Raw genomic sequence first — 67,123 nt, 5'->3', positions numbered from 1 at the left:
CGCCCACCTTGGCCTCCCAAAGTGCTGGGATTACAGGCGTGAGCCACCACACCTGGCCGTCAATCTTTACCTATGTGAACTCTTACTTTCCACTTGCATTATGACTTTGATTTCTCATTGCCGTAACTTCTCCTGCATTGCAAACCGTTTTTATATCTAAAACAGATGTTCAAGCCAGCCTGAGCTTCTGGACAAAGTCAAGTCACCATTAATTACAGCTTCCCTGAGAAGAAGATAATAACTTGTCTTCTGTTTCTCATATTCTGACTTTCAATCTAGTGCCTACAGGCACTGATTCAAATTGCAAAGTAACGTCTCAGCCTTTCTTTTTGGCTCTCACTCACTTGGACAAAAATTTATGAAAAAGCATCCCACTCAACAGAAGAACAGAACTGGTCTTCATTGGACCCACCACATACCCATTCATACTCCTCTCCTTAGTCACTCAGAGCTCATCAGAAAGTCCACTTTTACAGAATGCCAAAGATAATACTTAAACTCAGCAGCTCTCCAGCACTATTCATAATGGCAGACACATAGAATCAACCCAGGTGCTCATCAATGGTGGATTGGAAAAAGAAAACGTGGTACATACACACCATGGAATACTATGCAGCTATTAAAAAAGAATGGGATCATATCCTTTGCAGCAACATGGATGCAGCTGGAGGCCATTATCCTAAGTGAATTAACACAACAACAGAAAACCAAATACTGCATGTTCTCACTTAGAATTGGGAGCTAAACATTGGGTACTCATGGACATAAAGATGAAAACAACAGACACTGGGGACTGCAAGAGGGGGAGAGAGGGAAGAGGGTAAGGGCTGAAAGACTATTGGGTACTAGGCTCACTACCTTGGTGACAGGATCATTTGTGCCCTGAACCTCAGCATCATTCAATATACTCATGTGTATTAGTCCGTTCTCGCATTACTATAAAGAACTGCCTCAGTCTAGGTAATTTATACAAAAAGAGGTTTAATTGACTCACAGTTCCACAGGCTGTACAGGAAGCATGGCTCGGGAGACCTCAGGAAACTTACAATCATGGCAGAAGGGGAAGCAGGCACGTTCTACATGTCTGGAGCAGGAGTAAGAGAGCAAAGGGGTAAGTGCTACACACTTTTAAACAACCAGATCTCGTGAGGACTCACTCACTATCACGAGGACAGCAAGGGGAAAATCCACCCCCATGATCCAATCACCTCCCACCAGGCTCCTCCTCCAACATTGAAAATTCCAATTTGACATGATATTTGGGTGGGGACACAGAGCCAAACTGTATCACCATGTAACAAACCTGCCCATGTAATCCCTAAATCTAAAATAAAAGTTGAAATTATATTTATATTAAAAAGAACCAACTAAATGGTTCTCAAAGTGTGGTCCCTGGCCCAGCAGCATCAGTATCACCTGCCGTGAAATAATACGAAATACACATATTGGTCTCTGCCCCCAGTCCTCGGCACAGAGCTTCTAAACCCTTGTAATTGTCTGAACAATTGGAGTGCTGGGAGGATCTTTTGTTCCAATATTTGATCTTTGACGCAGGTTCCTGACACAGAGCTCCTAAATCCCTTGGAATTTCCTGGGTGATGCGAGCATCCTTTGCTCTAATGGGGAGACTCTTGATGGGCTCCTGTACTGCCTCAGGTTGAGGGCTGGTTGCCAGGGGAACCAATCATGTGATTAGAGGGAAGGAACTTTCAGGGCCACCCCCCGGCCTCTGGGGAGAGGAAACGGACTGAACTTTACGTTGATCACCAATGGCCAATGATGTAAACAATTATGCCTATGTAATGAGACCTTCATAAAAACCCGAGAGGACAGGGTTCAGGTGGCCTTCCGGATTCCTGAACACATGGGGGTTCGTGGAGGGTGGTGCACCCGCAGAGGGCATGGAAGCCCCATGCCCCTTCCCCATACCTCGCCTTATGCTTCTCTTCCATATGGCTGTTCATCTGGATCTGTTGTAACATTCTTTATAATAAATGGGTAAATGTAAGTAAAAGTGTTTCCCTGGGCTCTGTGAGCCACTGTAGCAAATTAATTGAACCCAAGGAGGGGGTTATGGGGACCCTGGTCAGTCAGAAGCACAGGCTATAACCTAAACTTGCGAATGGCATCTTAAGTGGGGGCAGTCTTGTGGAACTGAGCCCTCAACCTGTGGGATCTGACGCTGTCTCCAGGTAGATAGTGTTGGAATTGAATTGAGTTAAAGGTCACCCAGCTTGTGTCCTTTAATTCAATTAAGGATAATTATCTGCAGAATTGCTTGGTGTGTGGGAAAAAACCCTTTACACATGGGGTTATAGAAGTGTTGAGTAACTGTGTGAGAGTAGAGAGTAGGAAAATCACTTTGGTTGTCATTGCATCACTATATCTGGGAACTTGTTAGAACTGCAAATTCTCAGGTCCTGCCCCATACCTACTGAACCAGGAACCCTGGGTGAGGCACAGCAATCTGTGTTTTTACAACCCCTCCACCTGATGGTGATGCACCAGCTAAAGTCTAAAACATTTTATAGGTTGTTGCAAGAACTCAATTCTGCCATAGGCATTATGTAAATGATGGGATCAGCTGTGTTCAATAAAGCTTTATTTATTATACCAAAACAGGTGGAGGGCTGAATTTGACCCAGGGCCATAACTGGGTGATCCCTGATGGAGAACAATGGTTCTATAGTCTGGTATAAGCCCAGCCGCATCACCTTCACCTGTTTACTTATTCGAAATGCAAATTTTTAGGCTTATCCCAAACCTACTGAATTAGGAATTCTGCAGGTAGGACCTAAAATTCTGTTTTCTAAAGACTTCTAGGTGATTTAGATGCCTGCTCAATTTTGAGAACCACTCATCTAGAAGTGTTTCTCGGCCTTGGCTGCACATTAGAACTCTCTGTACTCACCCCAAACAGCTGACGTGAGACTCAAGCTCAGTGTTTTTACAGTTCCCAGTGATTCTGATTGCAACCAGGCTGTGACACAGTGACCTCAAAGCACTGTGGGATGCCCCTTTATTCTCAAGGCTTACTGAAATGAGCTACTTCAAGCATATTTGTGCCCTAGTCATCATCTCATTCCCATTTTGAGGAATTAGCTTCAAATCTTTTGGACCCATTGATTGATTCATGGGGCATATTTTTCAACCACTTAATATGAGCTCTGAAAGATCAAAGCTCAAAGCCATCTCCGGGCCCATTTGTGGTCATTTTCTGTGCTTGGCAGAAGGTAAGAAAACATATGCCACCCTCAGGAAACAGTCTCGAAATCAGAGTAGGAGAGTGGGATGCGCTTTCCCTTCTGAGCACAAACAGAACAACACTTCTGGGATCCCAGATGTATAAAGGGTTTTTTGCTTTTTTTTTTTTTTTTTTTTTCCCACACATCAAGCAATTCTGCAGATGATTCTCCAGTGGACACCAGGCCCTCTCCAAAACTCAACCTCCTCCAAAACCCAACACTTGCAACAAGGAATATAAGGTAGGATCCTCTTTGGCTTAACAACAGCTTTTGCTTTTAAAAGGCTGATTATAGATGAGATCAACACTTTTTCTTGGAATCCATCACCCACAGGACTCCTCTGTTCAGGCGATGCCATGACAGGTGGTTTTCACAGGGCAGTCAGGGATGAATTTCAGCATTGAGAGCAGGCTTTACAGTTGAGATTGGTTTGGAATCTTTCAAGAGGCTCATCTGAGTTTGATTTTGTAACTGGGCTTGGCATCTGTCCTTTAAATCCTTTCTACTCAAAGTGTGGTCCCTTGATCTGCAGCATGGGTATTACTTGAGAGCTTGTCAGAAATGCAACCCTTGGGCCCCACCTCAGACCTATTAAATCAGAATCTGATTCCACTGGGATCCACAGAGGATGGTGTGTGTATTAAAGTTTGAAAAACACTGCTTTAAACCAATCTTTGCAGAAGTGCAATAGGTGAGGGATTTTGTAAAGCAAAGACAAAAATATAGCTGTGAATAGAATTTGAGAGCTACCAGATTGAGCAGGGGGGTGCTATGTCAGGAGTTATATATATCTCCAAACTGAGTAACAAGCATGAGATTTCATAGCTTTCTTTGGGCCCCAGAGGTTACTATGACTAAATGCTTTTAAATACTGGCACTGGGCTGGGCTCAGTGGCTCACGCTTGTAATTCCAGCACTTTGGGAGGCCAAGGTGGGAGGACTGCTTGAGCTCAGGAGTTCAAGACCAGCCTGGGCAACATAGTGAGATCCCATCTGTATCAAAAATTAAAAAAAAATTAGCCAGGCATGGTGGTGTGTGCCTGTGTTCCCAGCTATTCTGGAGGCTGAGGCAGGAGAATCACTTGAGCCTGGGAGGTAAAGGATGCAGTGAACCTTGATTGTGCCACTGCACTCCAGCCTGGGTGAAAGAGTGAGACCCTGTCTCTAAATAAATAAATAAATAAATACTGGAACCATTATCATGACTCTAGTTTTAAAAATAAAAAAAATTCTAAAGGAGACAGAAAATGAAGGATAAACATGAGGCTGAATTTCATGGTCAGAATGCGGAAAAGGTGACTACCACTGTGGATGTGGGTAATTTTACATTACAGGCCAGGCATTCTAGAGGCTGACTACACTCCTAATGAAAGATGAGGGACTGAGAGTCTTCCTCCTTATTTTTGAAGAAGGAGAAAATAAATTGGCTGAACCACTTCTATTAAATTCTGTTTCAATTAATTACAGTAATTGTTGGTCAATATAGAACTTTGTAATGCATTAGATCCCCTTATTTTTATTTTTATCTTTATTTTTTGAGGCCGAGTCTCACTCTGTCGCCCAGGCTAAAGTGCAGTGGCGCGATCTCGGCTTACTGCAACCTCTGCCTCCCAGGTTTAAGTGATTCTCCTGCCTCAGCCTCCCGAGTAGCTGGGATTACAGGTACCCATCACCAAGCCCGGTTAATTTTTGTATTTTTAGTAGAGATGAGGTTTTGCCATGTTGGCCAGGCTCGTCTCGAGCTCCTGACCTCAGGTGATCCACCTACCTCAGCCTCCCAAAGTGCTGGGATTACAGGCGTGAGCCACTGCGCCCAGCCAGATTCCTTTGTTTTTAACAAGAGAAGCCATGCACTGCATTGCTAAGGCTATCACAATGGCATTGTCAAATATACGAACACATGATGAAATCTGTGAGTGGCTCTAGACTAATTTCGTTGGTGAAAGAGATGGTCTAAATATACACTTAACAGGCACCCAATCAATACCTGTTCAAAGAATAATAGTAGGCTGGGCACGGTGGCTCACCCATGTAATCCTAGCACATTGGGAGGCTGAGGCGGGCAGATCACCTGAGGTCGGGGTTCAAGACCAGCCTGGCCAACGTGGAGAAATCCCGTCTCTACTAAAAATACTAAAATTAGCCAGGTGTAGTGGCACATGCCTGTAATCCCAGCTACTCGGGAGGCTGAGGCAGAAGAATTGCTTGAACCCGGGAGGTGGAGGTTGCAGTGAGCCAAGATTGTGCGACTGTACTTCAGCCTAGGTGACAGAGTGAGACTCCATTTCAAAAATAAATAAATAAAACATAATAGTAGTGGCCACAATGTATGAAGCACTTACTGTGTCTAGATACTATTCTAAGCACTGTCCATGTTGCAACTCATTTCATTCCATCAACTCTTCAAAGTAGACATTACTAAGATCCTATTTTACAGCCAGGAAGCATTCACAGAGAGTATGAATAACTTACCTGAGAAGGAGTAGTACAGGGATCAGAGCCAAGCAGTGGGTAGCAGAGTCCATGTAAGTAATTACCATGCTAAACTACCTCATGGATGAGCGATACCATCAGATCTTAGAAGTGAGATACAATCTAGCAAGGAAAATGAATTGGGTCTTGTAATCAGTAAGGTCAGAGATGGGGCAGGAGGCTTATACTTTTAGAGAGGAGATGAGTCTGTTTTTCCCTACTGTTTTCTTATTCATTTTTCCAACCAATTCTGGACACCTCCTATAGCTTCTGTCCTTCCTGCATTTTTGTATTTCCAAGGGCTTTATTTTCCAGTGCTTTTATTTTTGAAAGAAAAAGAATTTAGGCCCACAATCCCAGTGTTTTGGGAGGCCAAGGTGAGAGGATCACTTGAGCCCAGGAGTTTGAGGCTGCAGTGAGCTATATGGTCTTACCACTGCACTCCAGCCTGGGTGATGAAGCAAGACCCTGTCTCAGAGAAAAAAAAAAAAAGAGAGAGAATTCAGACACACACAATTATTATTTGAGCCGGCATAGTGTTAACTTCCCCTGTGAATAGATTGTCTCCTGATCCATACAAGGGAATAGTCTTTAGTTCCGCTGTTTCTTGATTGGTAAGTTATTACAGCTGAGATGTTAATGTCCAGTAATGGCTTAAGACTTTGCTTCTCAAACTTTTCTACCTATGGCAGACAGATTCTAGGGTGGCCCTCATGATTTCTACCTCCTGGGATTCACACCCTTGTACATTCCTCTCCCCTTGAGCGTTGGCAGGACATGTCTTGTTTCTAAGCAATAGAATATAGCAAGCGTGACAGATGTATGTGATTGCACATATGTGATTATGTTACATAAGCAAGATTTTAATGTGTTTTGCTAGAAGACTCTCTCTCCCTTGCTGGCTTTGAAGAAGCAAGCTGCCATGTTGTATGCTGTCATGTGGAGAGGACCACACAGTGAGGAGCTGAGAGTCCGCAAGAAACTGAGGCCCTCAGTCCAGCAATCCACCAGGAACTGAATGCTGCTGACAATGATGTGAGCTTGGAAACAGATCTATCTCCATTTGAACCTTCAGATGAGAACCCAGGCCCAGCTGACACCTTGATTGCATTCTTGCAGAGGAGCCAGCTAAGCCATGCCTGGACTCCTTACCCACAGAAACTACGAGACAACAAATGTATGTTGTTGTAAATTGCCCAGTTTGTGGTCATTTGTTATATAGCAATAGAAAACTAATACAGATTCCAAGCAGACCTAACAGCTGAGGGGCATGAGTTATATGTCTGGAAGGCTAGAGACTACCAGAAATGGTTTCTCACAGCAATAAATTGCTTTTATTTTGAAAATATGTGCAACATTTGCATTTTACCAATAACTTATGTTTTTGATTGCTTATCACTTAAATACCTTTAATTTTTCACCAATGGTTCAAATAAAATTGCTCTAGTAAGTTCCTTTTTGTTTATTCTGGGGATTCAAATTTCCTACCTTGTTTCTTGGGGAATGAAAATTCCAATTGGTTATACCTCTCTGACTTGCATTTTCATGAGTCCCATGACCATATTTCAGAAGGTTTGGCTGAATAAGATGTTCAGAGAGAAGTATCACAGGCCCAGGAGAAGAGAAAGAAACTGGAAGGGCTTAAGGCTAGAATTACATGAATCGATAGGGCTGAAGAGCTGGTCCTCAAAGTGGATAGCCGGTAGTCCAAAATATACTTCCCCAGGGTGAATCAAACCCGGACTTTTTTCAGACTTTTGGTAAAATTATTGGCTGTCCTGTTCAGGGTGTAGGGCAGAGCAAGAGAAATATCTCCATTCAAATGGGAGTGTAGACAGGGAAGGGTCATGGTTGTTCAGGAGACTCCATCACTGTCAGTGTTAAGTGGTGTAGGACAGGAATAAAGACCCTGGCTTACTGGGGTTTAGAGATGAACTTTATTTCTGGTAGAGAAAACTGGAGGGTCAATTAGGAAAACAAAACCCAGAACACTGTAGCCAGACTGATCTGACACAACTGGTGTTGGAGAATGGCTATAGCTTAATGAACATAAAAACCATAGCAGAGTTTACCCTGGGCACACCCACAGGACCAAACTCAGGCTTTAACAGCCTTGATTACTATGGCTCAAGAATCATGCAAGATTAAACTTGCAGGATAGGGCCCAGGGGCAAGTGAGACTGCAAAGGATGAGTAACTGGAGGTTTAGGAACCAAGAAAGAGCCTGGCAGAAAGATATCTTGGCACTTGGAGGACTTTGTGAATTAACCTCAAATCACACTACGTGTTCATCTGTGAAGATGGCCCTGTGAGTAATTCCTAAATGACAACTCTTTTTTTTTCTTTTTTTGAGACAGGGTCTTGCTCTGTCACCCAGGCTGGAGTGCAATAGCACGATCACGGCTCACTGTAGTCTCAACCTCCCAGGCTCAATCAATCCTTCCTCCTCAGCCTTCTGAGTAGCTGAGACTACAGTCGTGTGCCAACATGCCCGGCTAATTTTTGTATTTTTTGTAGAAACAGGGTTTTACCATGTTACCAAGGCTGGTGTTGAATTCCTGGGCTCAAGCAATTCACCCACCTCGGCCTCCCAAAGTGCTGGAATTACAGGTGTGAGCCACTGTGCCTGGCCCCTAAGTAACAACCTTTAACACTCCTTGAAGCTTAAGCCCACCACTCTTGATTGCAGCCCCCTCAAATAGACCTTTATCTATTTAGAGAAGCTGGAGATGAGAAGAACACGGGAGAACATGAATACTGTCTTCAAATACTCTACAACTTTTCCCACATCAAAAAGAAAGAGAGAGAGTGTGTGCGTGTGTGTCTATTTGTGTGGCTATATGTGTGTGTTTGTATATTGTGTGTCTGTGTATATGTATATACATACATATATCTGTGTGTGTGTGTGTGTATAAAATCTCGTGACTAGTGAATGGCAGAAAAGAAACTAGGTGGATAAGATGTGTTGTCTAGAGTTACTGGCAATGCAAATATCTGCCTAGCTTCCAAAGGTCACCTTTTTCCAGTGAACTTAGAAAAAAGACAGGATTTATCCCTCGTTCACTCTGGGGCAGGCCAGGATCTCCGTGGCAACATGGACTTCTGGGGCAGGCCAGGATCTCCGTGGCAACATGGACTTCTAGCCACACTTTAGGCTTCTGTTTGGTCTGCACTGACCACCAACTGGAACCCTGGTACTACCATTCTCTCTAGACGCAACACTTCATGCCACACTGGGCTCCAAGGACTGATGATACAGAGAAGCTTGTCACTCTTTTTATGTCGTGTATTATTGGCTGTTGAATGTTTTAGGATAATAAGATGGATTTACAACTTTGGAGGTAGAGGACTTGAAACCACGGTCACATTACGTAAAATTTATGGGAGGCCATTGTTTTGAATTGAGCTCCTGTACTAGGCTCCAAAAGACTAGACCAAACAAGCATGGAGTCACTGTGCTAGGTGCTATATTATCAAACTGAACTTAGAAATGGTCCAGTTTTCCAAAATATTGGAGAGTCATAGCAAGCAATCATAAGGGTCCCAGTCAATCTGAGCTGGCATGATAAGGAAGTCCCCTCTGCTTTAACCCTCTAAGGAAAGTAACTTTGAATTGGCCAGTCTGCTTTTTTTCACTATGCTGTTTCCTTGTTCTAGCTCAAGCTACCTTACAAAAACAAACTGTTCTGCCATGCCTGGTGAAGCACCCTTTTCTTTCATAGATGAGATACTGCCTGATTCATGAATCACTAATAAAAGCCAATTAGACCATTAAACTCAATTTGTTGAAATTTTGTTTTTTGACAGTTAATACGACTCTTCTGAGAGTCCACTGAAAACCAAAATGTTAAACTCTTTATGGCAGATTTGTGCATCCCATTTGGGCATCCCAGTCCCCAGCCCAGTATCTCAATCTTCTCCTTCCATCTTCAGAGAGTTTCCTTTCCTTACTGTATGAATCTCGACCACCCCTATTCCAAGGTAACTCCTTTCTTAATTCATAAGGTTTGGTTTAATTTTACAATCCATTGTTATTTCCCACCTGGGTAGCCCATAGATAAAATATGCTAAACCAAAATAGTTCGCCCAAGTCTGACCCTCTCAGTTTAAATAACACTAGAGGAGGGTACAGGGCTTTAGTAGAACAGTCCAGAATGGATGGACTTTAGCACTCATTTGACACACTTCCCTAGGATGAGGTAAAAATACATTTCCACAGACTTACTTATGGCCCCCTGTGTATTGCTCTTGAACAAAACATGTTTCCCAAGGATAAACAAAGTATATCATAGACATTATACTTCAGATACATTTTAAGAAAGAAAAACATTTTCCCAGAGTCAATACAGTCCACAGGATTTTCCTTGCCCTCAATGGTGATAAACTGATATGGTTTGACTGTGTCCCCACCCAAATCTCATCTTGAACTGTAGTTCCCATAATCCACACATGTGGTGGGAGGGACCCAGTGGGAGGTAACTGAATCATCGGAACAGTCTCCCCTACGCTATTCTCATGATAGTAAGTTCTCAGGGGATCTGATGGTTTTATAAGGGACTTCCCCCTTCGCTCGGCTCTCATTTTTCTTCTTGCCGCTATGATTATAAGTTTCCTGAGGCCTCCCCAGCCATGCTGAACTGTGAGTCAATTAAGCCTCTTTCTTTTATAAATTACCCAGTCTTGGGTAAGTCTTTATTAGCAGCATGAGAACAGACTAATACACAGACTTTTACTTTATTAATCAGAACAATTTTGTTTCTCACATGTAGGTTCTAGGGTTACACTTTGCATAGCCAGGTGTTGCTATAAATAAAATAGCCTCCAACACCAAGTGTTGACTCCCCAGCAGCAGAAAAAATCAGCAGAAGCTGTGAAATTAAAAAAAATTTAAACGTGATCAAGAATTTTTAGCTAAGATTTCCTTCCTGACACATCTTTATAGGTAAAAGGGTGACATTACAAAGATTGATCCTCCCTAGTCCAGACCAAGTCACCAGGGAATGTGGGTTTCTTCCTCTCCCACTTAGAGTTTTCACTAAACCATACCAAAGTCATGCTATGTATATAAAATGTTCATATTTCATCTTGTTATAATTACCTTTCAATCAGCAAAAGAAACTGCTATTGTCTGAATGTTAATGTTCCCCCGACCCCCTGCAAATTCAAATGTTGGAATCTAATACCCAATGTGATAGTATTAGGAGGTGGGGCCTTTGGGAGGTGATCAGGTCATCAGGGCTCTGCCCTTATGGATGGGATTAGTGCCCTTATAAGAGAGGCTAGAGGGAGCCCATTTGCCTCTTCCACCATGTGAGGAAATAGCTGGAAGGTGCCCTTTAGGAGGAACAGGCCTCCACCAGATACTGAATCTGCTGGCACCTTGATCTTGAACTTCTCAGCCTCCAGAACTGTGAACAATAAATTTCTGTTGTTTATAAATTACCCAGTCTAAGGTATATTGTTATAACAACCTGAATGGACGAAAACAGAAACTATCTTAGTAAAGATGTTAATAATTTGTTTAATTCTCTTTCCCTTCCTTGATAAATATGAAATCAGTGTGGAGTCTCTATTTTGCTAGGGCCCGTAATCTTACAGTCTGCTAGGCCAATTTGACTCTTAAAAAGTGGTAAGTGGGTTTTAAACTTTCTTCCTACTGAGCATTTCAAACATACCAGAATAAAACAGAGTACTTTCAGAGCAAGTTAGCCAATAATTGTCTAGAATCTTTTTTCACACAAGGAAGAAAGCAAATCTGTCATAATTACATAGAAAAAAATGCAGAGATGAATTTCTACTCTCTAGCAACCCTTCTGAAGTAAGCAGTGCCATTCAGTAATTGTATGAGTGTTGCAGTTGTACTACTTTTGTAGTGCATTTGAGCTTTCTCATTTATATTAATCCTTAGCATGATGGTAAGACTCAGCGACATCTGGCCCATATTTCCTTGTTGTTTTGCTCTATAGGTTCACACCACATTAACTGTTCAGTTCCTTAGTCATTCCTTTCTCCTGCCTGCTGCAGGGCCTAAGTACAGTCTTCCCACTGCTGGGAATTCCCTGGTCTAGGTCAGCTCCACAAAATAATTTTTTTTCTTCTTGTTCAGTCTGCAATTATACACAGGTTTGTGTATTTAATTAGTTAATGTTTGGATCCCTCATGATATTGTAAATTCCATGAGAGCAGGGACCAGGTTTATATTTTTATTCTTTTTATCAACACACTCATAGTAGGTGCTGAAGAAATACAGCATAAATGACTGATTGAATGAATGAATGACTGTTGATTTGGGGGATGGATTTTTGCATTGGACTACAAATTATGTACGATAAAACTAAATAACAGCAGAGAGGATATAATGAGGACAAAAGGAACAGAATAATGAGTACAAAAGGAACAGAAAAGTGTTAAAAATTCTTGCAAAGGAAAAGGAATAAAGGCACGGTAACAGCAAGAGATGGGCTAAAATGAATCAGAGAAAGAATGAAGGAAGCATTGATAAGCAAGAGACCCTTGACTTTTTGAGCTATTTTATAGGTTGTTACCAGGTGAGATTAAACCAACAGTCCAGAGAATTAGGGAGCTTCCAGCAAGGCAGTTTCAGCCTGGATTATGTGGTGTTGTCTATGACCCACTAGAAAGAGATTAGAGTTTCTCGTCCTTAGGGATGAAGTGGAGTGAAATGAAGATGAGCCAGGTCAAGGCTGGCTTTGTAAGTCATTCAACAAACATTTATTCAGTGTCTTCAGGGCATTGTATGACATTCTCTAGTGAAAGATAAATGAATGAAGAAATGGTCTCTGCCTTGGGAAATTTATATCCTAATCCAGGAAAGGAAAAAACTATCGAATACACACACACACACACACATACACACACACACACATTAGTACACATATACACATATAAGCACATATAAAACACAAATATTTATAATGCACTTTAGTGTTGAAGTTAAATATGCTTAAAGTACTTTTAAGCTCTAAGGAGAGAGGGTTCAGTCCTTTGGTGCAGTGGGGTGGAACTATTAAAGTTTTCCCACACATTTGGTTCTGAAACAATGCTATTTGCATGAACAACCCTAGTGTCAACATGAGGAAGTCTGCTAATCTTTCAGCTTGCATTGTATGGTTGAAGTGAAAATGCCCACATAATTTTGGAAGCCCAGTATCCCTCCTTTCTGGTGCTTAGGCCTCTGCTGAATCCTTGACCTCCCTCTGTTATTCATCCCTGTTCATGACTGCTCATTTCTGAATTCAGTGGTCCTGTTCCCTTCCCCATCCAAGTGCTCCCAAGTCAAGGATCTGTTTATAATAGATTTTACTGAATGCTATAGGCAATGGCTGTGTGTGTGTGTGTTCGTGTGTGTGTTGGTTACATCACAGACCAGTAGAGCAAACAACTTAAAATGTAATATTAGAACACCTCATCCTTAAAACTCCTATCCTCTACTTGGCACCAAGGAGCCATCACCAACCAGCACTTTATCCCACTTCTAGCCTCCTGCTATGTTTCTGGGCCCTCTCTCAAGAATTTCTAGATGAATTTCTTTTTCCTCTCCAGCTTGTAGGCACCCCCAAGCTTTAAACATCCTGAGTAATTTATCTTATCATCTTATCCCAAACCATTTTGACTTTTATTCCCAGAGACTTTTGCTTAATAGCAAATTATGCCTATTTAGGGGTTAGCTTAAATTGCGCTGTCTCTGGAGTGAAATCTTAGGGTCAGGCTTTAAAGTAACACTTGTTTTTTTAGTTCACCCTTAGAATTGCTTGCCAAATGCTGTATAACATAAAGTACAGCTTTCAAAAAAGTTAAAAACATAGTCTCATATAAATATTTAATAAATATGTGTCAAAGATGTATTTAATTCACTGGTGAGGGAAGCAACAGGTTCAAGGGTTCAAGGACAAAAGGAAATGGTAAATGAATAAATGAATGACTACATATCTTCATCTAAAAGAGAACACTGGAATAAGATTTCAAATTAAGACACAAAATTGATTAACCACTTCCTACAGGGGAATAAAACTGTAACCTTTGGGGTTATCATTTATACCCAATAGAAATCATACTTGCATTTTGTCCGTCTTCTAAAAATTAATATCTAACTTTACAAAATCTTTGGGCCTGTTAAAGGATAATTTTTTAAGGATAAAACCATAACTTTTGAACAAATACAAAATAAACTCATTAACTAGTGAGGGAATAAATTAGATGTCATAAGAAGGAGAATTTAAAGAACACAAAAATATATTGGCAACCAGGAATACTGAGATGAATATATAAACAGATGCAAAACAGATCAATGTCCATAAGGCAATGATCAATTAAATTGCCTGGACAATTTTATTTGCATTTCCATGAACAAGCATAATTTGGATTATTATCAGTTTTCTACAATGCGCAGAGTTGTAAAATAGTTCAAAGACAATGAAAGGCACATATAGCCTGGAAGAATAAGCTAGACAGTACATCCAGAAATCTTTCTTTGTCCATTTCAAAGTCTTTCTCGTTTTTCCTGACAGATTCTAATCAATAGTAAGTAGTATGTCAACCATAAAGCTACCTCTCCCTAGAGCATCAGCTGATCCTAAGGGGGACCTTATCAGGCAATGCTTTAGTATGACTTTGTTAAGGCATGCAATAGCCAATCTGCTTTTTTTCCATTTGGGATAATTCTTCTTAACAGTAGTTTGTACCATAAATCCTTTCCTTTTAATACAGCAGGTCATTACACCTTGCAAGGCTGGCAAAGAATATCCATAGTGTAGGAGGAAGGCTGCTGATAAGAAATTGGAGAGTGTAGTTGCTCTTCCAATGCAAGAAAGGGGTTCCTATTTCCCAGGACACTGACTGTAAAGGGGACCAGCCAGAGGGGACAGATTGCCCTCCCTGTGGGGGCAATCTGTTACTCTATTACACTTTTCACAAGACTACAGATACCCATTTTTTTTTTCTTTTTAAAGAAAGCATGCTTAGATTTGCCTTTTATTTTATTTTTTATTTGTATAAATTTATGGGACACAAGGGCAACTTTGTTACATGCATAGATTGCATAGTGGCTATGTCAGATGGATGTTAGGGTATCCATCACTGGAATAATGTAGATTGTACCAATTAAGTAATTTCTCATCATCCACCAACTCCCATCCCCTCATCCTTCTGAGTCTCCGATGTCTACCATTCCACTCTCTATGTTCATGTGTACACATTTTTAAACTCCCACTTATGAGAGAGAATATGCAATATTTGTCTTTCTGTGTCTGACTTGTTTCACTTAAGATAGTGGCCTCCAATTCCATTTACGTTGCTGCAAAAGATATCATTTTAGTCCTTTTTAAATGGCTGAATAGTATACCATTGTGTATATATATCACACTTTCTTTATCCAATCATCTGTTAATGGACACAGGTTGGTTCTGTATCTTTTGTATTGTGAATGACACTTGTTTTTTCTGACATGGGAATTTGGTCATGCACCTTAGAATATGCACGTTTTCCCTGGCGCCTGAAGCACCACCTAGGAGGAAGTAGAGAGAGCCAGAGGAGGCTCTGTAACTCTTTCCTCTTCATTAGGTCACTATTTCATACATGGTAGAACCGTCAAAGATGCCACTGGTGATCAGAAAGAGTTAATGTTTATAAATGCCTGATTTACCCACTGGGAGAAGCTTAGTTAGACCCAGGCCCCACAAGGTAGCATCTGCTTTACAGGAGGCCTCAAGAGGTTATTTGGTTTCTTGAATGTCTAATTCTCTGCTATGGTAACCTGTGTAGTAAAAATGGTGTGTGTATTTGTATGTGTATGATAGAGATGCAACACACAAAGACAAAACTAAGGAAATCTAGGAAGACAAATAATGAGTCTTTGCTTTGTTTAAGAACAATTGTGCACTACACACTGTCCTTCAGAGTTTTGGCTGATGAAGACTAACATAACTGCATATTATTGCCTCCTAGACATTGTCTCTCTTTGACCTACTAGTCCCCCTGCCCTATTTTAACCACAAAGCATCCCTAACAACCTGGGGACAGACCAAGGGCAGCTTTGGGCCTTCCAGTTTTGTGTTTGTGGGGGTAGACGTTGGGTTTTGGGGAGTTTTGATTTTTGAAGGTTCACAGATTGCCGCAAGTCACCTCCCTCCAGCACAGCACAAAGAAAGAAGGGAGGACACTCAAGTTGAGAGCACACACAGTGTCCCACAGAGGACAGCTTGCCTTCACAAATTCCTTCTGAACAAATCATGGTACACTTTCCTTGTGATGGGAGACAAATGGAGCTTCAGCTTTCAACACCATAGTCAGGGGCTGCTGCTGCCTCTCTTCTGTACCTCTATTTACAAACTTGGGAAGAAGCTGGACTTTCTTTTCCAGATTCCAACCATCTCTTCTGAACATCTACTCTAGAGTCCTGAAGTGAGTTAGCTGCACCATGCTCTCTGCCTCCTTTGTTCCTGCTGCCATAGTCCACAATATTGTCATTTTTTTTTTTTTTTTACATTTCTTCCTCATGTTCTCCATTCATGAACGTTTTAAGGATTGGAAACAGTGTTATTAGCAAATAGCTTTAATAGCAAATGCTCATTTAGTATTTCCTAAGTGACAGCACTGTTTGGTTATGCACCTTAGAATATGCACGTTTTCCCTGGCACGGGGAGCAAGTATATATATTTATATATACGATTGCCAAGGCCTCTGTTAGAAACCTTCAGGGCTACATGCGCTCAGACAGCAGGATTTAGGGGATTTTTGAAAGATAATATGGTGGCTATGCCTATTACTAAACACCACTGGCAGGATCACGTGCAACACCATAGAGTCAAACACATTAATATTTCTCTAGCTTCATGCATGAATTTTCACACTAAGTAAGAAAAATAAAAACAGTAAATATCCTCCCATCAGTTCACATCAGGTGTTGCCACCGAAGGAGTGATGAGAAAGCTTTTGGCTTCCATAACCTTTTGATTCCAGAAGGGCAGATAGAAGCAGTGAACCCATAACAGTAATTCCGTATCACGGCTGCATTAGAGTGCTCCCTAAGTCCTGAGAAACTTCACTGGGAACAACAGCCGGTAAATAGAGAAAGCCTTGAGAATTAAAAAAACCACATGATGTGACTTATTCCTTTACCTTTTTCTCAGTTTAGAGTGTTAAGATGCATTTTTGTTGTTCTTCTATTGTAGGGTGCAAATTCAAATGTCTCCATGGCAACAAAGTAGCATAAATGAGTGAAGCTCCACCTATTGTTGTTTTGTTGGAGCATCTGCCCATTGTGACAGCTTCTGATTACTCAAAAGAATCCAGAAATCTGTATTTTTATTGAAGACTTCTAATTTTTCAGTGTTAGCTCTTTCTAAAATAATGACATTGTAATAAAGCACAACATTTAGCCATACTTTAATGGTCTACAGTTTGAGACCTAATGGACTCAGATCTGCTAGACTTGGGGACTGATGTCCTACAGTTTGGGACTTCTGGTTCTTGGTTCCTTTTTCAGCACCATCTGATTTTCAAGCTCTCTAATATGTGAACTTGAGGAAAATTAACCAAAGTTTAGAGTTAGAGCCATCTGGTAAACATTTTACTGAGTTCATTGATGTGTGGTGAAGGAAGGGATGAGTTAAAAGAAAGCGACCTCCCCCCCATGCTAAACCACTCATTTAGAATAGTTTGTCTTAGAGCAGCTCTTTTCAAGTGACTGCTATTGGCAAACGTCAGTTAGCAAGCACAATCTGAAATTCATATGTGATTATCTAATCTAGCTCTCTTGTGGGAGAATAATAAAGTAATTGGAAAAAAATGGCTTGATTTGATATGAGACAATCACAGATGATTGAAGTGATTTTATCTGAGGTATATATAGATGTTTTTCACATCCAGTATCCCCTTTCCTCTCCAGTTTCAATGATTTCCCCTTCATCAGTGAATTTAGTGCTTGATTGTTTTTCCATAAAAGAAAATGAAGTATATTATTCCACCTTTCCTTGAACGAAGGCGTTATTTGGTTTCTTGAATTTCTAGCTGTCTGCTATAGTAACTTATGTAGTAAAAATCATGTGTGGTGTGTGTATTTGTGAATGTATGATGCACACACACAAAGACAGAAAAAGGGATAGAGAGAGACACCGAAACAACTGAAAGACAGGAGCATACAATTGTGTTGGAGCAGTGAAGGTGATTTCCATTTCTTCTGTAGGAGGGCTGGCTGCTGGCTTAGGTTTAAGTGGCTTGGGCCTTGCCTTGTCAGGTTAAAGAAGTAGCATCATCATCTTCTTGCAATATACAAACTGAAGATACCATAGATCTTTTCATTTAAAAAAAAATTCTATTGGCCGGGCGTGGTGGCTCTTGCCTGTAATCCCAGAGCTTTGGGAGGCCAAGGCGGGCGGATCACGAGGTCAGGAGTTCTAGACCAGCCTGGCCAACATGGTGAAACCCCATCTCTACTAAAAAAAATACAATAATTAGCTGGGCGTGGTGGCGGGTGCCTGTAATCCCAGCAGCTTGGGAGGCTGAGGCAGGAGAATTGCTTGAAATCAGAAGGCAGAGGTTGCAGTGAGCCGAAATCACACCACTGCACTCCAGCCTGGGCAACAAGAGAGAAACTCCATCTCAAAAAAAAAAAAATCTGTAGAATTCAGTTCTTGAACTCAGAGAACTTGTGTTTCTGCTCCTGTTTTGTAACATGCATCTGCTATGTTTTGAATGTGTCCCTCAAAGTTTGTGTATTGGAAACTTAATCCTCAATGCAAGTGTTGTGAGGTGGGGCCTAATAAGAGATGATTAGGTCATGAGGGCTCTGCCCTTGTGAATGAATTAATGTCATTATCATGGGAATGGTTTAGTTATCTTGAGAGTTGGTTTGTTATTAAAGTGAGTTTGGTCCCCTCTTGCTCTGTGGCTCTTGTTCTCCTTTGCTCTTCCACCTTCTCCCGTGGGATGATGCAGCACGAAGTCCCTTGCCAAATGCTGATGCCATGCTCTTGGACTTCCCAGCTTCCTGAACCAAACCATGAGCCAAATAAATTTCTATTCATTATAAATTACCCTGTCTATGGTATTCTGTTATAGTAACACAAAACAGACTAAAAAAATGTCCTTTAATCCTCAAGTTTTCTCATTCTTGGAGGTATCTAGCGGTGTGCCATTAAATATTTAGTAACTGGTACTCAAGAAATAAACAACACAAACAACAAAATAAATAAACGGACTGTGTAGCCTTTGCCAATTCTCATGGTATAAATGCTCACACCATGGATGATTTCAAGCTACTAATATAATGTGACTCCTGAGCTGTGCAGAGATGCACAATTGGCTCTCATGAGTGGGTAGGGTCTGGCTCCATCACACTGGGTGTAGCCAAAATAACACTAAACAGAATTAAGAAGACTTGGGACAGTGTCTCATCTGTAAAATGTGCATAAAATAACAGCTCAGATTACCTCATGGGGATATATAGTCACTTTCAAGTGGAAATACTAAAGAAAAACTGTAAAGAACTTTGAAAATATTTTTACAAATATAAATATAATCATTACAATCCTTGGAGAGCCCCAAATTGCTCAATACCCAAAAGTTTTTTTTAAAAAATGACTTGGACTGCATTAGTTACTGCTTTTAAAAATGTGTTTTGTATCTTCTGGTCATAAAAGATTCAAACTGTGTGAAAAGAGCCAACAGCCCATTTGACTTTAAGTTCAGAACAATGAACTCATCAGAGTTATTTTCACATGTACTGTAGTTTGGCCTAGAGCCACTGGTCACAAGAAAGCATGAGTGTGTTCTGGGCAGCATTTCTGCCTTAAGCAGCTTCAAGGCAACACCTCCAAGACAAGGAGATTCCCTTTGCAAATCTCCTTGAGGCCTTTTCGTGGTTTACAGAATTTTAACTAATTAATGTTTAACTTGGTTTTGTAAACAATATTACACAAAGAGAAACCCTGTTAATAGAGACATCCTCTCTAGAAGTGTCTTTTTAGAAGAGTGCTGTCCAATGAAATATACTGTGAGCCATGCATTAATTTTTTTTTAAGACAGTCTGGCTCTGTTGCCCAGGCTGGAGTGCAGTGTCACAATCTGGGCTCACTGCAACCTCTGCCCCCTGGGTTCAAGTGCTTCTCCTGCATCAGCCTCCCAAGTAGTTGTGTGTGCCACCACATTTTTGTAATTTTGGTAGAGACAGGGTTTCACCGTGTTGGCCAGGCTGGCCTCAAACTCCTGACCTTAGGCAATCCACCCACCTTGGCCTCCCAAAGTACTAGGATTACAGGCATGAGCCACTGTGCCCGGCCATGCATGTAATTTTATTTGTTTAATAGCCACAGTAAAAGACATAAAAGAAATGGGTAAAATTAATTTTAATATTATCTTTCATTTAACCCAATATATCTAGAATATTTCATTTAACCCAGTATATCTGGAATATTATTTCAACATGTAATCAGCAGCAGGTATCCCTTACCTGGCCACCCCCATCCTTTCCCTCAAACTGCCTTTGAAAAATCTCTACTAAAAATAGAAAAAATTAGCTGGGCGTGGTGGCAGTCACCTGTAGTCCCAGCTACTCGGGAGGCTGAGGCAGGAGAATGGCATGAACCCAGGAGGCGGAGTTTGCAGTGAGCTGAGATCGCGCCACAGCACTCCAGCCTGGGCGACAGAGCAAGACTCCGTCTCAAGCAAAAAAAGAAATAAAGAAAAATAAAAGAAAAATCCCTAACCTACAAACTTTGGAAAAGAATGATTTGAGTACTAACTCTGCATCCCACGTGGCATGCCCAGCTTTGTGTCTTAAACTCTCTACTACACGCCATGGTCTTTCTTATTGCAGTGGCTAAGAAGAACACCTTGGGTAGTTACAATAATCTCTTGATTCCAAGAAAACCCAATGTTTAAGGAAACTCTTTTATTCTGACTATAGGAGCTTTTGTTATGGGAATTGACTATGCAGGGAAAACTCTAACTTTTCCTTTTCCATTATCCATTAATTGGGTTGTCAGGGCAATCTAGATTGAGTGTGCCTATAATTTGTAGGATGGCCAACCATTCTGATTTGCCCAGGACTGAGGGTTGTCCCAGTACATGGACTTCGGTGCTAAAACTGGGAGAGTCCCAAGCAAACTGGGACGAATTCATCACCGTAAATTTAGAGAAAATGTTTTAAGCACTGCTGGGAGAGCCTATGTGGTGTGTCCTTACAGCAAATATTTGGGTAACAATCTCAAGATTGCTTAAACTTCTCGATGCCTCAGTTTCCTTCCTGGCCTCAGTTCCCATATTGGTAAATAAGGATCATAAATATAACCTATCTCATACGGTTACTATGAAGATTTGACGTATATTTAAGGTGTCTAGAGAAATGTAAGTTGCTTTAAACAGACTTGGCAGATAGTCAGTGCTCAGTTCATGTTTATTATTAGTTTTTTTATTTGTTTCTTGAGATCAGGATGCACATCTGATATCTCGGCATCACCCCTTCCCCAAAATGCTTAATACGCTACCGTAAGTAGAGTAAACACTCATCAAATATCCACTGATGGCTGAGCCCAGCAATCCCAGTTGTCCTGGCTCTGGTCTGGATGTGGAAGCCAGTCTCTGAGGCCTCCCAAATATGGTCAATGTGGTGCGTCTCTGTTCAGCATAGGCACTGACTGCTTCAGGTCTTGGTTTCTGGCCTGTCTGGTGTCCTGCTGTGAAATATGGCATCATCAGATGGTGTCATCTCTGGCCAGAACCTGAGTATCATCTCGAATTATTTTCCCATGATTATCTTTGCAAAGCTGTTGGGTTCTGGCTTTTCCAAACAGCACAGCCAAAAAGAAGGCTTCCACATGGGATTTAAGCTATATGGCATCAAGATTGGTTGCCTTCCCACTGCCAGTATCCTTCTGCTTTTTTGTTTCCAGCAGAACCTGCCTCCCATGCTGGAGACAGAGAATGCCAGAGACTCACTTTCCCAGCTTCCCCTGTGTCTGGAGCAGGTGACCCATTCCTGGCCAATGGAACCAAAGAGAATACCTGCTAAGGGATTCTGGGACAAAGTTCCTCCTACCTTTTCTGTTATTTGCTACTTGGAGCTGAGGGGGCCATTGCAAGACCGTGACAGAGAATCAAGAGAACTACAAAGAAGATGGAATTGGATGGAAAATAAAGAATGAATATGTGAGTCACTGCTGCTTTGAAGTCATTTAACTGCTGAATTAACCAAGTCTGGAACCTCCTGCCTCCAGACCTCTTATTATGTGAGATTTATCAGTAGACCCCTGTTGTTTAAGTCATTTTTAGTTGGATATTTAGTTTCTGCCCTGGAAAATATTCTAACTGACACAAATGAGTTCTTTGATGGCCCTAGGAAGAATTAGTCCTTAATTAGTCATAATCCCATGTTCTTTCTTCAAGACCCCTGCTGCCAAAAGCCAAGGGTAATCTGTCACTTCTAGAACTTCTCTGGCCGGCCCCTGCAGACAGTATAGTTTGATGGTTATGAGCACAAATCCAGGAGTCAGATCTTGGCAAGTGTGAGCTTTGGCAAGTTACTTAAACTCTCAGTATCTTAATTTTCTTCATCTGTGATCTGGGAATGATGATAATAATGCATCTAACTTGTAGAGTTTTGTGTTAAATGAATAAACACACAAAAAGTACTTGCCTGGCTCATAATATGCACCATAGGTGAGAGCTGTTTCGCTTATTTACTATTCATTTTATGTAACCTTGTGCTGTTATTGATTTACACACACACACACACTTCTTCCATTGCTCTTTCATGTCTCAGTGGTTGTACTTATCATCCATAAAGAGAAATTCCATTTTCTAAAACAGCACATTTCTAGGAGCCAGGGAATATGCTTCTTCACTCACTAGCTGTGCCATGAGCACTTCACTTATTTTCTCAGTATTTAGGTTTCTTCATCTGATAAAGAAAGCTGGCCAGGTACAGTGGCTCATGCCTGTAATCCCACCACTTTGGGAGGCCGAGGTGGGTGGATTGCTGGAGTCCAAGGTGGAAGGATTGCTTGAGGTCAGGAGTTCAAAATCAGCCTGGGCAATGTAGTGATACCTCATCTCTACTAAAAATAAAAAAAATTAGCCAGGCATGGTGGCATGCACCTGTAGTCCCAGACACTCGGGAGGCTGAGGCTAGAGAATCACTAGATTTAGGGAGGCGAAGTGAGCTGCGCAGTGAGCTATGATTGTACCACTGCACTCCAGCCTGGGTGACACAGTGAGACCCTATTAAAAAAAAAAAAAGAAGAAGAAGAAAGAAAAGGGAAGGTATTGTCTTTATTTCAGTTCCCCCCACAAAAGACCCTGATAGAGTGCTAGTCATTTACTTGGGAGGTGATTCAAGGAAACTCCAATAATGGAGTGAGAAGGTGAGCCTGGAAAGGAAGGAAAGGCAGGGAAGCCATTAAAAGGTACACTATCAAGCTACTTCCTGCTATGGACAAAGGGACCACAGGGCTTCATCCCATGAAGAGCTCTCAGCATAGACCACCCCATGCCTCAGAGGTACGCCCCCAAAGGAAGAGCCTGCTGGCTATTTAAACACCATCTCCCTTCAGGCATTGGTTGAGAGCTGCTGGGACGGTGGTGCATTCAATCTCAGCCTCTCCTCCCTCTGTGGGTGGGCTAAGCAGGCCCAGCCTCGAGAGGAAATTGGCAGTCAGCTGAAAGTGGGGCAGCACATACCACAATGGGAAGGTCTGAGGGGGGCCTCTCTAGGCTAAAGTGGTGATTGATTCAACTCAGTAAATATGTTTTTGCGGGGGAGAGAGGGAAGTGGCAGAAGCTATTCTGTCCAAAGAACTTTGCTAGCTAAGCAACAGGATATGAAGATGAGTAAGAAATGGTTCCAGACTTTAAGGGTGTCACAATTCAGTGGCAGAGATAGGCATGTTAACAAATATTATGTTAACAATCTTTACTGTGTAAGGAGTCCAAGACTAGAAGTTTGTTTATTTTTACCTAACAGATTGGTAAATAGTGAGGCTATGGGAAAACAGACACTCTCATGTATGGTTGCTAAAAGGAATGATTTGCCAATGTTTTTCAAAAATACAAATGTGTTTGTTTACCCTTTGACCCAGCAATCCATCTTCCCGGAATTTATCCTATAGATCTGCCTCTACATGAACAAAATGATGAATGTGCAAGGTGATTCACTGCAGCATCATTGTAATAACAAAAGACTAGAAATAATCCAAGCGACCATCAGGAGGGACTGGTTAAATGCAGTGGAGTAATTTGCAGCTGTATAAAAGAGTGAAGGAGTCTTCCCCAGAATATATTGTTAAGTTAAAAAAAATCAAAATGAAAAGGCAGAGTATATATGGTGAGATAGAGGATTCAGAGCTGATCAAGGAAAGGACATGACCACGAAATGACAGTAGCACAAATGAACTTTGTTTGGGTGGTGCTTGGTTAGGGTACCTGAGTGAAGTTCTTCACAGCAGGAGACGTTCCAGAAAGAGCAGCATGGAACCACCACCCAGAAGAGGAAGAGAACAAGGGCATTCCCAGGGGAGAGGGAAATTGGAGAAGTGGCTCCTGCAGGTAGATGATGTTACCCAGTAACAAGATGGGGAGTCTTTGGGTCAGAGAGCTTGAATTGGCAGCAGTGGCTTGGTGTCTTTCGTATCCCCAAGGTTCATCTTATCTATGGCTAGCAGATGTTGGGTACAGCTTCATAGGATGTGCAAGACAGGCAGACTTTAAATAGCTAAAAATATGGTTATTTGGGCTACATTTAAGGCAATCAGATGTATATGAATTTGAGTTTAGTGCCAGAGGGCTTTGAGCTAATTGTCCTAGCCTGCTGTGAAGAAGTAAACAACATGGGGACCAATATCCAGGGCCCCCCACCTTTAGCCCATTTATATAACAGCATGTAACATGTTAACTCTATGTAAGAATGAGGGAGAAATCAGAACATATATGTGTTTGTACATAGTTCCATAAAGAAACATTGGAAGTGTATGCAAGAAACTAATAAAAGGAATGAGGCAATAGGGTGGAGGACAGACCAGCTTATGGATGCCAGTAAGACTTCTCAGTATATATTTTTTATACCATTTTTATTTTTGAACCACGTGAAGGTATCACTTGAAAAAACAAGTAAAATTAAAGCAAACAAAGAAGAGAGTTGTCCAAAGTTCACAAGCATCATGGAGGCAGGTGGTTAACACTGTTGGAGGGATGGCAGATTATGGTTTTAGTGCAATCACATCATTCAGGTATTTATTTACTGTCCACCTTGTCCTAAAACTTTAGTTCTGGCACATAGTAGGCACATGATAAATATCTTTTTGAATTAACAAGTAAGCAATGCAGAATTTGAGAAGCTAGTTTTCTTTTTCTTTCTTTCTTTTCTTTTTTTATGGAGAGACAAGGTTGCAATCTTGTCTAGGCTGGAGTGCAGTGGTGTGATTATAGCTCACTGCAACCTCAAACCCCTGGGCTCAAGTGATCCTCCCACTTCAGCCTTCCAAGTAGCTGAGACTGCAGGCATGCCACCATGCCCAACTAATTTTTTAAATTTTTTATAGAGAGAGGATCTCACTATGTTGCCCAGGCTGGTTTTGATCTCCTGGCCTCAAGCAATCCTCCTGCCTCAGCCTCCCAAAGTGCTGGGATTATAGGCGTGAACCACCACACCTGGCCAAGAAGCTAGCTTTCAAGTTCAAATACAATTTCTAGGGGCATTTTATAAATTGTAAGTTGCTATTGAAAGAAAATAATTGTTTTTATGTTTCTTACATCCCTTACAGAGCTTAACAAAAGTATCCTGCGCTTCTTAGACCCTCAGATATTTATTGAACAAATGATTTCATTAAAAAATAATTTCCAGATTTCTGCTGTGATGGTACTTTTCCACTTAGGAGGCTTAGTTTTAAGTAAATTTCAGTTTTAAAAAGCACTTTTTTCAATTATTAGTTTATTCAACAAATATGTGTTCAACACTTACTATGACCATGACTGAATAGCCACCAAACGCATGATTAAATCTCAGTCCTTATCACGCATCAGATTTGCATATCATTTATGGCACATGTAGGTATGTTGGGCAGTCAGTAAAGAAAACCTGCAGAATTTATTCTGGTGTTTTTTTTTTTGTTTTTTTTTTTTGAGACAGAGTCTCGCCCTGTCACCCAGGCTGGAGTGCAGTGCTGCGATCTCAGCTCACTGCAAACTCCTCTTCCTGTGTTCACGCCATTCTCCTGCCTCAGCCTCCCGAGTAGCTGGGACTACAGGCACCCGCCACCGCGCCCTGCTAATTTTTTGCATTTTTAGTAGAGACTGGGTTTCACTCTGTTAGCCAGGATGGTCTCGATCTCCTGACCTTGTGATCCACCCGCCTTGGCCTCCCGAAATGCTGGGATTACAGGCGTGAGCCACCACACCCGGCCTGAATTTGTTCTATCCTTATGAACAGTGCTTGCTCAAATGTAACCCTGAAGTTTTTTTGTTTTGTTTTTGTTTTTTTTCTTTACTGAGTACAAAAGAATATTCATTTCTGGAAGAAGATATTTGCAATACATACATCCAAAAAGGATTTATAAACAGAATATATAAAGAATTTCTCCAAATCAATAAAAGAGGACAAAAACCAATTTAAAAATGGGCAAAAGATTTAAACAGGCACTTTATAAAATAGGATATCCAAATGGCCAATGAGCATGTAAATATGGTGTTCAACATAGCTGGTAATAGAAAAATGTAAAGTAAAACCACAACAAGACATCACTATGTACATGAGAATGGGTAAAATTTTAAAGTCTGACAATGTCAAATGTTGGTGAAGATGTGGAGCAACTGGAATTCATATACTGTGGTGGGAATTTAACATGGTACAGCCCCATGGAAAATTGTTTGGCAGTTTCTAATAAAATTACCACTTGACCCAGCTATTTTAAATGAAAACATGTTTGCAAAAAGATTCATATATGAAGGCAACAAAGGCCTGGTCCCAATGTCCCTCCCTCCTCTGGGCTCTTTGTGGGCATTTGTTTCATACCACTTTCACCAATACACTTGCTTGGGTGTCTATTTCTTTTTTTTTTGAGATGGAGTCTCACTCTGTCACCCAGGCTGGAGCGCAGTGGCATGATCTGGGCTCACTGCAAGCTCCGTCTCCCGGGTTCACGTCATTCTCCTGCCTCAGCCTCTGGAGTAGCTGGGACTACAGGCACCCACCACCACGCCCAGCTAATTTTTTGTATTTTTAGTAGAGACGGGGTTTCACCGTGTTAGTCAGGCTGGTCTCGATCTCCTGACCTCGTGATCCACCTGCTTCGGCCTCCCAAAATGCTGGGATTACAGGCGTGAGCCACTGCGCCCAGCCGTGTGTCTATTTCTTAGCTGGATTATGAATTTGCATAAAGCATAAATGTGATGTATGTTAGCTACTGCAGCTACCAGGCATTCCTTTTTAAAAATCCCCAGAGTTTAACTTATGGCCTGCTGCCTAGTAGGCACTCAATAAATGTTGAATTAATGAATTGCCTCCATTTCAAACTAGTCATTTAAAAAAAGAGCAAGTGCCATGTTTTTACCCTCTGGTATCATTGCATGTAGTGCCCCTTTAGGCTAGTCTGTACAGGATGGGAGCATTTTCATTGAACTATATAGGTTTAAATAACCATATGCACGATGCAGAAATTAGAACTTGAAAGTGATAAACAGTGTCCGATTCAATACAGAGTAGCCTAAATGTAAGCCAGTCATGGTGCGTTATGCCCTGTCATATGTGGTATGTAAAACGAAGCAGAATCAGTAGTTCTTATGGGCAACTAACTGTGCTTAGCAGCTGCCAAAAATTCACTGGAAACCCCTGAGCGGTCAGACTTGTGGTGCCTGGAAAGCAATCCGAAGTAAATTAACTAATGATCATACAATATTCTTATTCTCCCAGATCATCTGTTTGCTGGCATGAAGAGTGGGTGGGAGGAATTGTAAAAGAGAGAAAAATAAAGCAGCAGAAAAAGCTGTAGAACACAGCAAGAATATCTTTCCCGGAAGGTCTCTGGGCCCCATATCCTAATTATTTTGTTCCATCCTCCCCACTGAATACAGAATTTCTGAAATAATGCGAGAGTTCAGTTGGTGCAGCTTAGTCCAGCCTGAATTGAGAATAACTCTTTGTTCTTAAAAGACTCTACAGTGCACCAAGAACAAGGAAACATTTTGGAAATAACAGTTCTGTGATGCCTCCCAGGAATAGATGATAATCCTAAAAGCATATTTCCATTTCTAACTCCAAGGGCACTTTAATAATGGAAGGCATGTAAGTAGCTAACCGTGGAACATTTAAAATCAGAGTACAATGTCTATGACATATTCATATTTTAACAATCATTTTTAAATACTCAAGATTCTACCAAGATCTATTTTTCTTTCTCCACGATAGATAACATTGGATTGTCACATCATGCTTCATTTATTTCTGAGATAAAATTAAACTCAGAATGATTTTCTGCTATTTATTGCTTTGACATACTATTTTTACATTTAATACTGAATGTGGAAAAAAAAACCCTAATGCCATTTTCTTTAAGAAACATCACACGATCTTGCTGAAATGTTCATTAATATTGGTTTAATGGAGCTTTGGATTAGCATCCTAAAAATTTCGCTGTTTTAAATTTTCAAAATGCAAACACAGACCTTTCCCCTTTGAGTGTTTTCAAGTGATAGCTATGAATTAATTAGTCATTTTTATAAACACAAATGTTCTTCTGTAATTTGTAAGCCAAAGAAAAGTTACTTTTTTTTTTTTTTAACAAGTTCCAATCAACCATATGACTTCATGCAGTTTTAAATTTGGGGCCCTAAATCTGATTCTCAAATCCTTGTTCCAGGGTATGTGACAGAGCTCCCTCCTGGTGGTTTTTAAAGATGCTGGAAAGAGTGGTGGAGACATGGAGGCCTTAGAAGATGCCCTTGTAGTGTTGTCTTCAGCCTTCCTGGGGACTGTTGGAATCCGCTGCAGAGATGAGTGAGTAGTTAGACCGTGTCTCTTCTGAGCTGTTTGGCTGGGCTGTCATACATTTTGCCTCTGTTTCCAAGTCCTCCTCTGTGTGGTGCATGATGTGTGCTTCCTGCTGCTTGGTCTGCCTGCCTGAAAACCACCACACCATCACAAACTACCAGTTTTAATAAAATTACAGAATTCAAGTGACAAGCACAACTGGCCTACACAGCTGTGAGAACAAATACAACTGATTTGAAGTAAGCATACAGCCCAACTGGTCAGAGAGAAATGCTCAAGGGTGACAGAGAGAGTGGTCTATTAGCTATCAGTGTTCAGTGTGCCCTACCAGTGTGTAGAAGAGGGAATGGAGGCTGGTGAATCCCTGGTGTTGGTTTGGCAAAGTGTCATACCAGAGCTTCTGATGTACTTAATGCAGGGCTGGTTTTTGGAGAAAATTGTAAAGAAATGTGCTCACTTGATGTTTTGGGGAGCTTTATTGAGGTATAGTTCATAAATAGGGATCATATATATTTAAGATACACAACTTGATGTTTTGATACATGTAGACATTGTGAAATGATCATTGCAATCAACTGAATCACTTATCTATCACCTCACGTATTTTCTTTTCTTCCTTCTTTTCCCTCTCTCGTTCCCTCCCTCCCTCTCTCTTTCTTTCCTTCTTCTTTCTTTTTCTTTCTCTCTCTCTCTCTCCCTCCCTCCCTCCCTTCCTTCCTTCCTTTCTTCCTTCCTTCCTCTTTCTCTTTCTTTTCATTTCCTTCCTTCCTCCCTCCCTCTCTCTCTTTTCTTTTTCTTTCTTTCTTTCTTTCTTTCTTTCTTTCTTTCTTTCTTTCTTTCTTTCACTGAGTACACTTGATATCTACCCTCTTAGCAAATTTCAAGTATATAACACAGTATTGTGACAGCACAGTAGTCGCTCTACTGTATATTAGACTCTGAGCACTTATTCAACTTGTATAACTGAATTTTTATTGCCTTTGACCAACATCTCCCCACTTTTCCCCCACTTTAGCAACCATCATTCTACACTCTACTTCTAAGAGTTTGACTATTTTAGATTCTACAAGAAACATGCTCAGTTGGTTTTGATGCCCTGATCTTGCAGCATTCTCTGCCCACTGGCAGACACTCACAGTCCTTGAGTTTCCCTAGCTTCTCAGGGCCTCCCACCAAGTCTTTGCACCCAGTACAGGACACTGCCTCAATGCTTCTAGATCCCATTTCAGTGGATGGGATTTTAGGGCCTGAGAGTACAGAATTTTAAAAAATAAAGTAAGTGCAGAAGTATGAGTCTCTAGAATGCTTTTCCTTGTAGTGTACTGGCTTTTGCTTGATAACCCTTATTATTTGCTAGATACAGAGCTAAGTCCTCATACAAGGAAGAGTTACAGAAAGAGAAAATGAAAGTATCCTTGCCCTTTGGCAGCTTACATTCTAAGCAAAGTTGAAATGCACATGTAATTTCTAATTAACCTTTAGGAATACAAATAAATCCGGAAACAAATTAGGAGACATACCAGAGAGAATGTGGCCATTTTGAAATGCCCTTTTCTCTCAACAGTCCTTGTGATTTCTAGGATTATTGGGTTTTCTTCTTAGGCTATCCCATTAAACCTTGCAAGGTAAGGTAATGGAGAACCAAAAATGTCCCAGTTTCTTCTTCAATAAGTGGGTCTTTGTAGGTTGAGTCCCAAGGACCTTGCCAACAGTAAATGATCATATACTTGATGTGTATTATGATTGTGTGTGCTTATTTCTTTTAATCTTGCCCTCTCGGCTAGACTATTATTTTTCTTTTCTTTTCTTTTTTCTTTTTTTTTTTTTGAGACAGAGTGTCTGTCACCCAGCTCACCCAGGCTGGAGTGCAGTGGCACAATCTTGGCTCACTGCAACCTCCGCCTCCTGGGTTCAAGCAATTCTCATGCCTCAGCCTCCCGAGTAGCTGGGATTACAGGCACCCACCACCATGCCCAGCTAATTTTTTATATTTTTTAGTAGAAGCGGGGTTTCGCTATGTTGGCCAGGCTGGTCTCAGACTCCTGACCTCAGGTGATCCACCCGCCTGGGCCTCCCAAAGTGCTGGGATTACAGGCGTGAGGCACTGTGCCAAGCCCTAGACATTTATTTTTCATAGTACCTTTTCCATTTAGAGTCCACACAACTTCAGATCTTTGTCCCTAATGGGTGTGTATTAAATGCTAATTTACATATGTTATGTATGTTATGGCAAACTGAGCAAGTATGGTCATTACAGGCAAATGCTTTGCCTGTGGCTGTGATTTCCACATTGCTGTATACACAGCACATCTACTCCCAGGCTTGTTCCATTTTCAGACCTTGTGTGATGGCCCTCAGCACAACAGAAAGTTCTCCAACTGGTAAACTTTTCCCTACCTGACTCCTGAACTGTGGTACCTGCCAAAACAGGTCCAAAGACTATCCCCAGCCCTTTCTTTCTTTTAAGCCCTCCTAACAATGACTGTGTTGTCTCTCCTAGTATTCTGTGTGCTTCTAACATTCTGCTTTAAGAATACAGCACTGTCTTTCAAGAGGCTGATTAGAAGGAAACAGAAATTGGGCAGTTGAAGACGATTCCTAGTCATGTTCTAAAAATAACAGATTGTTGAGGCTGTGTTGGAAGTAGCCTTCTTGAAATGCACACACTGTCCTTGTCTGATCATTGTCTATTGTGTTGAGTAAGGTGCCTTATGCACAAGAACATACAGGCCCAGAGAGCTCCATTGCCACCATTTTTAGTTAGAGGTCATAATAGCATAGCCCCAGGGGTTTCACTTTTCAGTCTGTCTCAGTGGAACTGATCTTGGAAATCGCCTCCTCCCACAGTCTTGTCATTATCCCATTTTCAATTCGCCCTGCTCACTGGCAGATAGCATCTCTTTGGGAGATGGATGGGGACTGCAAGTGAGTAGGGACTGCGGGCTGGGGGTGAGCCCCTTCTCTGAGCTCCTCTTGTCTTTACCAGGCTTTTAAAGTGCACAATCATTTTTTCTTTTATGATATAAAGGTGGCAGGTTTATGTACAGTTAAGGAAGAATCCTTTGCAGGTGGCTAGATTTTTATTTCTGCTCGCTGCAGGTGGAAGGGGGAGAACTAAAAGGATATAATATAAATTAAAACCCAAGCAGGTGGTTTCATGCTCAGGGACCGAGTTGGAAACATTGCTACTTGGAGGCAATATTCAAATTAAAATGAGGAAACACGGACATGCTTCGATTACTGTGACAGATAATGTCAAGAACTTCTTTCCTGGCAGGATAGATTCTGATGTGGACTAAAATTGATTTGTGTAGTTATTGCCCAATGGTCTGTGGAAAAGTAAACATAGAGACCAAAATAATCTCTTTACCTATGGACCCAGGAGTAGTGAAAGGAGATGCACCACCCCTGGCTTATGGAACTGTGTGTCAGGTTGGGACCATAGCCTTACTCTTGGGAGTGGGCAAACCCTATCATCAGGCCCTGTGTGGAGGGAGTCATCTCCTCCACAGCCCAGGACTCTTTACACAGGGAAGAATACCACCTTTTGGCAGAGGCAAGAGCACTTCATGTTAGTGATGCTTCATGTGACGGAGGATAAAGGGACAACACTCTTGTCTCCTGGCGTCCGGTAATTTTCATCATTTTAGAATAAAAGGAAGGTGCTGTCAAGACAAACGAGGAGTTATTCTTAGTTTTGGCAAGCCCTGAAACAGTGATATGGGGGCTGAAGAGTTCACATGGAGTAGAAAGTTATTGCCAAGGTAAGTGATCGCACAGGCCCATGATCCCACAGTGCATACATTGACTCTGTAATTCGGTCTCCATAGAAGTTGATTCAGCACCACTTTTGCACAGAGTGGGTGTGGCTGTCACGAAGAGAAAGCCAGTGGGAGCAGAGATAGTTGATTTATGTAACAACTTTCATGCCTCATAGAAAGTTCCATTCTCTAGAAAAAATAATTACCTGCTTATGAGCAGTTCTTTGGAGCAGAGCTCTGCTTCTTTTCTGCATAGTACAAACGTTATTTATTTCTAACTTTTGCCTCTGGGCCCGCAATATGTAGTGCAAATATACCACAGAAACACGAGACCTCTAAGGCAGCCAGGCACAAAGTGTGCCTTCAATTTTTCCTTCAAATTGAAGGAAAAAAAGCAAGTTTAAAAAAGAGAAATCATAAATCATCTTCTTGAAAAAATTACATGCGTAACACCAACCATTCTTCAATTCCTCCATAGCAATTTGACCTGATACTCATTTTTAAAACACAGCTCTCATTCTGGGTATCCTCTCAGCTTTCTGGGATAGGTTCCTGAAACAAAAGCCAAACAAAAGCCGAACATTCTAATGAAACATGGCCACAAACACTGGTGCAAGAAGTCTCCAAATCACTCAAAAGAATGTATATAGCATGAGTTGTAGGGAGTACTTTCTAGATGAATGAGCCTTGGGCTTGTTTTCGTCACCGGAAGGAAACGATTGTCTGACATCTTTGGAGTTGGAACATGGCTCTGAGCAATTAAATTATTTTTGACAGAACTGCTTAAGGCAACTTCATATGGTTGGGGGAAGCCCTATGAATTATTGAATTGCCGATTTTCCTGCACACAGAATTTCTCACATGAACCAATTTACCATGGGGACAAATAAAGTTCAAAGCAGGAAAAAAAAAGCAGAGGCAGTTTTTGAGAAGGAATGTTCTAAGAACCTGGGTGCTGGGGTTTGGAGTTGATCAAGTTTACCAGCTTCTCATCTCTGCTCCATGAGGGACTAGAAGCTGGCATTCATGAGATTACTGGAAATGATCTACACACAAAGGAATTTGATAAATGCTAGCTTGGTACCCACTATAATATGTGTTTTGGGTAAGAGAGGAGAAAATGGAGAGACAATGGCAAAATGTACAGAGTCAGCAGTTCTGACTAGGAAGAGGAAGCAATAGTCATTCAGCTCATTTGCTGCTCAAACCAAACAGATCCACTTCATACCAACAGAGTTGCATGGGGGCCTCCTTATCCCTGTGTCTCAGGAGTTGGAGTCTCAGCCTCGGGTCTTTTTCTGCTCCAGCAGGAGAGGATCTGCTTTGGTTTGCAGCAACAGCAGGCAGATGGAGAACCTGGTACTGTTTGGGGCTCTGCCTGTTTGGTGGTAACTTCTCAGATAGACAAGTGGGCTCCTCTCTGCCTGCAGAGAGCTGTTATCATATATATGACTCTCCAAGAGAGCAGCCAGGATAGGCCTTAGGCATCGTTAGAAAAAGAAGTTGAGGCTGAAGATGGCTCATGCCTGCGTTCCCAGCATTTTGGGAAGCCAAAGTGGGAAGATCACTTGAGGCCAGGAGTTTGAGACCAGTCTGGGCAATGTAGCGAGACCCCATCTCCACAAAAAGAAGAAGAAGAACAACAAAAAATTAGCCAGGCATGGTGGCCTGCCTCTGTGGTCCCAGCTACTCAGGAGGCTATGTTGGGAGGATCACTTGAGCCCAGGAGGTTGAGGCTGCAGTGAGCTGTGATGGCGCCACTTCACTCCAGCCTGGGTGATGGAGTGAAACCCTTTCTCCAAAAAAAAAAAAACAAAAAAAGAAAAAGAAAAGAAAAGAAAGAAAGGAAGGAGGAAAGAGAGAAAAAGAAAGAAAAGAAAAAAAAGAAAAGAAAAAAGAAAAGACGTCAATTAAATTGACTCTCACCCAGAGGCTTTCCCTTCCCTGAGGCCATTAGCTCTTTCTCCTAGCAGAGTCTATTAACCTCATAGAGTCTGTATTAGTCTGTTTTGCATTGCTATAAAGGAATAACTGAGACTGGGTAAAGTATATAAAAAAAAAGAAGTTTAATTGGCTTATGGTTCTGCAGGGTGCGCACGAAGCATGATACCAGCATCTGCTTCTGGTGAGGGCCTCAGGGAGCTTACAATCATGGCGGAACATGAAGAAGGAACAAGCTATCACATGGCGAGAGGGAGCAAGGGAGAGAGGAAGGTTGTAGTCTCTTTTTAACAACCAGATCCTCCTGAACTCATTACTAGGGGGAGGGCACCAAGCCATTCATGAGAGATCCACCCCCACGAGCCCCACCTCCCACTAGACCCCACCCCCAACATTGAGGATCACATTTCAACATGAGATTTGGAGAGAACAATATCCAAACAATATCAGAGTTTATTCTCATTAAATGGTTGATGACTACTGAGATTTTGGGCAGAATCATTCTTTGTTGTGAGGAACTTCTCTGTGCACTGTAGGATGTTTAGCAACATACCTGGTCTCTGCTCACTAGATGCCAGTAACAAATAATAATTTATAAATCTATGTATGTCTCATGCAATATTTGGAACATAGACACACTAAGTAATTAGTTACTATTTATTTGAAATCTAAATTGAACTGAGTGTCTGTATTTTATCCGGAAACCCTTCTTGGGATATAAAAATTGCCTAGCTTGAGAACCACTGGGCTTAGGTATTTTCACTTTGACAGACCAAAGGAATCAATTTCTAACTGTAAAACTTCCACTTCCGCAAGGTGGAGGGTGAAGATATAAAATGGCCAGTAAGTACACAAAAAGATGCTTAGCATCATTAATCATTGGGGAAATGCAAATAAAAACCACAGTGAGATAACACATCACACCCGCTTGGATGGCTGTATTCAAATAGACAACAATAGCAAGTGTTGATGGGGAGGGGTAGCTGTTTGGAAAGCTGTCTCCAAACAAATTTTGCTCTTGGCCTCACAGCACATACCTCTCTGGACTAATGACATGATGAGGGTTAACCTTCCCAAAATGGAAGAAAACATACCATGAGAACAAAACATGAACTAATACCTTCAGAAAAAATCTCTGCTACAAATCTGGCAGGTTCCCTTGCTTTCTCTGCTTCAAGTTTTCCTTGCTTCCACCCACCCTCCATATCGCTAAGACAGTGGTTTTTCTAAAACAGGAACCTGATTGTGTGACCCTACTCCTTGAAAATATAATGGCTGCCAATGACAATGGTAGCATCCAAATGCCTTCCAATGGCAGTCAAGGTCTTCTGCAGTGTAACTCCAACTCATGCTCCCAGTCTGTTTGTTTGTTAATAACAGTCTCATTGGCATATAATTCACGTAGCCTACAATTCACCCACTTACAAGGTACAATTCAATGTACTTTTAGTGTGGTCACAGAGTTACGCAACTGTCATCCCAATCAATTTTAGGACACTTTCATCAACTCCAAAAGAAACCCAGTATCTACTAGCAGTCACTTCCCATTTCCCCCCAAAATCTTCCCCCCATCCCTTGGCAATCAATATGCTACCTTTTGTGTCTGGCTTCTTTTCATATATTTTTAATTAAGGTAAACGGAAATAGACTTTAAAACTTTTTGAGAGTTTTTCTGTACATTTGTTCAGCTCAGTGGATCCCCTGGGAAGTCTGAGGGTAGGTTGGGAGGGACTGAAATAAACAAGATATTGTTTATATTAACGGTCAGACCTGTGTCGGCCACACGTCTGAAACGTTTCACCCCCTTATCTACTTTTATCTCAAATATATGTCCTTAATGTGTTTCCCACAGTTCTTATCAGTCCTGTATTAACTAGTTATGACTTATAGGATTAATTATCTTGTCATAAAAGGCGTTAGCTGAAGTAGAAATGTGCATAATCAAAACTCTTACTTTACAGCCAATATGTAAAAATGCTAGCTCTAAGGCTAGCGTGAATTGACGTCATTTAAAAAGCTTTATTCCACTGTCTAATTGTGAAATAATATCAGCAAGGCTTGTTAAAAGCAACAAAAAACAATTTGTAATCAAAAAAACCATTTGTAATCAAGATCTCATTTCTGTGTTTTTTTCCCAACATAGTACAGCAAATAATAGTAGAGGCCCTCTCTGGAGGCTTTCATAAACTTTTCAGCCTGGATTGTGGGAGACTGAGGCCTGTAGACCCGTCTTAAATCACAAAACCGTTCTATTGATTCTGGCTTAAATGGATCTACAGCTGAACACAGAAGGAAACAAAGGGAAGACAAGGAAAAAGGTTAGTAGTGACATCAAATGTGGAGTCACATGATTTTAAAGTTACTTATTCATTCAGTGTGAAATAATTACTTCATTAAAAGCAATCCTCCAAACATAATAGTATTAAATTACAGTGCTCAAGGCTCTACATGCTCCTGGGTAAATTGAAGAGCCTCTAGATTGAATTCATTTTTCATCCTCTACTTGGTTTGTATTGGCTTTTTCTAGCCAGGGGACTAAGAAGAACAGAAGATAACGAAGGAGGCTGGAAGTTTCCATCTACATACATTCTAATGACTTGCAAAACTAGCTCTTTCAAAATTAAGACATGAAAGGTTTTGAACGAGTTTACTCTTCTGTTTGGATATTCCCCAAACAGAAATTATATAAGAAGCAGCAGTATTTGCAGTGATCGCATCAGTGGTCAGCAATTTAATTTTTGTTAATAATGGTCATGTCTACCACTGACAGAAGAAAAGCATTAAGAGATCATCTTGTCCTGCCTTGAGGCAGGTAAATGTCTGAATCATTCAGAACAGATGGCCTTTCTCTCCTAAAGGATCTAGGGGGTTAAGGGGGGGGAAGGAAACTGCAGCTTAACTTGATGAGCAAGAGATTTTAAACAGCAATTCAACTCAATTTTTACCCATCCTTCACTTTTGTCCGATTTCTCTAAATGACCTCAATTCCCTAAATGATCTTGTCCACCCAGCTGAGACAGAGAAAACAGGAACATGGAGAGTTATAGTGCACACTTTCTTGCGTTAAAAATGAAATTTCATTTGATTTAGGGTAGTTTTGCCTCAAGCTATCTATTGCCAGTGTTTGTAATTACATTTCCTAGATGATATGATCATGGTAATGTCAGAGGTGTTTAAACCAGAGCAACTCCATCTTGAATAGGGGCTGGGTAAAATAAAGCTAATAAGTTAAGGCATTTTAAGTTACAGGATGAGACTGGAGGTCAGCACAACATACAGGTCATAAGGACCTTGCTGATAAAATAGGTTGCAGGAAAGAAGCCGGCCAAAACGTACAAAAACCAAGATGGTGATGAGAGTGATCCCTGGTTGTCCTACACGCCCACCAGCGCCATGACAGTTTACAAATGCCATGGCAACATCAGGACGTTACCCTATATGATCTAAAAAGGGGAGGCATGAATAATCCACCCCTTGTTTAGCATGTAATCAAAAAATAACCATAACAATGGGCAACCAGCAGCCCTCGAGGCTGCTCTGCCTATGGAGTAGCCATTCTTTTTATTCCTTTACTTTCTTAATAAACTTGCTTTTACTTTGCACCGTGGACTCTCCCTGAATTCTTTCTTGTGCGAGATCCGAGAACCCTCTCTTGGGGTCTGGATTCAGACCCCCTTTCCGGTAACAGTAATGTGGCTGATCACCTGTATAAGAATATCTGATGTATTAACTATGACAATAAATGTTATTTACTAATAATACTTTAAAACACGAATATTTCATTTTTAAAGTGCTTTTTAGAATACACAGAACTCCTCCATATTATATTCATTTAATGTTCAGCAACCTTCTAAGGTATATCTGGCAATTCCAGTTGCATAGATAAAGAAACTGAAATCTCAGGAAAGTTAAATGACTTAGTAAAAATAACTCTGCTAGAAAACATCAGTGCTCTAATCCAGGGATTAGCAAACTACTCAACTCTTTGGCCAAATCCAGCCTGTCACTTCTTTATGTATTGCCCTCAAGCTAAGAATCATTTTAACATTATTAAATGATTTTTTTAAATTCAATGACATTAGATTATATGAAATTTAATTTCAGTGTCCATAAACAAAGTTTTATTGGAACACACATGCCCATTTGTTTACATATTTTCTATGGTGCTTTTTCATGCCACAATGGGAGAGTTGAATAGTTCTGACAGGGACCATATGGCCCACGAATCCTAAAATATTAACTGTCTGACCCTTACAGAAAAAGTTTACCAACTCCTGCTATAATTCAACCTGAAATTGTACCCTTGGATAACTTTTACTAGATGGACATATGGAAAACAATAATAAAAGAAAGATGGTTCATTGGAATTGGCATTGACCTTGCCACTTTGCCAAACACGCAATCAAATCCATGAAACGATTTCAATAGTATTCAATGGTCTTTTGCAAGATCACAAGACCATAAACTAAACAATTGTTATTTTCACTTTGTGTTCCCAGCTGCTCTAAAAACATTTTAATTATTTGGAGTCTTTTAAAAAAGAATATATCAATACAAAATCATCAATATTTCAGGAATCATTATGGGATTTTTAATATGCAAATCTGTCCATAGCAACTGTTGAGACTTCTTTGAGAGTGGTTTATTATTATTATTATTATTATTATAATTTTGAGACGGAGTCTCGCTCTGTCGCCCAGGCTGGAGTGCAGTGGCGAGATCACTGCTCACTGCAACCTCCGCCTCCTGGGTTCAAGCAATTCTCTGCCTCAGCCTCCCAAGTAGCTGGGATTACAGGTGCCCACCACCACGCCTGGCTAATTTTTTTGTATTTTTAGTAGAGATGCGGTTTCACCATCTTGGCCAGGCTGGTCTTGAACTCCTGACCTCATGATCCACCCACCTGGGCCTCCCAAACTGCTGGGATTACAGGCCTGAGCCACTGTGCCTGGGCGAGAGTGTTATTTTTAAGAGGTAAATTAAGTATGCACAGTTAGCAATTTAGCTTAATCCTCACTCTGCCTCTTGAAGTATTCAGTTGGCTACTTCTAAACAGACCACAGGCCTTTCATTTTGTTCTTAGAAATACTTTATTCACCCCATTTGCCAAATCAACGGCACACATAGCTGGTTTAGAAAATGTGACATGAAAATGATGTTGTAAAATTGAAGGAAAATAATGCCTGATTTCATTACCACACGAGGGAAACCCCCTCCGCCCCCCAACTGCCCCGACCCGCTGCTGCCCCAGTTGAATAGTCCTCCACTTCATCAACACCTCAAAAGGAAAACCTCCAGGCTATTAGCATCATTCATCTCTGGGAGATAACTGTCATTCATCCTTACCGAGATAACTCAGTTTTACTTGAATAGAGTACCCGAGTTGCTAAAGAGATCATTTTACTGAGACGTAATTTACTTACAATGAAATATACTGATTTTAATGTTTACTTTCATAAGTTTCACAAATGCACATATGCATGTAACCTGCCTCATCAAGACATAGAACATTTCTAATCACTCCAGAAAGCATCTCCCCTGCCACTTCGGGTTAGTAACAGCCACACCTCCCTATCCCCAACCCCAAGCAACAACTTATCTGATTCTATTACCACAGATTAGCTTTATCTGCTTTAGAGCTTCATAAAAATCCAATTGTAACCGCCCAACGGGTTCCTTTTGCCCACTGCCCAGATAGAGCCGATTTATCAAGACAAGGGAATTACAATAGAGTTCAATTCACGCAGAGCCGGCTGAACGGGAGACCAGAGTTTTATTATTACTCAAATCAGTCTTCCTGAAAATTTGGAGACTGGGTTTTTTTGAGGATAATTTGGTGGGTAGGGGGCCAGGGAGTAGGGAGTGCTGATTGATCAGGTTGGAGATTAAATCATAGGGGGTCGAAGCTGTCCTCTTGCGCTGAGTTGGTACTTGGATGGAGACCACAAGACCAGATGAGCCAGTTTATTGATCTGGGTGGTGCCAGCTGATCCATCGAGTGCAGGGCCTGAAAAATATCTCAAGTATTAATCTTAGGTCTTACAGTAGTGATGTTATCCCAAGGAGCAATTGGGGAGGTTTAGAATCTTGTGGCCTCTGGCTGCATGACTCCTAAACCATATTTTCTGATCTTGTGGCTAATTTGTCAGTCCTGCAAAGGCAATCTGGTTCCTAGGCAAGAATAGGGTTGTTAACATCTTTACTTCAAAGTTAAACTATAAACTAAGTTCCTCCCAAAGTTAGTTCGGCCTATGTCCAGGAACGAACAAGAACAGCTTGGAGGTTAGAAGCAAGATGGAGTTGGTTAGGTCAGATATTTTTCAGTCATAATTTTCTCACTGTTACAATTTTTGCAAAGGTGGTTTCAGCATCATGGAATATAAATTCTTTTGTGCTTGTCTTTTTTTTTTTTTTTTTTTTGCTGAGCATGTTTTTAAATTTGTCCATGTTGTTATATGTATCAATAATTTGTTCTTTTTTTATTGCTTAATAGTAAGCCATTGTAAGAATATACCACAGTTTGTTTATCCATTCTCTTGATGGACATTTGAGCTATTTCTTATTTTTAGCTATTATAAATAAAGCTTCTACGGATATTTTTCTACAAGACTTATGTGCACATATGTTCTCATTTATCTTGGATAAATACCTATAGATGAAATTACCGGGTCATAGGGTAGGTATATGTTTAACCATTTAAGAAACTGCCAAAGGGTTCCACAAAATGGTTGTATGATTTTAAACTCCTTCCAGCAATATGAGAGTTCCATTTGTTCCACATCCTTGCTAACAGTTGATAATGTCTGACTCTTTAATTTTAGTCATCTTAGTGGGTGTGTAGTGCCATCTCATTGTGGTTTTAATTTGCATTTTCCCTGATGCTTAAAGCTGTTGAGCATCTTTTTAAAAGATATGTTTATTAGTCATGGTTCTTTCATGAATGTCTGTCCAAGTCTCCCTCATTTTTTATTAAGCTACCTTTTATTATTAAATTATATGAATTCTTTGTATGTACATATTTTTTTGAGGCGGAATTTTGCTCTTGTTGCCCAGGCTGGAGTGCAATGGCATGATCTCGGCTCACTGCAACCTCTGCCTCCCAGGTTTAAGCGATTCTCCTGTCTCAGCCTCCCGAGTAGCTGGGATTACAGGCACCCGCCACCACGCTCAGCTAATTTTTGTAGTTTTAGTAGAGACGGGGTTTCACCATGTTAGCCAGGCTGGTCTCGAACTCCTGACCTTGTGATCTGCCCGCCTGCCTCGGCATCCCAAAGTGCTGGGATTACAGGCGTAAGCCACCTCGCCCTGCTGAATTCTTTATATTTTTAAAATGTAAGTCTTTTCCAATTTTATATGTTGCAAATATTTCACCCAGTATGTGGCTTGTCTTTTTATTCTCTTAATAGGGTCTGTTGAAAAGCAGTTTTTAACTTTGGTAAAGTCTAATTTATCAATTTTTCCTCTCATGGCTAAAGCTTTCTGTGCCCTCTCTAAGAGATCTTTACTTCCTGCATGGTTACAAAGATATTCTCCTGCCTTTATTTTAGAAGCTTTATAATTTTAGCATTTATATTTAGGTCTATGATTCATCTTGAATTAACTTTTTGCATGTGATGTGAGGTAAGAGTCAAAGTTCTTATTTTTAAAAATATGTACATCCACTTTGTGTAGTGCCATTTGCTGAAGATGTATTAGTATTTTTATTTGCATTATTTAGATGAAGAAAATGAGATTGAAAAAGCCAAGTATTTTGTCAAGTCACATGGCTGTCCATGTGACTCCAAAATCTGTATTCTTTCTCCCATCAAGCACTTTCTATGTCAGTTATCAATATGACAGGACGTCATCAATCCCTCTCATTCTGTCCTTTTCCTCCTGAGCAGATGAGAACAATATACCCTTCACTGTTTCACTAATCCTTCTTCTGTGGCATTCCCAAACCCTATGACCAATTCTTTAAACCTGGCCATGATGATCTTTCAAAATTTATTACGTACTAAATGTAGTACAGTGAATGAAAGGAAAAACCCACTGAAGACACTGTGTCTGTCAGTCAAGAAAATGAACATCTTTATATGAGAGATTAGGTTGATAGGCATTAATTAGACATTCAAACTTTTCTGCAGAGATCCCATAAACTAGTACAAAACACTCAAGGGCTGAGAGGACGAATGAGGAAAAGTGGAATTTTGAGGACTTGTAGATTCCAACGTTATGTCTGCAAATGTTTGTGCTAACCCAAGTTTGAGAAATCCTGTATTAAAAGTTAAACATGTCACACAGGCAGATCACTTGGCACCAATGCAATGATTAAGAGAAATGCAAATGTGCACCTTGAATTTGAATAGCAGTATGTGGTTGTATGATCGCTGACCAGGTAATCTAGAATATGCTGTGTTGTTATATATTTTTTTAACATTTTAGAAAGAATTTTTAGTTAAGAATTACAAATAAATAGAAAATAGGAAAAAAAAAAATACTGTCCTAGATGCATTTTTTTTTTGCAATTCTTTTTTTTTTTTTTTTAAACTTTACGTTCTGGGATACATATGCAGAACATGCAGGTTTGTTACATAGGTATACATGTGCCATGGTGGTTTGCTGCACCTATCAACCTGTCATCTAGGTTTTAAGCCCCAAATGCATTAGGTATTTGTGCTAATGCTCTTCCTCCCCTTCCTCCCCATCCCCCGAAAGGTCCCAGCTTGTGATGTTCCCCTCCCTGTGTCCGATATTCCCCTCCCTGTGTCCTCATGTGTTCTCATTGTTCAACTCCTACTTATGAGTGAGAACATGTGGTGTTTGGTTTTCTGTTCTTGTGTTAGTTTGCTGAGAATGATGGCTTTCAGCTTCATCCATGTCCCTGCAAAGGACATGAACTCATCCTTTTTTATGGCTGCATAGTATTCCATGGTGTATATGTGCCACATTTTCTTTGTCCAGTCTATCATTGATGGGCATTTGGGTTGGTTCCAAGTCTTTGCTATTCTAAATAGTGCTGCAATAAACTTACGTGTGCATGTGTCTTTATAGTAGAATGATTTATAATCCTTTGGGTATATACCCAGAAATGGGATTGCTGGGTCAAATGGTATTTCTGCTTCTAGATCCTTGAGGAATCGCCACACTGTCTTCCACAATGGTTGAATTAATTTACACTCCCACCGACAGTGTAAAAGCGTTCCTATTTCTCCACATCCTCTCCAGCATCTGTTGTTTCCTGACTTTTTAATAATCGCCATTTTAACTGGCATAAGATGGTATCTAATTGTGGTTTTGATTTACATTTCTCTAGTGATCAGTGATGATGAGCTTTTTTTCATATGTTTATTGGCCACATAAATGTCTTCTTTTGAGAAGTGCCTGTTCATATCCTTCACCCACTTTTTGATGGGGTTGTTTTTTTCCTATAAATTTGTTTAAGTTCCTTGTATCAGCTGAAGGAGTTTTGGGGCTGAGACGATGGGGTTTTCTAAATATACAATCATGTCGTCTGCAAACAGAGATAATTTGACTTCCTTTCTTCCAATTTGAACACTTTTATTTCTTTCTCTTGCCTGATTGCCCTGGCCAGAACTTCCAAAACTATGTTGAATAGGAGTGGTGAGAGAGGGCATCCTCGTCTTGTGCCGGTTTTCAAATAAAATGCTTTCAGCTTTTGCCCATTCAGTATGATATTGGCTATGGGTTTGTCATAAATAGCTCTTATTATTTTGAGATATGTTCCATCAATACCTAGTTTATTGAGAGTTTTTAGTATAAAGGGATGTTGAATTTTATTGAAGGCCTTTTCTGCATCTATTAAGATAATCGTGGTTTTTGTCATTGGTTCTGTTTATGTGATGGATTGCATTTATTGATTTGCATATGTTGAACCAGCCTTGCATCCCAGGGATGAAGCCGACTTGATCATGGTAGATAAGCTTTTTGATGTGCTGCTGGATTCAGTTTGCCAGTATTTTATTGAGGATTTTCACATCAATGTTCATCAGGGATACTGGCCTGAAATTTTCTTTTTTTGTTGTGTCTCTTCCAGGTTTTGTATCAGGATGATGCTGACCTCATAAAATGAGTTAGGGAGAAGTCCTTCTTTTTCTATTGCTTGGAATAGTTCAGAAGGAATGGTACCAGCTCCTCTTTGTACCTCTGGTAGAATTCGGCTGTGAATCCATCTGGTCCTGGGCTTTTTTGGTTGGTAGGCTATTAATTACTGCCTCAATCTCAGAACTTGTTATTGGTCTACTCGGGGATTTGACTTCTTCCTGGTTTAGTCTTGGGAGGGTGTGTGTGTCCAGGAATTTGTCCATTTCTTCTAGATTTTCTGGTTTATTTGCATAGAGGTGTTTGTAGTATTCTCTGATGGTGGTTTGTATTTCTGTGGTATCAGTGGTGTTATCCCCTTTATCATTTTTTATTGTATCTATTTGATTCTTCTCTTTTCTTCTTTACTGGTCTAGCTAGTGGTCCATCTATTTTGTTAATCTTTCCAAAAAACCAGCTCCTGGATTCATTGATTTTTTGAACAGTTTTTCATGTCTCTATCTCCTTCAGTTCTGCTCTGATCTTAGTTATTTCTTGTCTTCTGCTACCTTTTGAATTTGTTTGCGGTTGCTTCTCTAGTTCTTTTAATCGTGATGTTAGGGTGTCTATTTTAGATCTTTCTAGCTTTCTCTTGTGGGCATTTAGTGCTATAAATTTCCCTCTTAACACTGCTTTAGATGTGTTCCAGAGATTCTGGTATGTTGTCTCTTTGTTCTCATTGGTTTCAGAGAACTTGTTTATTTCTGCCTGAATTTCGTTATTTACCCAGTAGTCATTCAAGAACAGGCTGTTCAGTTTCCATGTAGTTCTGCGGTTTTGAGCGAATTTCTTAATCCTGAGTTCTAATTTGATTATACTGTGGTTTGAGAGACTGTTTGTTATGATTTCCATTCTTTTGCATTTGCTGAGGAGTGTGTTACTTCCAATTATGTGGCCAATTTTAGAATATGTGCTATGTGGCACAGAGAAGAATATATATTCTATTGATTTGGGGTGGAGAATTCTGTAGATGTCTATTGGGTCCTCTTGGTCCAGAGCTGAGTTCAAGTCCTGTATATCCTTGTTAATTTTCTGCCTTGTTGATCTGTCTAATATTGACAGTGGGGTGTTAAAATCTCCTACTATTATTGTGTGGGAGTCTAAGTCTTCTTGTAGGTCTCTACAAAGTTGCTTTATGAATCTGGGTGCTCCTGTGTTGGGTGCATATATATTTAGGATACTTACCTCTTCTTGTTGCGTTGATCCCTTTACCATTATGTAGTGCCCTTCTTTGTGTCTTTTGACCTTTGTTGGTTTAAAGTCTGTTTTATCAGAGATTAGGATTGCAACCCCTGCTCTTTTTTTGCTTTCCATTTGCATGGTAAATATTCCTCCATCCCTTTATTTTGAGCCTATGTGTGTCTTTGCATGTTAGATAGGTCTCCCGAATACAGCACACCAGTGGGTCTTAACTCTATCCAATTTGCCATCTGTGTCTTTTAATTGGGACATTTAGCCCATTTGCATTTAAGGTTAATATTGTTATGTGTGAATTTGATCCTGTCATCATGATGCCAGCTGGTTATTTTACATATTAGTTGATGTAGTTTCTTCACAGTGTCATTGGTTTTTATATTTTGGTGTGTTTTTGCAGTGGCTGGTACCAGTTTTTCCTTTCCATATTTAGTGTTTTCTTCAGGAGCTCTTGTAAGGCAGGCCTGGTGGTGACAAAATCCCCTAGCATTTGCTTGTCTGGAAAGGATTTTATTTCTCCTTCACTTATGAAGTTTAGTTTGGCTGAATATGAAACTCTTGGTCAAAAATTCTTTTCTTTAAGAATGTTGAATATTGGCCCCCACTCTCTTCTGGCTTGCAGGGTTTCTTGGAGGCTTTGTTCATTCCTTTTCTTTATTTTTTTTCTAATCTTGTCTTCACACTTTATTTCAGTAAGTTGATCTTCAGTCTCTGATATCCTTTCTTTGGCTTGATTGATTCAGCTATTGATACTTGTGTATGCTTCATGAAGTTCTCGTGCTGTGTTTTTTAGCTCTATCAGGTCATTTATGTTCCTCTCTAAATTGGTTATTCTAGTTAGCAGTTCCTGTAGCCTTTTATGAAGGTTCATAGCTTCCTTGCATTGGGTTAGAACATGCTCCTTTAGCTCAGAGGAATTTGTTATTACCCAGCTTCTGAAGCCTACTTCTGTCAATTCTTCAGTCTCATTCTCTGTCCAGTTTTTTGCCCCTGCTAGAGAGGAGTTGCGATCATTTGGAGGAGAAGAGGCCTTCTGGTTTTTTGGAATTTTCAGCATTTTTGCACTTGTTTTTCCTCATCTTTGTAGATTTATCTACCTTTGATCTTTGAGGCTGATGAACTTTGGATGGGGTTTTTGTGTGGCGGGTCCTTTATATTGATGTTGTTGCTTTCTGTTTGTTAGTTTTTCTCCTAACAGGCCCCTTTTCTGCAGGTCTGCTGCAGTTTGCTGGAGGTCCACTCCAGACCCTGTTCACCTGGGTATCACCAGTGGAGGCTGCAGAACAGCAAAGATTGCTGCCTGCTCCTTCCTCTGGAAGCTCCCTCCCAGAGCGGTACTGGCCTGATGCCAGCTGCAGCTCTCCTGTAGATGTCTGTTGACTCCTGTTGGGAGGTTTCTCCCAGTCAGGAGGCCCGGGGGCCAGGGGCCCACTTAAGGAGGAAGTCTGTCCCTTAGCAGAGCTGGTGCACTGTGCTGGCAGAAAGCCTCTTGTCAGGATTAGCTGCTCTCTTCAGAGCCAGCAGGCGGGAATGATTAAATCTGCGGAAGCTGCACCCACAGCCGCCCCTTCCCCCAGGTGCTCTGTCCGAGGGAGATGGGGGTTTTGTCTGTAAGCCCCTGACTGGAGCTGTTACTTTCCCCTCAGAGATGCCCTGCTCAGTGAGGAGGAATCTAGAGAAGCAGTCTGGCCACAGCCACTTTGCTGCGCCCATCCCAGACCTCACAGCCTCCTTAGCACTGTCAGGGGAAAACCTCCTACTAAAGCCTCAGTAATGGAGGACGCCTCTCCCCCCACCAAGCTCAATCGTCCCAGGCCAACTTCAGACTGCTGTGCTGGCAGCAAGAATTTCAAGCCGGTGGTTCTTAGCTTGCTAGCTTCCATGGGAGTGGGACCTGCTGAGCTAGACCACTTGGCTCCCTGGCTTCAGCCCACTTTCCAGGAGAGTGAACGGTTCTGTCTCGCTGGGGTTCCGGGCGCCACTGGGGTATGAAAAAATACTTCTGCAGCTAGCTCAGTGTCTGCCCAAACAGCTGCCCAGTTTTGTGCTTGAAACCCAGGGCCCCGGTAGTGTAGGGACACAAGGGAATCTCCTGATCTGCAGACTGCAAAAACCATGGGAAAAGTGTAGTAACTCAGCTGGGTAGCACAGTCCCTCACGGCTTTCCTTGGCTTGGGTAGGGAGGTCCCTGGCTCCTTGCACTTCCTGGGTAAAGAGATGCCCCACCCTGCTTCTGCTCACCCTCTGTGGGTTGGATCCACTGCCTAACCAGTCTCAATGAGATGAACTGGGTATCTCAGTTGGAAATTCAGAAATCACCTGCCTTCTGTGTTAGTCTTGCTGGGAGCTGCAGACCGGAACTGTTCCTATTTGGCCATCTGGGCCCCTCCCTCCTGTTATTATATTTTTATGATGAATTTAGAATGAACAAAATTTAATAATTCCCATAGGGAACTTTGGGACACCTGAGCATATGTCCTTGGATTTCATCTGAGAGAAACAGATTTAGGGGGAGCAGGGGACAGAGTAATCCAAGAAGGGGAAACAAAAGATGAGAAAGCCCTGGGAGTGGTGGTAAATCAATGACTGATTGACTCATTCTGTTGTAGGAAAATCTGGGTTCTTGTCACAGACCAGGAAAGATTAGGCTCGCAGACACATAGAAGGGAGGAAAAAATGGAATTTATGGGCAGAAAGGTAAAAAACGGGAAACAGGGACTCTCAGCAAAGTGAGAGTCCTGCTAGCAGGTTTCCTGCTTCACTGATTGAATCCCAGGTTACCACCCAGGAACAGGAGAGGCCAGGCTCCTCCCCGCTGCAAATGGCTTGAACTTTCCAAGGCTCCACCCTAGTGCGCACTTCTCCCAGTGCAAAGGCTGGCTGGAGGTTCTCCGGGGAGCCCCTTTTACTTGGCTGTCTCAATTCCTTTAATGTGAGTGGCATGAGCCTGGGTTTTTGTGGCTCTCTAATGAAAGAAGGTGACACCCAAAGACACAAGGATCTAAAGGAGAGAAGCAAGATGTGTGGAAAGGCAGTTCCATTGAGTCGGCCTGTAGCCATTTCCCCTTGCCAGTCCATCCCTCATCCTACATGCCTCAAGAGGCAGAGAGATTTTTCTTTGATTCTACGGAGTTGATTCCTGTGTGTTCAGGTCAAACCTGAAGGCATTCATCTCATATATCAGAGGGCCTCTCTGCCTCTCACAGTGGACTCACTTAGTTCTGCCTTCCGTTTGAGCTCTTGCAAAAACCTAACTCCTGCCTCAACTTTGTCCACTAAAGGTAGTTGTGCAAATGTGAGCCATGTGTGCCATTTTAAAGGACCCATATTAAAAAGGTAAAAAGAAACAGGTGAAATTGATTTTATTTTTTTATTTGATTTTAATAATATATTTTATTTAATCCAATATATCCATAATGTTATCAGTTCAACTTATAATCAATGTAACAATTATTAAGGAGATATTTGGTATTCTTTTTTCTCATACAAAGTGCTCAAAAAGCCGATGTGGACTTTATACTAACAACACATCTCAATTCAGACTGGCCACATTTTGAGTGCTCAGCGGCCACATGGAGCTAGTGGCTTTGTCATAGACGAACTTCTCCTATGGATGAAAGGCTGTTCCCTTCTTCTCTCACACAGTCCTTTCTTCCTCTCTGAGCTGAGGAAGAGAAAAGAAGAAAGAGAATATTTAATATTTACTGGGCACCAGCTACTCTTTGTTAGGTATCATAATAGGGGACTTCTCATGTTATCTCTTAGAAACCTCTTATCTTCTTCTTATTTATTTATTTATTTATTTGAGATGAAGTCTCGCTCTGTCACCCAGGCTGGAGTGCAGTGGTGCAATCTCAGCTCACTGCAACCTCTGCCTCCCAGGTTCAAGTGATTCTCCTGCCTCAGCCTGCCAAGTAGCTGGGATTACAGGCACGCACCACCACACCTGGCTAATTTTTGTATTTTTAGTAGAGACGGGGTTTCGTCATGTTGGCCAGGCTGGTCTCAAACTCCTGACCTCAAGTGATCCACCCTTCTCAGCCTCTCAAAGTGCTGGGATTACAGGCATGAGCCACAGCATCCAGCTTATCTTCCCATCTAGACCAATAGGCAAACGATTCCAAATTCCATATGTTTGGCTACATCAGTGGTAAATCCCAATAAACATTGGATCCTAGAGATCAAGGTCTTTGGGGCCTCAGTGAGGTAGAAGCAATGGGGGGCAGCCTGTTTTAGCCTTTAATTAGCAAAACTATGGTTTGGTTCCAGTAGTGTCTTGCCAGTCTCTTATGTCTGTATAAAATCACAAAGACCCAAGGAAGGCCAAAAGCCATAGCCTTTGACAGTTCAATGTAATTATCCTGGCAAGGATTGTGTGGCTATGAATTGTTTCCCACAGGTGGCTCTTGCATCCTGTCATACATCTGGCTATGTTTGGTTAAAATGTAAGACACTATGTATTTTATGTATAATATTAACTTTGCTTGGTGGTCATTATCTGTAGTTTCTTATGTTCTTAGCTATTCATTATTGTTATGACCAAGTGATTCATTTATTTTTTCATGCTGGTGAGTCTTCAACAAGCCTTCCACATTTTAGTTGTGTTCCATAATGGACTTCTCATTTTTCATGCAGTGATAGCCACCCTAGTTCAGAATCCTAGGGCTCTGGTGAAAACGCTCCAGGGATGGAGACATAGATAGTCAGGTGTCATTTCAGGAAGGCAAAAGCCATTTCATTGTTTAAGAGCTTTCCATTTTCCCCTTGGTTTCCTTGGTTACGCTCAATATTTTGGGTTAATGGATGCTTCTGCTAATATGCTGACCTTTTCAATCAATACATTTAGCTTCAGGCATTCTTGAAGTCAGTTCTCTATGCCGACTCTTCAGCAGCCTCTGCATTAGATTAGAACCTTCCTTCCCTCATCAATATACCAATTTTAGATGCCAACTTGCAAAGGCATTGCTTTATAAAACAATTACTTTAACCTTGGTGGCTTGAAATTTCACCAGACATTCCAAAATCTTCTAAAATTTAAAATGTCTATTCTTATAAAGCTACCTACAGGAAGATAATTTTTTAGGAAAACCTGGTCTGGGCTACACACCTATTCTTAAGACAAGCAAGATTTTTCATTATAGTCAAGATTGATTGACCCGTCTGTCGAACAGACTACTGTAGGATAAAGCCTTATAAATAAATGACTAGCATGGATTTTTATCTCACCACCACCTTTTATTTTAGTGTTTGAAATCATGAGTGCTAATAGTATAGTTTATCACGATAGAAGGATATTTTAGATTTCTAAGTTTTAAACCTTAAATTTTCTCAATGCACCATAAAATAGAGCAGTGTGGTTTGCATTGACTTAAGTAGAAATTGGGCATTTTTATTCTGGTGAAAAAGTGCCTGAGCTTGGAAACGGATGGTGGATATAGATCTTAGCACTACTGCTTATAGCGTGGAAGGTCTTGGATGAGCTACTTAAATTCAGAAACAATTCACTTAATCACTGAAACTAAAATTTTCACATCTGTAAAATGTTAACTTATTCTTAGCACTACATGAGAGGCCTGAAGAGTGTATCTTAGAGAGTATTAAAGAATTTAAATGCGAAATGTCTTTTAAAATATGCAGATTGAAACTTATTAGAACACCAGGTGGGTGGCCAGGCTTGGTGGCTCACACCTGTAATCTCAGCACTTTGGGAGGCTGAGGCAGGAGGGTTGCTTGAGGCCAGGAGTTCAAGACCAACCTGGCCAACATAGTGAGACCTTGTCTCTAAAATAAATAAATAAACACCAGGTGGAAATAATGGTGGTGAATAAAGCACACTAGTTGTCATTACCACATTTCTAAGTAGGGACCAATGCAATTGCCCCTACGTAGTAATATGCATTACATTGCACATGTCTACTAAGTTCTTGTGTCCAGTTTCCCAGGAAATGCAAAAGATACAGGTGAGATGAGAAAGTAATGACCTTATGAAGACTTGTGAGTTTTTAAAAAACACTGAAAGGATTTGTATAAGAAATGAGAGATCCTCAAGTTTTAAAGGTTGATGGCAATATAGAGTGGGAAGAGCAAGTCTGGGCCCAGTCATGGAGACACTAGAGAACTAGGAAGACAGAATGAAGAAAGAGAGCTATTTCTTCAAATTATTTGTAAGGAAGGAAAAGAGAAGATGTCCAGGTAGTAGGACTAGGATGAGGTAGTGAAGCAAAACTGAGTCTCTGAACTCTATCTGACTAGGGACTTGATTTTTCCAGAAAGTGGGGTAATGCTGAATGTACACTTGGATACCTAACATTCTAAGCTAGGTTTTGGGGGCTGTTATCAGCTAATATTTGTATAGTGTTTTTCACCTCACCAATCATGTCAAGTAGGCATTGCCTATCCATTTTATAAATTTTACATCCATTTTATAAATGAATAAACAATGGACTCAAAGATGGTAGTGACTTTAATGTCACTCTGGCTGAGACTGCTTGTTGCCTACCTAATATTCACTTTTCGTTACATCTTTAGTCAATGAGTCCTGATAGTTTTCAGGATGGCAGCCTAACTAAAAGAGTATATTTCCCAGCTAAGCATGGCATTATAACTGAATTCTGTCCAATCTGAAAGCTATTGGATGTCACTTCCAGAAAGACTCCTTAGAAAGGAATAGGACGTGCCTCTTTTTGCCTTACCCCTTTTACCTTCCTGTCCCCTGGAATGTAGATGTGATGGCTGCAGCCAGAGTAGCCATATTGTGACACTGAGGATGCAAACCATGTACGTATGAGAATGGTGAAACAGATAGAAGGACTCTGACTGCCCAGTGACTTTTTTAAGGTACTACAGCGGCCTGGACTGACCACCTCTGGCCTTTTTTTTGCCTAGAGCGAGACTCTGGGCAACAGAGTCTCGCTCTGTTGCCCAGGAAGCTAGAGTGCAGTGGCATGATCTTGGCTCACCACAACCTCTGCCTCCAAGGTTCAAGCAATTCTCCTGCCTCAGCCTCCTGAGTAGCTGGGATTACAGGTGTGTGCCACCATGCCAGGATAATTTTTTTTTGTATTTTTAGTAGAGGCGGGGTTTCACCATGTTGGCCAGGCTGGTCTCGAACTTCTGGCCTCAAGTGATCCGCCTGCCTCAGCCTTCCAAAGTCCTGGGATTACGGGTGTGAGTCACCATGCCTGGCCTCACCTCTGGACTTTTTAATAATCCCTGGAGGCTATCAGAGTTTATTAAAACACCCAGAGGTTATGATTAGACCAAATGCAGTTGGTCTAATCATAACCAACATAGTCACATAGCTAGGACTTGTAGAGCTTGGACTTTAAGACATCTAACTTTTGCTATTTCCACTCTGGTCATGCACCCAGGCAGGTCATTTAAAGACAATATTTAAGTGGAAGAATAATCAAGATGTAAAACCACTCAAATAGTTTCGTAAATACTTTTTGGGGAGCATAAAATTACTGGTCTTATAGAAGCCCTGTGTAGAAAATTGTTTATTGTTCAGTTCTCGCTTTAGAAGTTTAAAACACATTTAGGTTTTCTCTTCTCTGGTTCATTTCGATGACTTTCCCTCCTTATCTGACTGTTAGTCTTGTTGGAATCTGGTCATGTGGTTGCTTTGTCTGGATTATGAGAAATATAAGAATGCGCGAAGCCAATGTAGTCTTCTCACCCAGCCGACTAACACATGACTCATGCATTCCAGTAAAAGTGGAGCAGGCCTGGCCACCAAAACCTGACCCCTGAGTCATTTCAATCAACTGCGAATGCCCAGGCAGCTGCATGCATTTGCTCAAACATTCTTTGGAAGGCATATGCTAATCCTTTCTTCCTAGATATAAATATTAACTCATCCATGCCTATAGTACTTGTGGTCTCTGAACCCTACTTTTGGAATGCAGTTGGGGATATCAAGTTTGCAGGCTTGAGACACTGCCAGGTGACAGTTTGCTTCATTTTTCCATGGCCTTATTTAATCCTTTATTACTTTTTTTTTGGTAGCACTTGGCATTCATTTATGCACCCCTGGATGAGCAAAGTTCTTGGGCAGTTAACCTGAGTGACAAGGCACAAATCAATGGTCACTTCTTCCTTTCACAATAGGAAATTCTTGACTTAACCCTACTAGTTTCTTTCCAGCAGGGATGCAAGAGGTTACTGAGAACAGCGTCGATAACCTTGCATGATGTGCTATTTCTTTTTTCTTCTGATTAGGCTGTTTGCCCCCCTCATCATACCCTCACAAAATCATCCTCATAGTTGTGTCATTAACCCTTTAACTGATTTCAACACACTTCCAGGAAGATTCAGTGGGTGTTTCAATCTACCATTTTGCAAGAGCGTCTCTTCTTACCTATCCATAAGCATAACTAATCTCTTTCATATCAATCTGTACTAATAGTACATTTGTAGCTCGTGGAATCTAATAAGGATTATGTAAATTTCTGCCTATTGATTTTTTTAGGTCCTCCAAACTAGATAAAAGGAAAGACTTTTATTTTCTGATGTCCCATTTAATAATTCAGTCTTCTTTTTCTGCAACTTAAACTCTATATCTATTATAATCTCTGCTTCATATAATAGCTGTTCTCATAGATACTTCAAAATTTTTTTCAGAAGGTCAAACAAGAGCTTCCTGCAAGATATAAAGGTGAGAGAACATTTAAACAGGCATCTCCAGTCATCGATAAGTTACTTGCTTCCTTGAAAATTCCAATTATCTTTGTGTACATGTTTTAAATTGCAGACATTGTATTGGATAGAGATATCAGATTCACTGGGAAAGAGAGTGAGGGGCTAAATTTATTTTAGCTGAGATTTCTGCCACGGGCTCTTCAAGTTGAGCACCTTCTCTCACTGGGTAGAGAGGCTAATTTAGCTTCATAAATGATGATTTTCACAACACAAATGCAATGTACCATGAATTTCACTAGTTTAGAAAGCCAGATATTATGTACCTTGTGTTTTAAAAGTTCCAAGAAAAGAAACCATTAACCATCTTACTTTTATCAATAAAAATAATTAAATTGAAAATAAAATGAAATTTTCTGAGTAAATCAGTTGTAATAATTGCTCTGTGATTTATGAAATATGAGTGGGCTGTTGAGAAATACACTCTCTGGTTGATGGACCATATATTATGCTAGCTGTTCCTTAAGGCTGCTCTTCTGAAAGCAAATCTATTTGCTGAAAGAAGTGGACTGAAATGGGAAACAAATTGTGCATTAGAAGGCACTAGAATTATGAATGTCAGTCTGGAATGGAAAACATATAATTCAGAAACATGCTTATTAGGAGAATAGACAAAGCATGAGGTCATAGGAAGGAAGGGCAGAGATGGGGAATAAATGATTAATAAAAAGCTTCTGAATGCTCTGTGGAACAACTCCAAATCCTTTCATAGATCAGTTTTACACTGCCTTAACTTTCCAGTGGGGGCGTGGGGAGGCCCATGGGCATTTTAGAAAATTATAAAGTTTGCATTCATTTTTTCATGATTAGTATTTTCCCTTATTCTTCATTGCCTCTTCCTGAACATTCTCTATGGTATTATTAGAACTCTTATTAAAAACAAAAAACCCTCTTTCCAGCTCATGCCATTTCATCCCTGTCCCACCTTCTGTCTCTCCTACTGACCTCCTGGTAACTCACCATCATTGATGGAAGACTTTTGCACCTTACTCACAGTCTTCCTTCCCACCCCAAAACATGTTGTCATCTTGGGTAGCTTCAACATAGTAATTAGCTATACTATTTTGGGGACTACCACTGAGGCAGGAGAATAGGGCCTGAAGGCAGGGAACCTAAGGACTTCCTAGAACTAAATCAAATGGAAACACTTCAGCTATGACAGGAAATAGCCTCTTCATTTACATAGGGCATACAATGAGTAAATGACTGATATGGTTTGGCTGTGTCCCCACCCAAATCTCAACTTGAGTTGTATCTTCCAGAATTCCCACATGTTGTGAGAGTGACCCAGGGAGAGGTAATTGAATCATGGGGGCTCATGTTTTCCATGCTATTCTTGGGATAGTGAATAAGTTTCAGGAAATCTGATGGGTTTATCAGGGGTTTCTGCTTTTGCTTCTTCCTCATTTTTCTCTTGCCGCAGCTATGTAAGAAGTGCCTTTCGCCTCCCGTCATGATTCTGAGGCCTCCCCAGCCATGTGGAACTGTAAGTCCATTTAAACCTCTTTTTCTTCCCAGTTTTGGGTGTGTCTTTATCAGCAGCGTGAAAACGAACTAATACAATGACTTTGTAACTTTACTTCATCCTCTTCATTTACATACGATGTACACCAAGTAAATAACTTTGTAACTTCACTTTAGTTTCTTCATTTACATAGGGCGTACACCAAATAACCAATGGAAACCTCTAGAGGGTATTTAAACCCCAGAAAATTCTGTAACTGGGCTCTTGAGCTGCTTGCTCAAGCTGCTCCCACCCTGTGGAGTGTGCTTTGCTTTTCGATAAATCTCTGCTTTTGTTGCTTCATTCTTTCCTTGCTTTGTGTGTTTTGTCCAATTCTTTGTTCAAAACGCCAAGAACCTGGACACCCTCCACCAGTAACACCATCTGATATTTACCCTCCTTCTAACTTCCTTCTGAAAAACTACCTCTTCCCCGACTCTTGTTTCCTTACTGTAACTTGCAGCATTTATCACTGTTGCAGTCTCACATCTATTTCATGTTACTTGATTTTCTGGCTTCCCTGTCAGAGTGTCAAGTAAGCTTTATAGAGGAGGACACCTATTTGTTTTTTCACCATTTTTTCCCCAACCCTGATTACCATGCCTGGCACATAGTGAGTGCTCAATAAATACTTATTGATTGAATGAGTGCATCCTTCATCACAAAGCATGATGCTTACATAGAGAAGTCTCGACAATCCAGACTGATTGGGGAAAAAGCCTGTCAAATGATATAGAACAGATGAGAATTTTAATTTTAAAATAAGCAATTTATGATTATAAACATTCAAGTACCTTCAGTGTATGACAGGTCAAGTCTTGGGCAAAATGGTGAGGCAGACATCAATCTCCCTTTTTTGTTTTCTTCACACTTTTCCTCCTCTTCAAGGACTTGGAGTCTTGTCATTTTTCTAGTCTATCAAAACCTGCAGGGTGTGACAAGAGTTGCTGAAACCTCAGTATGCACTTCACTCAAGGTCTTCCATCTTGCTTGGCCATTTCCATTTATGTCTTTCTTGTTCAGAAAGGGAAAATTTTAAGACCTATGGAGAAGTTCATGTGGAGAAGAACTGAGGCCTCAGGCCACCAGACATGTGTAAGTCATTTTGGAAGAGCAATGGTAGCTATCTACTCTGGGTTTGTGTATTAGTCCTGTGTTTCTGATGCTTTCACGTTTTCGAGCCTTGCTGACCCTGGAGGGACAGCCCCTCACAGGTCTAGTCAATTCCTAGAGATAGTGAAGGGCTCACTTGCAAGTGTGTCTTTCTAGATACAAACCAACCAATCCAAAGCCCATACCCTCAACCACTTCCTTTATTGAACTCTTACACTCCACGTGGTCCTGAGTGGCATGGCGTCTCCATCTTCTTCGGAAGTGTAACCAACCATCTTTTCAATGGCAATCAGATCTGTTGGCCTCACCATATTTGAATAATAATAAACCTACATTTGAAAACAGCATGCCAACTAGAATGTTTAGGTAAGCATGACTTAATTGAGGGTGAACTAATCAAGTTCTGTAGGAACACAAAGAAGAGCCATGTACATTTGTCTTTGAGTTGGGAGGCTTATGGCCAAACTACAGGATAACTGAGGAGTCTGTGGAAATCACCACATCATCCCCACAATCATCTTGAATCCCTTTGCTTTGAGATGAAGATGTGAGTAGGATTTCATGGAGAAGAAGTGAAGTATCTGAGGGATTCCCAGAGAACAACCAGGGGCAAGGCCAAGGGTGGATTTGTGAGAGAAAGATCCTCAGACACTCCTTCAATTTCTACTAGCACCTCTCAAGCCACCCACTTATCTAACACTCTTCAATATGCACAATTGGCATTATCCTTTAAAAAAATAAATTATTTCATTTTGAAACAAACAGAAACTTACAGAAGGGTTGAAAGAAGAATACAGAATTGTTTTTCCCTGAACCAGTTCCCAATCTGATGCTCCAACCCTCCTGAATCCTATAAAAAAGAACATTTTCCTACACAACCACAATACAACCATCCAAGTCAGGAAATTAGCATTGATACATTAAGACCCTGCAATCTGCAGATGCCAACTAAGCTTTGACGACTATCCCAGTAACGCCATTTATCACAAAAGGATCAGTGCAGAGTCACATGCGGAACTTGGTTGTCATATCTTTTCCATCTCCCTCAGCTGAAACACTTCCTCAGTCATACTCTGAATTCCATGGATTGGACACTTTTGAAGATTAGAGGGCAGTTATTTTATTGAATGCCTCTTGATTCAGGTTTGTCTGAGTTTTCTCAGGATTAGATTCAGGTGGGCATTTTCTTAGTCATAGGGAATGTGAGCATAAAAACACCTCCAGCAGCCTTTTCTATTTTTAATGACCTGTAGCAAACAAGTGTGTGTTTGTTGGGCAAAATGAGTCCCTGGGAGGTGATTGTTTTCAGAATGAGGTGAAGTGTATACGTGTTTACATGTGTATACAGTGGATAAGTGTACATAAATGAGTGTGCATGTATCCACTCCAGCAGTAGTCAATGAAGGAGCCTATTCAGGACTCAATACCGCTGGAGTTGATTATTTAGAGCTTGAAGATTCCTCACTAAGCCTATATCTAGTATTCTGCTAGTTGACACGAAGGGATGTGAAGAATATTTTATTGGCAAAATGAGTGGTGGTCATGAAAAGCAGTTGGTTGGGGATAATGTTCAAAATGCACCACTCTTTATGTCTAATGGTTTATTTATCTTAATTTTTTTTTTTTGAGACGGAATCTTGCTCTGTTGCCCAGGCGGGAGTGCAGTGGCGTGATCTTGGCTCACTGCAACCTCCGCCTCCCAGGTTCAAGCGATTCTCGTGCCTCAGCCTCCCGAGTAGCTGGGATTACAGGCACGTGCCTCTACCGCCTGGCTAATTTTTGTATTTTTAGTAGAGATGGGGTTTTGCCATTTTGGCCAGGTTGATCTCAAACTCCTGATCTCAGGTGATCCGCCCGCCTCAACCTCCCAAAGTGCTGGGATTACAAGCATGAGCCACCACACCCGAACCCAACATTTTATTTTTATTTTTTTAATTTTTACCTTTTTTTTTTTTTTGAGATGGAGTCTCTCCCTGTTGCCCAGGCTGGAGCACAGTGGCGTGATATCCTCTTACTGCAACCTCCGCCTCCTGGTTCAAGCGATTCTCCCACCTCAGCCTCCCGAGTAGCTGGGACTACAGGTGCCCGCCACCACAATTGGCTAATTTTTTTTTTTTTTTTTGGTATTTTTAGTAGAAATGGGGTTTCACCATATTGGCCAGGCTCGTCTCCAACTCCTGACCTGAAGTGATCTGCCTGTCTCAGCCTTCCAAAGTGCTGGGATTACAGGCGTGAGCCACTGCACTCAGCCAAACAGTTTAAAACAATATGTGTAGTTCTTGAGGTCTTGAGATACAATGTCCCATGGCTCTCCTCTTCTCAACAGCCCCTGACTATCACTTGAGTCTATCCAGTCCTGCTGCCCAAATATCTTTGTATTCATTTCAGAGTAAGCCTCTCACATAAGGTGCTAGTCGGTGTGTTCTGGGGGAGTGGGCAAACCCTGTACTATGGAACAATGTGATGGTTTTGTGTGCCTTCTTGCTAATAAGTATTTATAGGTTTGGCAGAACTTGGTCTGCCATGGTAAGAAGACTCTTCAGTAGTGACGTTGGAGTAAGAAAACTGATAGCTCACACTACCAGGCATAAGTTAAATGACACTACAAGGAAACATGCAGATAAATCCATTATGTAGAACAAGGCAGTTGAAATGGACTCTTTAGATAGTTGATGTCATGAAAGGAAAAGTGGGGAGGAGTGCTATGGATCAAAACTAAAGGAACATAATGTCCAATGTTTCTATGAACCATGATTAGATTCTAGTTGAAAAAATAGCTATGAAATCCAAAATATTAGGTAATTAAAAAAAATACGGCCGGGTGCGGTGGCTCACGCCTGTAATCCCAGCACTTTGGGAGGCCGAGGCAGGTGGATCATTTGAGGTCAGGAGTTCGAGACCAGCCTAGCCAACATGGTGAAACCCCGTCTCTACTAAAAATACAAAAATTAGCTGGGTGGTAGTGGTGTGGACCTGTAATCCCAGCTACTTGGGAGGCTGAGGCAGGAGAATCGCTTGATCCTGGGAGGCGGAGGTTGCTGTGAGCCGTGTTCATACCACTGCACTCCAGTCTGGGCAACAGAGTGAGACCTTGTCTCAAAAACGAAAAACAAATAAACAAAAAAAACCAAAAAGCTTTTATTTTGATATAATTTTACTTACAGAAAAGTTGCAAGAATAATACAAACAGTGACCATATAAACTCCACTCATAATTTCCAAGTGTTAACATTTTGCCACATTTACTTTTTCCTTCTCTCTCTCACACACATATCTACATGCACACACATACACACAAAACATGTACATTTATATATTTAATTTTTTCCTGAACCATTTTGAAGTCCACTGCAGGCATGATGCTTCTTTCCTTCAGTGATAATTTCTAAGAAATAAGGACATTCTCTTACATAACCACACTAATAATCATTAAAATCAGGCAATTTCCATGGACACTATACTGTTATCTAATCTATAGACCTTTTTCAAATTTTGCTAATTGTCCCAATAATGTCCTTTACAGCAAAAGAAAATTTCAGATCTTATAAAGCATTCAGTTGTCTTGTGTCTATAATCTCATTTAATCCTAAATACTTTCTTAGTCCTTCTTAGCCTTTCACAACATTGACATTTGTAATACAGATTAGTTACTCTGTATAATGTTCTTTAGTTTGAGTTTGTCTACTTTCCCATGATTAGACTCAGGTTATGCATTTTTTTTTGGCAGGAATAGCACAGAAATCATGTGTACTCAGTACATCATATTGTGGATCACATTTATGTCAGTTTGTCCCATTTCTGGTGATGCTGAATTCGATCACTTGATTAAGACCTTGTATGACAAATTTCTCTACTATAAAGTTACTTACTATTTTCCCCTTTGTAATTAATGAACATCTTGTGAGGAAAAACTTTGAGACTCTGTAAATATCCTTTTACTCCTGGTGCTAGGCAGAATGGCCTCCCAAAGATGGCCATGTCCTAATCCTGGAATCTGTGAATATGTTACATGGCAAAGAGTTGAATAAAAGTTACAGACGGAATTAAGGTTGCTAATCAGCTGAGAGAAAGATTATGCTGGTGGGCCCAAGGTAATCACAAGGGTCCTTAAAAGTTCAAGAGCCAGGCAAATGAATCAGAATCAGAGAAGGAGTTATAATGACAGAAGCAAAATCAGTATTATGCAAAGTGAGAAGGACTTGACCCATCATTTGCTGGCTGTGAAGACAGAAGAAGGGGATTATGAGCCAAGAAACATGGGTGGCCTTTGTTTTAAAATGTGGATCTCATTATTATTCAGATACAGTGAGGCCAACAGACCAGATTATTTCCATTGAAAAAATGCTTTGTTATACTCGCAGATCCCAAGAGTAGGGACATGCCAAATTATGGGGGCTACATGAGGAAGCACTGGGCTTGGTGTTTTAGTTCGTCCTCACACTGCTATAAAGAAATACCTCAGGGGCTGGGCATGGTGGCTCACGCCCTGTAATCCCAGCACTTTGGGAGGCTGAGGCAGTTGGATCACAAGGTCAGGAGTTCGAGACGAGCCTGGCCAACATGGTGAAATCCCGTCTCTACTAAAAATACAAAAATTAGCTGGGTGGTAGTGGCGCAGACCTGTAATCCCAGCTACTTGGGAGGCTGAGGCCGGAGAATCGCTTGAAACCAGAAGATGGAGGTTGCAATGAGCTGAGATCAGGCCACTGCACTCCAGCCTGGGTGAAAGAGCGAAACTCCATCTCAAAAAAAAAAAAAAAAAAAAAAAAAAAAAGAAATACCTCAGGCTGGGTAATTCGTAAAGAAAAGAGGTTTAATTAGTTCACGGTTTTGCAGGCTGTTATAGGAAGCATGATGCTGTATCTGCTCAGCTTCTGGGGAGGCCTCAGGAAACTTACAATCATGATGGAAACGGGGAGCAGGCATGTCACATGGCCAGAGCAGGAGCAAGAGAGTGAGGGAGGAGGTGCTACACACTTTTAAACAACCAGACCTAACAAGAACTCACTATCATGAGGACAATACCAAGGGGGGATGGCGCTAAGCCATTAATGAGAAAACTGCCTCATCCAATCACCTCCCACCAGGCCCCAACTCCAACACTGAGTATTACATTTCAGTATGAGACTTGGGCAGGGACACACATCCAGACTATTATCAGTTGGTCAGGAGGCAGAGAGTGCAAGGTGAAAATGTGGGCAAGAGCCTTTATTGTGGTTTCCATTGGAAGAAATGGGTGAGGCAGGGTAAGCAGGTTTAGATCAGCTAGTTTGAATAATTTCAGTGGACTCTGAGGTGTAAGGGCTGTCTCTAGTGTCTGGTACCTGGCCTGGGTGATTAAGGCAGGGTAGTGGTGGCCCAGAGTGTCAGAGCTCAATAGAGGAGGCGGTTGTGGGTGTAGGCTTTGGATTAGTTGGTTTGCATTAGAAAGGCACACTTGCAGTCAAGTCCGCTACTATCTCTAGGGATTAGCTAGCCCTTGGAAGAGCTCCAGGGTCACCAAGGCCCCAAGATGTCAAAGCATTAAAAATAGAGAAAATAAAAATACGCTATTAATACACCTCTAGATGTTGGAAATGGCAAGGAAAGGGCTTCTTCCCCAGAGTCTTCAGAAAGGAATGCAGCCCTGCTAACATGGTGGCGTTAGCCTGGGGAGACTTGCATTGGATTTCTAACCTACAGAATTGTGAGATAATAAATCTGCACTGTTTTAGCCACAAAATTTGTGGTAAGTTGTCACAGCAGTAGTAGGAAACTAATACAATATACTCCTCAAGCTTCCACCCACTAATTTTAGTATCCATTGATGATTCTTGCCTAAATTGATTTTTATCATGACTGTAATTTTTCTTATCCCATTGCTCCTTCTATTTAATAGGTGGTTTTCTATTACAAGGACAATAGTTTTTCCCCTTGCCTCCCCACCATTTATTTATATAAATATGGACACACAGGTCCTTCTTTCGTTCAATGGGCTATACTCCTTTATTGTCATTATTCATTCTGATGCTCAAATTTTTCCTAATTTCATCAGTAGGAGCACCCTTAAGCTGGCTTCTGTGTCTTTTTGACTTCTCAGCTGGAAAATTTGCATGTGAAGGCCATGTAATGGGATTATTATTAATCTTCTTAAATATGACAACAGTATTAAGGTTATATAGGAGAATGTCCCCTTTCCTTGGGAGATATATTTAGGGGTGAAGAGTGATGATATTATTTGCAACTTACTTTCAAATGAGTCAGCACCTCCAAAAAGGCGACGTTTTTATATGCTTTGTGCATCTATGTCTCTGTGTATGTGTGTGTGTGTATGTGTGTGTGTCTGTGCAGAGAGAGAGAATTAGCAAATTTGACAAAATGTCAAAATGATCAAATCTAGGTGGAGGATAACCAAGTGTTTATTGTGTTATGCTTTCAATTTTTCTGCACGCTTAAAATTTTTTACAATAGAATTTAGGGGAAAATGCAAACAAAGAAAAATAGCCTTAAAAAACAGCTGATTCATTGTTCTCAGAACATAGTTGTGCATATAGCATACACTTCATGATCTTTCCCTTAGGTCCAGGGTACAAAAAAGATAATTTTTTTAATGAACATTTTAAAGTGTCAGCTTAAATCTGGCCTCTGTGATTTAATTAAATGGAAAGTTTGCCCATAAAGTGCCTGAAAGCAATGACCTCATTAAAGTATGTAAACACTGTTCCTCAGATCTCGTTTACACTTTTTTATTTGTTCTTATGGACAAAGTTATTTTATAATCCAATCCCTGTCTAAGTCACCGTAAGTTTTAGATTAGCAATGACCCATAAAGGGAGTTTTAATATGTAGTTTATAGAAATCCACATTCCAATGAAAAATCTAACCAAAGGGGAATGAAAATGCAATGCAAAGCTTATTAAACTATTTGAAGTTTCTTCTGCCTAATTTTTCAGAGCTTTTTATACATGACTAGACTCATACATTTATAATCATTGAAGTTTGGCAGGTACAGAGAGCGGATATGAAGTGTTGCAAGAAAACTGATGAAGGAACCACCCAGACAGCTGCCCTGTGGTAGCTTTAAAATAGGTCGACAAATTCTTTGAAACTTTTCCCCTTCAAGGGTGGAGACTCATTCTCTTCCACTTGAGCATGGGCTAGACTTAGTGACTCACTTCTAACTAATAGAATATGGCAGCAGTGGTGGTGTGTGGCTTCTGAGACTAGATGGTGTCAGCATGGCAACTTCGTCTTTGCTGTCTCTCTTATATCACAGCTGCCATGCCATGAAGACACTCAAGCAGCCCTATGAAAAGGTCCACTTGGGGAGGAACTGAGACCTCTTGCCAACAACCATGTGAGTAACCCGTCTTGGAAGAAGATCCACCAACCCCAGTCAAGCCTTCAGATGACTGTCGCTCCAGCCGACATCTTGACTGCAACCTCATGACAGACTCTGTGCCAGAACCACCCAGCTAAGCTGCTCCTGAATTCTTGACCCCCAGAAACTGAGATAATGAATGTTTATTATTTTGAGCCACAATATTTTTGGGTAATTTGTTGGAAGGCAATAGATAACTAATACAGGCTCTCATAATGTCATTTATTTGGGTCCAGTCAGCATGCTTTAGGATCTGGGAGTTTTTTTCCTTCATCCATAATCTAACAGCAATATAAGAAATACAAGAAAAAGACACTAAAGAGACTTCCTTGGATTCTCCTGGTATTGGTGGATGTAACATTTGACTCTTTACTTCTTCCCTGCTGAGTCTGAAGGGCTTTTGCTTGAAGTAATTTGCCATTTTGGAGGAGAAGCACTATTTGGCTAGTGTGTGTTTTAGTGGCAGAAAGTCCCTTAGGAAATGAATAAACCCAGAGTCTCCAACTCACTTAATAAAGGATTGCATTTAATCCTGCAACAATCCTGTGATGTAGGCACACTTGCCTGATTTTAAGGCTCAGGGAATTGAAGTATTATGTGTCAGGGATATACACAAATGTGGGGGAATATGAAAGGTCTTGGAGGCTGTCTTCATAAATATCCAGTTACTTCTGCGGCATGGAAGAGAGGAAAAAAGAAAGGCATTAAGAAGGGAACAGATATAATGTACTGAGTATGGGGAGAAAGGTACTCTCTTTGCTCCCAAATGAGAGAATTATTTCCTGAAAGGCCAGTTGAAGGTCTAATCAAGTTGACATGGTCCTCAATCCCCAATTCCCTGGAGGCCTTGGAAACCCAGCCAGCCTAGGCCTGAACAATGAGCCTCCACATGGCTACTTTCCTTTGATCTTCTGCTTCCTTTGAACAAAGTAGCAGAAGGTCTTGAAGGGCAAAAGTGGCCAATTTCTAGGTTTTCAAAGACTCTGGGAGCTGGTGAATGAAAAGGGATGTTTGTAGCTTTATATTGTGTCAGGAATTTGATACCCACTATCTGGGGATGTTATATGACATGGTTGAACCTGAACAGACACTGCAGACATGGCGGTCTGTTGTCAGTCCTACAGCAAAAGGGCATTCACTATTCTGGCCAGGTTTTGAAAAGGAAAGTACCAGCGATTTGAAGTCAAACAGATTCTTGTCACTCCCTTAGTCCTGGTTCTGCTACTAACTGGCTGTGTCCCTTCACTATGAATCTTGGTCTTTTTATTCACAAATGTAGATAAAGTGTTTTCTCTGGTTTTTTTTAGCTCTGACATTTTAGGATGACATGATTCCTCTAGGAAGCTCCGAAAGGCTCCAGTTCCGTAAAGTAAATGAATCCTACTTGTTTTATCTGTACCTTGTCAGAGGCGTTTGAACCAGAGTGACTCCATCCTGAATAGGGGCTGGGTAAAATGAGGCTAAGACCTGTTGAGCTGCATTCCCAGCAGGTTAGGCGTTCTAAGTCACAGGATGAGATAGGAAGTCAGCACAAGATACAGGTCATAAAGACCCTGCTAATAAAACAGGATGTGGTAAAGCAGCTGGCCAAAACCCACCAAAACCAAGATGGCAATGAAAGTGACTTCTGGTCATCCTCACTGCTCATTATACGCTAATTATAATGTATTAGCATGCTAAAAGACACTCCCACCAGTGCCATGACAGTTTACAAATGCCATGGCAATGTCAGGAAGTTACCCTATATATAATATATAGTTACCCTACGTATGTAATAATTGTTATTATCAAAAATTCCCTTCTGATTAATGTTGTGGTAGATTTCATAGTCTTTAAAAAATATAGTGAAGTCCATATTTAAGGGAAACTGAGTAACTCTGAGTAGGGCATTTTGGAAATAATTTCTCTTTGAAAGCAGATTGGACAGACTGAGCACTAACAGAGTGTTGGAAAAAGGAGTATCTTTTCTGTGACTTAGTTATTAATTTAATGAGAAGTCAAAACAGATATAGGGAATACTTACTTTTAACTTCCCCAAAGTGACAAAAAATAAACCACCATTTAAGGGGAAAAAACGTTGGTGGCTTTTCCCCAGACAATCCTAATGTTTGTCTTCATTTTAGTTTATGTGTTCCTAGTAAAAATGGCAGAAACACTGAGCTAGGCTTCTGTGGCTATTTAAAATGCAGCATGCTATGAACTTTCTATGATGACGGACGTGTTCTGTATCTGTGCATTCCAGTACAGTAGTCCCTAGCCACATTTGGTTATGTACTTGAAGTGTGGCTAGTGTGATCCAAAAACTGATTTTTAATTTTACTTAATATTAATTAATATATATTGAAATTCAAATAGCCACACGTGTTTAGTGGCTACTGTATTGGATAATACTAGCCTAAAGCCTTGATATGCTGAAAATGTCTTTGCAAAAATTCTAACTGAGGAAATTATGACAGTGAAAGAGATCAGACCTACCTAACCAACTCCATCTTGCTTCTAACCTTTAAGCTGTCTTTGTTCATTCCTGGGCGTAGGCCAACTAACCTTGGAAAGGAATTTAATTTATGGTTTAACTCTGAAACAAAACTGATAATAGCCTTTGCCCATTTGAAGCCAAGGCTGGCTCCTCAGTCCCTGCTCCCAGGGTCTCTGACCTTGTTCCTGCTGTGTGTGCTCAGCTTGGGTTAGGATAACACGGCATTACAAAGATCAATAAGACCCACGCTATCGTGAGCTCCTCACATACAGTATCTCATTTAATCCT

The 67,123-nt window shown here is 40.9% G+C and overlaps 1 long non-coding RNA gene across 1 annotated transcript; it reads left to right on the top strand.

The window, feature by feature from the left end:
- Positions 1-21,792: 21,792 nt before the first annotated feature.
- On the top strand, positions 21,793-66,402 carry LOC129052891 (uncharacterized). The gene is made up of 4 exons (XR_008518020.1): positions 21,793-21,881; positions 28,580-28,716; positions 36,556-36,730; positions 64,255-66,402. It is a non-coding gene; the product is annotated as an uncharacterized LOC129052891 (long non-coding RNA).
- Positions 66,403-67,123: the final 721 nt, after the last annotated feature.

Source organism: Pongo abelii, chromosome X (assembly GCF_028885655.2).
Source record: "Pongo abelii isolate AG06213 chromosome X, NHGRI_mPonAbe1-v2.0_pri, whole genome shotgun sequence".
NCBI lineage: Eukaryota > Metazoa > Chordata > Mammalia > Primates > Hominidae > Pongo > Pongo abelii.
This window is presented reverse-complemented; position numbering and strand designations above follow the sequence as displayed.